The following is a 71601-nucleotide window of genomic DNA, read 5'->3' as shown; positions in this document are numbered from 1 at the left end:
TACTGGCATCGAAATTCTTGATAGGCCCTAGACTAAGAAGGAAACTACCGTTAGAGCACTAACAGCCACACCAGAATTCAAGCACTTGTTATACCATTAGAATAGTAAAATATGTCAAACGCGGGGAATGGAAGTCGCACTCACTAGACTGTGTTGTTGAATTTCACAGCCAATATATATTTACACAGAGCTGGTCTAGCAGCCTCCCTTCATTGTCCTATTTGTGAATTAAATGAGTCAACTGAACGTTACCTCATGTATTGTAATAGATTCTCTGCCTTACGTAAAAACACTCTAGCTGCTGTTTGCCACTTTCTCGGAATGGATTTAAATGCTCAAAATGTGCTTTTTTTCGGGGCTTTGTCTCTCGGCCACAACGACGGGAAGATCATTGACGCATTGCAGCAGTTCGACAAAAGTTCAAAGAGGTATAAGTGTAGAAATCATTCTTCGGTAGATTTTGAAATTTCCAAATTTATATTAAATCAAATACGACGCTTTATTGCATTACACTACAGATTATTTATAATTCAACAATCAAATTCGTCTTGTTGCATCTTTCTTTTATTCCTCGTAAATAGATTAATTTTAACCTGTTATTAAGAAAGAAATTTATGAAAATTATTCGGTTCTTGGCCAATCCCGAAACATGCATCCAGAACACAACGTCGGAAGAAGAGTAGCGAGGGCCAGGACTATACTTCGTCAAGTTTCAAACGAGGAACGAGGGGTCGTATTTGTTGACGTGGCTTCCTACGCCAATGGGAAAGCGTTTGTGGCAGTGGTAGTCGATGTGGCTGGCCATGTCGTCAACTCAGCGACGGTCAGGACGAAAGACCCAATCATTGCGGAACAAGTGGCCATTGCCTTAGCACTCAAGATGGATAACATTGAAGTCGTCTACAGTGATTCCATGGCAGCACTACGGGCGTTCGCCAAGGGGACGGTCTGTGAACAAACGCTGAAAATACTGCAAGGCAAGAACATAACACATCATCTTCTGAGTTGGTTCCCAGCTCACTTTAGACAAATCAACGATTCCCCTCACAATCTCAACAAAGCAGCACACGAGGCGGCGCGAGAACTCTCCAACCGCGACTCCCCGGGGATTCGTTCTACGGGTGAAGGGGATAACCGGGAAATTCTTACAACATATAACGAGCTCACTAAACGTTTCTAGCTGTCTAGAAGGATTTTCCCTCCACCTCACAAAAATCTAACCCGGCCCCAAGCACTTACATTAAGGCTTTTGCAAACGCGTATGTACCCCACTTTGAAAATGTTACACATCATGTACCCCGACCTACACCCAAGAAATCTTTGTCCACATTGTGGGGAAATAGCTTCATTAGAACACATGCTCTGGCAGTGCACCAAATTCGCTCATTTACCGCACATCACCTCTGCCAGATGGGAGGCGGCAATCCGCAGCTCGTCCTTGGCAGATGAGCTCTGGGCTGTCCACCAAGCCCGCGAGGCGGCTGAGGGGCTTGGCATCTCAGTCCCCACGTGGGAGCTGCCCGCAACACAGTGATCTGTGTTTTGGAGGACCAAATAAAAGTTTATCCAATACAATCCAATCCAATAGCCAATCCCCCAGCGTGGGTATGCGTCACATCAAGGATCTTGACTTGAAGAAAGAAACGTTGATAAAGAAAGTAGGTGAACGTCCGTAAACGAGATAAAACGGTGAGTAACCGGATGTGCGCTGAACAGCGGTGTTGTAGGCGAAAATGATGAACAGTAGAAGTTTATCCCAGTTTCTGTAATCCGGTTGAATGTACACGGCGATCATGTCAGTAAGGGTTCGATGAAATCTCTCGGTCAGACCGTTTGTTTCATCAAGGTAGCAGAGACACGTCTTCCATTTCAGACCACGGAGGATGGTGTCGATCATGCGTTCAAACGTCGCGGACGCATGGCAGAGCCCGAAAGTCATCACGTTAAATTTGTATAGGTCATCGGGGATTGCAAATGGCGTTTTTCTTTGTCATCGTCGTGTATGGTATATCACCAATATCCCGAACCAAAATCAAAGCTTCAAAAGTATTCGGCGCCTTGCAGTGAGTCAAGGGCGTCGTCGATGCGTCGCATGGGGTGTACGTCCTTGCGTGTGATCTTGTTAAGTGCCCGGTAATCGACGCAAAAGCGCACGGAGCCATCTTTTTTTTTTCATACCAAAACAACAGGGGATGACCCAGGGCTAGCTACAGACGAATTATTTATCGTTAGAGCATGTCAGCGACGTTCTACTCGATGAGTTTTCGCTCAGCGAGATGATAATGATGATGAAAATCATTTATTATAAGAGAGAGTGGTACGGGGCCAAAGCATGACCCCGCTACATGGTCGGCGTCCTTAGTCCGGGACACCACATGACGAGGCCCCTATTCGCTCCCGTCTCACCAGAGCCCGTTGAGACTCTAGTGATGAGCAGTTGAGGAGGGCAGTCTCCCATGCCTCTCGGGAAGGGGTAGAAGAAGGGGGTAGGTGGGGATTTTTCGGACATGCCCACACCGTGTGGAAGATATCACATGTCTCGCCACAGTGTGGGCACCGCCCATCTGTGTTCGCATCGAAATGTTTTAGGATTGCAGGACAGAGTAGAGTACCTGTCTTCAGGCGCCTTAGAGTTCGCTCTTACACCTTACTCAGCCCCTTTGCAGGAGCCGGGTAAAGGTGGTGAGTGTGACGATAATAGGTCAGAATTTCTTCGAACCGCAGCAGTGGTGTATTGGCCTCCGAGCCATGAGAGCCAAGGTGAGGAGCCCGGTGGGTAAGCGCTCGGGCGGCCGCGTCAGCGGCCTCGTTACCTCGTAAGCCCTGATGGCCACGAGCCCATATGATGCGTTTCGGGGCTGGATCAGCAAGAGCCCGTTTTAGAATTTGGCTGGCTAGGGGGGATATCTCTCCTACAGAGTAATGAGCATATGCTTTCAGGGAGTCCGTGATGATAACTTTCGAGTTGGGGTCCGCAGCAGCAAGCGCTATCGCGACTTTCTCAGCATGCTCTGGATTTTGTTCTCGGAACGAGAGCTCATTGACATGCTTTTCCCGGTGAACTACACAGGCCGTGTAAAATCCCGGGGGCGAAGGCCCCGCTATATCTACGTAGAATACACCAGGTCGGGAGCCGTGTTTTCTCTCAGGCGTCCGAGCCCGCGCCTGTCTTCTGCTTTCGTGCGTGTGCTTATCCATGTTACTGGGGAGTGGAGAGACCGAGAGCATATGCCGCCACAGTTCCGGAATACGCTCCGCCTCCTCTGCAGTGCAAATGTGCTGTATATGTAAGCGGTTCAGCAGGCGGCGCCCCGGAGCCGTCTGCACGAGCCGCGTATATTGATTCATAAGGTGGGCCTCCCGCAACTCCTGGTAGGAGTTGAGCACCAAATGAATGTTTCCTCGGTCTGAATGCGATGCGCTGCAGTGGAAATGAGATAACGTTTAGTTGTCTCATTTACTTCACAAAAAGAATGGCAGCATATTCACGGAGTGAATGATGGCGAGTGGGGCGAAGCATTCGTCCGTCCATGCGTCTGTTTGTGCGCCCGTCCCTGCGTTCTTTCATGCATCCGCCCCTGCGTCCGTTCATGCGTCCATCCATGCATCTTTTTGTGTGTCTGTTCGTTCATATATTCAACAATCCAAGTCCCACCATCTCGCATCTTTTTATCATATATTCCCCATATAGAAGCACCGCCATCCAGCGGACATTCCAAGGACTAAACGAGAGGTGGCACACGCACACTTTCTTACGGCCTGCGCTTTGGGTCCACTTCCCACCTTTAACCACCTCGAGTTCATGGTATATTCTAGTTCACTGTATTCATGGCACTGCGACCAAACGCTCGCTAAACCTTTCGAAAACCAAGGAGGTTACGCTCAGCGAGTATAAGGTAGCAACCTTTCCCTGTCAGATAGGGCTCAATTTACATGCCAATGGCTGCTAATGAGAAATGAGAGACAGGAGAATTCGGCTTTTACTTTCTTACAGCTTGCGCTTCGTATCTACTTCTCATTTTCAACCACCTTGAGTTCATTAATAGTATGTACAAGTTCATTGTATTCATGGCACTGCGGCTCAACGCTCGCTAAACCTTTCTAAAGCTAAGGAGGTTACACCCAGCGAGTATAATGTAGCATCCCTTTCTTGTCCGATAGTGCTCAATGTACATGCCAATGGCTGCTAATGGGGATCGCAGCGTGCGCGTTGACTAAAAGCCGAATGCTCATGTCTCTCATTCCCCATTAGCAGCCATTGGCATGAACATTGAGCACTATTTTTATTGTTAAACAACGCACAGAAGAAATCTCTCACTGGCACCACCTTGGAGGTCAAGTGTTATACCTATTTCGGGTATGTGCCACTGGTGGTTACATACGAGGGACGCCCAAGCCATGCCATAAGGAGCTTCGCCCCTAAAAGAACAGTTAGGAGAACCAGCCAGATAAGCTCTCTTTGGTGTGCTTTGCTATCCTAGATACATGGCACGCAGGCACTTTCAGGGATTGGTCAAGAATGCAACGTAGAGACTGTTAAAAGGTATTTCTGGTAAGCTCTGAAATTTAAAACCAAAAATGAAGAAATGAAATGGCAATTATACGTAAAATAATTAATTTAACTACAAGTATTATGCTTCTGAGTCTGTATTCCAGACTGCCGTAATAACCTGAAGAGAATAATTTTGAAAACTTAACTTTTAACATGTCGAAAAGACGAAGAATTTTAAATACCAGAATAAAATCGTAATCGTTGAGTATTTTTAATGAAATGACACACGGCATCAAAGGCATCTTTGTGGCAATATTCCAAGCCTGAGGCATCGAAGCTTAAAATATTTTTCTTCGACAAGGTCAGGCCTATTTTTGTAAAAGGAGTAATTAGAAATCGAGTTCTGATACGAGATTATCTTGAACATGACAAAGAGTAATGTGTGATATTTTTAAGTTATCCACCGAATTGGCCGAGGGCAGACCAGCTCTGTGTAAATAAAAAAAGAAAAAAAAGAGGATAGGAAACCGCGTGCATTTGTCCGGTGCTCTCGTGGGGAAGAAGATGAAGACATCTGTCGTGCATGACGCGCGTGACAACGCGCTAGACTGTTCCTCGCGAGAGAACGACCTGCGGGCCTGGATCATCCGCTCTGACCTCGACGTGCCCTCCTCACCTGGACCCTGACTCAAGGAAAAGCGGCAAGCCGTGCACGATGTGAGTAGCGGACAACGAACTGTTATGGTGCCCTCGACACCTTGTTACAAGCGCCGGTTGTAAATACCATCTTTTGGGGGCAAATCATTGAGACGTTGGATGACACGTAGTCCAAACTGCTCCCTTGCACATCTTGGCAACATGCACCCGAACACCATGTTCAGTCGAAAGAGGGTGCCGTGGCCGTGTTTGCCAATAGAGTGAGCTGCTATAGACGCACCATCGCAGCCAGGTTCAGCCAGGTGCCAGGTGCAGGTACCAGGTGCCAGGTGCAGCCAGGTGCAGACGCAGCCAGGTGCAGGTTTCAGAAGGAATGTCTGAACAGGTCATCATCGCCGGTGACTCAAATTTAGTCCGATGCGCAGCGGCAATCAAAGAAAGGGTGAAAGGCGACAAGAGAGTTGCGATAGGGACGTTCCCAGGACAAACGCTGGGGACAGTAATGAGTCAAGCGGGTGAACAACTCGCAGCTAAAGCTAACAATCGTAACCTCGTTGTAATTGCGGGAGGGTTAAATGACGTCCTGAAAAAAGAATCATCAGGACTAGCGACGACCTTGGCGAAAGGGGTGGATGACATGCGCACCATGTCCCCCCAGGTGCAAATTGTAGTATGCACAGTACCGGAAGTACCAGTACGCAACGTCAACCTGCAAAGAGCGGTAGTCGACGCAAACAAAGAGATATGGCGAATTAGTCGAGAGAAGGGTTTCGAGGTAGTGGATTTAAACAGGGAAGTGCACAGGTGGGGTGGATTCCAAAGAGACAAGATTCATTTCGATAAGAGGCTTGGACATGAGGTGGGCTGGCGACTGGCAGGACGCGCAGTAGCTTTTTTGGGGGGCTCACGGGCCCTTCGGAGTCCGGGGTAGCTCGTAACAGGGAAAACAACCAGGAGGACGCTTTGACAGGTATAATTGCGAAAAACCAGAAAAAAGGTAAAAGAAAAAGGAAAAAGGCGCGTGTTGCAATTAGTTACATAAACATGCAGGGTGGCAGAAAGAAGGCAAAATGGTTAGAGATTGAGGAGCAGTTAAACAAAGAACAGATAGGCGTGTATGCGGTTACAGAAACACACCTTAGAGACTTGGAGGAGCCACCACATATTAAAAATTATGTTTGGGAAGGGTGTAACAGGACCATATCGGAAAGGAAAGGTGGGGGTGTAGGAACGCTAATTCACCGCGGAGCCAAATGGGTTAGAGTGAAACAGACGTGTTCAGAGCACCTCTGGGTTCTGGGCACAGTAGGTGGAAAGGAAACGTGGCTAGGGGTAGCCTACTTGTGGACGGGGAATAACTGCAGAGAAAAGAATCAGGAGATAGTGGATTGCATGAGTGCGGATATTAAGGAATTTGGTAATGGGGCCGAAATCATCCTTCTAGGGGACATGAATGCCCACATACATGACCTTGACGGATATTCAGACACCAATGGGAAGTTATTACTAGATCTTTGCGAGCAACATAGTCTGGAGATAGTTAACACGGGGCCTAAATGTGACGGCCAGATCACATGGGAAGTCGGAAACAAGCAATCAAGTATTGATTATTGCCTCATGACTGAAGGAATTTACCACAAACTGACAGAAATGAGCATAGACGAGGAAGGCATTAACAGCTTGGGTAGTGATCATAAACGAATAACATTACAAATGGGATACGAAACTAAAAATATGAGCATGGAATCAAAGTCTGGCAGCTCGTATTTAAATGACAAACAAATAATAAATATAGCCGCAAGGGTCGAGGAAGAAGTAGGCGAAATACCAGGCAAGGACTGGGAGTATAGGGAGCTGTTACATCTAATGACGAAGGAGATAGGGAAAGAGAAGAAAACCGTTTGCTGGAAAGGAAAAAGGAAGCCAAAAAGTTGGTGGAACAAGGAAATCCGGGAGGCGATCGAGAAGCGACGCGAAGCATCACGGGAGCATAGAAAGGCAAAAAAGGAGAAGCGGCCGCAGGACGAAGTCAAAAAAATATGGGAAATATATTTGGAGAAAAAATCCCTTGTACAGAAATTGGTAGAGGCAAAAATTAAAGGTGAAAGTGAACGCTGGATGACAGAGATACACGAAAAAAAGGAGGCCGCGCCTAGGATTTTTTGGAGCCACATAAAGGCGCTAGGTAGGAAGTCTGTCACAACGCAACAGCATATTCTAGATGAAGGAGGAAATCAATTGGAAGGGTACGAAGTGCTAGGTTACATCCAAAAGGTAACAGCCGATTCGTTTCAAAAGAGCGTCCAGGGGATCTCCCCGGTGAGTAAAAGTGTGGCGGAGAAAGCAACAGAGGAAGAGCTAGTACTAGATAATTTCAACTGGAAAAAGGCCGAAGGAAAAATTCCAAAGCGCACTGCCGCGGGTTTAGATGGGATTCCCGTTAGCCTCATTAACGAACTAGGACATAACACTAAAGAAGCATTGTTAAAAGCAGTAGAAAAAAGCTTAAAAGACGGACAAATACCGGACAGTTGGCGACAAAGTAGAATGAACTTAATCTATAAAGGCAAGGGAGAAAAGGACAAGATTCGCTCGTATAGACCACTAACCATTACATCGGTACTATACAGGTTGGCGATGCAAGCAGTAAAAATGAAAATAGAAACATGGGCCGAACATAACGATATTTTGGGAGAACTTCAGAACGGATTTCGAGTCGACAGGCGGTTAGACGATAACCTGTTTGTTCTCACTCAGTGTATAGAAATATCTAAAATAGAGAACAGGCCCTTGTACGTGGCTTTTCTAGACATCACTGGGGCATACGACAACGTTAATCAGGAAATTTTGTGGGATATATGGAAAGGAATGGGCATGGGCGACGACTGTATACAGCTTTTGAGGGAGATATACCGAGAAAATACAGTTTGCATAGAGTGGGAAGGAATGCGTAGCAAAGAGAACGTTGAGGTGAGCAGGGGTCTGAGACAGGGATGTCCTTTGTCCCCACTGTTATTCATGCTGTACATGGTGAGTATGGAAAAAGCGCTAGAAGGTAGCAACATTGGTTTTGATCTGTCACACAAACAGGGCGGCATGATGATTGAGCAGAAGCTTCCAGGTTTATTTTATGCGGACGATATCGTCTTATTTGCGGACAGTCGAGATGATATACAGCAGCTGGCGAATATATGCGGAAGGGAAGGTGAAGCTCTTGGACTAGGATTCAGTGTAACGAAGTGTGGTTTGATGGTATTCAATGATCCCTGTGATCAGACGGTGTCCATACAAGGCCAAGAAATACCGAGGGTAAGTGAATACAAGTACCTTGGAGTATGGGTAAATGAGAGTGATAGATACATGGAGGTACAGGAAAAAGCCTCGGCAGCAAAAGGAAAGAGGAATGCGGCAATAATGAAGCACAGAGCGTTGTGGGGATACAATAGGTATGAGGTGCTTCGAGGTCTGTGGAAGGGTGTAATGGTTCCAGGGCTTACTTTTGGGAACTCAGTGGTGTGCATGAGGGCAGAGGTGCAATCGGGAATGGATGTAAATCAAAGGACTGTGGGACGCCTCGCGTTGGGTGCTCACGGGAAGACGACAAACGAGGCTGTAAAGGGCGATATGGGGTGGGCAGGTTTTGAGGCGAGGGAAGCGCAGAGCAAAATAAGGTTCGAAGAAAGGCTAAGAAATATGAAGGAGAGTAGATGGGCAGAGAAGGTGTTCCGTTATTTGTATAGGAAGAGCGTGGACACACAGTGGAGAAAAAGAACGAGAAGACTCACTAGTAAATATACGGCTGGTATTGTGAGCCATATGTCAACAAAGAGCGTTAAGGGAAAAGTCAGGGAGGCGGAGAGGATTTACTGGATGGCAGCTATGGAGAAAAAACCGGCTTTGAGTAACTACCGAAAGGGCAAAAATGAAATAAGGAGGGAGGCATTTTACGATAATTCAAGGGGAAGCGCTTTACTGTTTGAAGCGAGATCGGGTTGCCTTAGAACGCGTAGTTATAAAGCAAGATTCAGTAAAGAAGAAGAACAATGCACATGCTGCGGGAAAGATAAGGAAACGGCGGAGCATGTTCTGATTGAATGTGGAGCTATCCACCCAGGTGTACGTTTGGGCACGAGCCTACAGGAAGCCTTGGGTTTTAGGGACAACAATGGAAAGCTGAACACACCCGCGATTGAAATAAGTAAGAGACGGTTAGAGTATTGGTGGCAGAAAATTAGAGAGAAAGGACAAAAATAAATATTGGAAAAATAAAATATGGACAGTGTGCCGTAAATGGCAGAGAACTTAAGCTGAAAATTTACCTTTTCTCCATTAAGATAGAATTTATCGAAGTAGAGGCATTAGGCCAACATAAAAAAAAGGAAAAAAAGGTTTTTTTTTGTCGAGCTTGGTGGCATACTTGTCACCACCCCGTTATAAAGGGGACGCTCATAGCATCCATCCATCCATCCATCGATACCACACAGATAAAGAGCAGCTGACTCGATCACGCTGTCTGGGCTTATTGTTGCTATAATCGCAAAGCAAATATTCTTTTAGGACTGATTGATTGATATGTGGGGTTTAACGTCCCAAAACCACCATATCATTATGAGAAACGCCGCAGTGGAAGCTCCGGAAATTTTGACCACCTGGGGTTCTTTAACGTGTGCCTAAATCTGAGCAAATGGGCGTACAATGTTTCCGCCTCCATCGGAAACGCAGCCGCCGCAGCTGGGATTTGACCCCGCGACCTGCGCGTCAGCTGCCGAGTACCTTAGCCACTAGACAACCGTGGCAGGGCGAGGTTTCCACCTCAACAGCAGCAATGTTGCCAGCCAAACTTGGCATAAATTAACGTCTTGCAGGTGTTCGTTAGTATGGGTTTTTTTTTAGTCGTACGCGTCGTTATATTAAGTCGAAGCTCTGGATATAGTGGCGCATGCGGCTATGATGCTCCTAGGCGTGGTCACTTTTCTTCAACGTTGGTAACGAGGGTTTTGTATAGAGTTATCGCCTTTCAGCTGTTCTTTTCGAGTCCTTATGTGATAGATACGGTGTAATTTGGCTCATCTTCTCGAGGTAAGCCATCAACTTCATCAACTTCAAACGCCTGGTCTTCCAGAGGTACTACTGGTCACCTTCTCATCAAAGTTGTAGAAGTTGTTTATGGTGCAGTCACACACACTAATTGTCACTGTACAACAGCGTGTAAAAATTAGTGAAATCAAATAAGCATTCGTTTATAAGGCATATTGTAGTTTCTTTTTCACCATGTGAAAAAATGGCTTGATTGCCACTGTTATGGTGTTAATTAGGAGCAGCCAGGTGTCCAACTTTGACAGACTACTCCAGTCTGCAATATCAATTCTATAAGACGTACAGCAAGATAAAACCTAAATTTGACCTATAAAAATCGTAATTGACAGGCTTTTTATTGTAACGCTTTTCTTTTTGCCTAAATTAAACTTCAAGATTCAAATTTTGTTATTTATTCTGAACAGTTTAAATGACTGCATGATCCAAGCAACAGGACAGGCTGATCAGCTTCACACAAGTAATTTGCTAGGACTGACCTTGAAGGGAGTTGCTAATTTCAAATTCTGTGGTCACTAAATCGAAAAAAATAGCATATATATCTATGGAGTGGCATATTGCACTTTGTATCCCTAAATATTTACCAGAGAAAATTCTGGCGCCATTGCTATGGGAGCTGCAAAGCATTGCGCTTCAGCCGGCATGAAATTATTGCTACTACACGGATTTGTCTATAAGCTTCGTTCTTTCTGAACCATTTGGCTACACGTCACCCGCAGCCTCTTTCTTGTGAGACAAAGTTCAGCAAACGTCTAGCAGTTCCGCTTCCCGCTTTGACCTCTCAGGCTCCCCATTTCAAGTTGCCTCATGAAGTTCGTTATGACCTTTTTATAAACCGAAACAAACGCCGAAACACAACAGTAAAAAAGTGCGTTGAAACCCTTGAGCACACAATAGGCAAATCCGTGCTCTACACTCGATTTCCATGGTGGCTGTACAATAGCAGCACCAGAGTTTTCGGTAGTAAATATTTGGGAATTTTATATTACATTAGGATGTAAACTTGGTGATCGGGGCTCTCTTCCTTGCAGCATGCGCGAGTGTGAGGCCCTGTGTTCGCGTGTGGGCATTCTTTCCGACGGCCGATTCGCCTACCTCGGCTCCACGCAGCAACTCAAGGAGAGCATCGGACACAGAGCCACCATGCTGGCACGCAGCGCATCGCCAGACCCTCGTGCGTGGTATCAGTGTTTCGCTTTGCGAGTGATTCTGGAGAAATTACTCTGCCTAAAAAACTCGCTCCTGATACCTTTATAATCACACTTGAGTCAACCTTAAGGGGCATTGTCCTTTGTGGTTCATATTCGACACGTTGAACATACGCGTTCAGACGTAAAACAGCGTTATGAATCGGTAATAATGAGACAAGTATTGTGCGATACGATCATTCTGAGTTCTTGCATAAACACGTATGGTATTATATCTGGTGTAGTGATAATGTCCACACTTCTTACAAAACACGATACGTTTCTGATATGGGGGCAACGCATACGATAACAAGTGGCGATCCTATATAACGACGTCTAGTGCTCGCAACTACGTGAAAAAGTTTTGTTCATTACAACGTATCGGCAACAATTGCCGTGGACCGAAAGGTCAAGGGTTAAACTCCCGAAGATGGAAATTTTTCCTTCAGATCGCACGTATTTTTTCGTCACTTCCTTGACAGAAGTCCGTCATAGAAGCAGTGGTAAACTCTGGGATAAAACACGTGCTAAAAAACAGACTTCGCGTCATCAGTCGAATGGCCTCAGATTTTCGCCGAACACTATTTGGAATTTATAGCGTCCTTTTGGACAAAGCAGTCCTTCTATAAGTTGCGCCAGTATTGCCGATAAGCTATAGGTTTTGAGGCGTACGTGTAGGGATGCTACGCGTCAAGGCAATTTTCCAATTAAAATCCGGTGTGCCGATATTGCGGAGAAGCTAGCTATGAAGCAGCTTGTGTAGTCGGTGCTATGGAGACTTGAACATGTGACTTGATGTAACCGAAAGTAGTGCATTTGTTTTCCTTTTCCTATTTGTCCATCGTCGCAATGTTGCAACAGCTTGCAGTTTGACCAATCAATTCCAACTCTGCAGATCTCAATGGCATCGCACATCAGCCGTATTTTTCATTGATTACAGTCAGGGATGCCTTTACTCCGTCGTTACATCGCGTCCTGCGCCGCACTTCTCTGAGTACTATGCTTACTGGCAAATCCAGACAATGTGTACCGAAAGATACCTCTGAAAACGGCCAGTAGAGGTTTCTGATTTCATTCGACGTCATCTGCAGCGTAGACAATCGTGCAACTTGAGACGCAAATAAACGGCGCAGGTCCCCTGCTCGAGGCCATGGAGTCTCGCTTCCCAGGCTGTCACCTGCGGCGGAGGCAAGTCGGAGCGCTGCTCCGCTTCCACGTTCTGGCGCGGTCGTGGCACGAGCTTTTCATCGGCATGGAAAAGCTGCTTGCCGAGGAGCTCATCCACGAGTACCTGGTCAGCGGCGTGAGCCTCACTGAGGTCTTCCGGCACTTCACGAAGCACAAGCGGACGCCCGCACCCACGCCCGCATCTACGCCCGTGATTTCGCCCGCGTTCACACCCGCACACGCGCCCACGTCGTCGCAGTCTCCCAGTCTGGCCCAAGGTCTAGGGTGGCGCCTCGCCGACGATGCATGCCACGTGTTTGCCTCTTAGTAGAGGCAGAGGCCGTGTGGCGAGGCTCGCGCTTCAACGGGCGCATTATTATCGAACGATTTATTGTTAATTTCTAAGCCATTTTGATTCGAGCGATATAAGAGTAAATGGTTTGCGTAAAAGTACGTGTTCTTTCCTCTGCAAGTGTCAAGCGAGATGCGGCGAGAAACAGCGGCCTGCACGCGTCAGTGAAATAATTGTTCTGCTCATTTTGTTTATTCGTACGTAGCTACTTAGTCATGTGTCACGTACACTGCCGCACATACTCTCCTTTAGAGGCTACTAGACGATGTTTATCGTTGCTGCTTTTGCTATGTTCCCACCGTACAATTGTTTACCTTCGCTTCTAACGTGGTAATGTGAATGTATTATGACGACTCGGTTGTAACGAGGTTTATTAGCCCTGAGCTCGGGAACGAACCAGCACAACGAACCCGAAGATGAAGCGCACGTTCAAAGACGATGATGACTGCTAGCCAGAATAGGTGATGATGATTGACTGTTGTCCAGATGAGGATGAAGTGCCTAATAGATCCCTACACTAATTCCCCCCACTTGGAAGCCGCTAGCCTGGCCGCTGCGGGCGGGTAGTCAAGATGACGAAGAACGTCGGCGAAAAGCTTCATGCGGGAACCGTGTGCAATTTCGGTGCGGTGGTAATGGTGGTCAGTTGGCACGACAAGAGTCGTCACACGATAGTTGACAGGTGAAGTCTGCTCTAAAACTACATATGGACCGATTAATAGAGGCTGCAAGTTGTCGCACAGAAAAGGTGTGTGAATTGGTCTCAATATCAGCACCTCGTCACCCGGTCGGAATGATACAGCACGATGAGAGCTGTCGTAGATGGCCTTCTTTGCTTGTTGCGTAGCTTCCGTGTTCATAAGAGCGCGCTGGCGGCACTGGGCAAGGCGAGAAATATATTATTCGCAAGAAAACGGTGATCTAGGGCCATTGCTGAAGAAGATCAACCTCTAATTCGCGCTCTTGCTTGCTTGTGGACGTGGCACTGGTCTGCAAGTGGCGTTCGATCTGGTTAGGCGGTTCTCGGTACTGGTTAAGTGGCTAAGTACTGGGTAGTTTTTATTTTTCGCATGGTATTTGGTGTTTTTTTATTATTTCTTGCAGGATCATTTTTGTTTTCTTGATCTAGTCTTGAGGCTGTTCGGATGTCGATGAATTCTTTAGGTCAGAATCGTTCCCTGTGGACGGCCTCACTACACAATGATGACTTACCTCTTGACTTGTTTCCCGCTCATTGCGGCGTGATGGGAAACGAAGAGGCAGACGCTCAAGCTAAAAATGCCTTAAGCAGTGCCCCTGAAGTACGCATTGCGTTTTCACGAGCTGACACGAACGCCCTGCTTCGCTGCGTGATGCGCAGCTACACACTTCAGCACTGGACCAAACCGGAACGGCGACACCAGCGACTTTACAAATGGAACCCGGAAATGAGGTTCCGCATGCCTCCTAAATTGAAACGGCAACTCACAAGTATGATCCACCGCATTCGTCTTGGTGTAGCGTACACTAGACGTTACGCACATATCATTGGTCGCAGTGACACCGGTCCTAATTGTGAACACTGTGATGTGCCAGAAACACTTGAGCACATATTTTGTGTTTGCCCAGCATACGCACGTGAACGACAAACACTGATTTCTTCTACTGAACAATATCGAAGTAGGTCATTAACTGATGAGACCATGTTGGGCCCTTGGCCAGACACCAACAGTGCAACTGCGGTCATAAGAGCAGTTATTACCTTTTTAGAAACAACTTGATTATGTGCGCGGCAATAAAATGTGTCTCAGCGCGGCTCTAAAATGTCTCTCAGCTAGAAAGAACACTACATACTCACCTCTCTATCTCACCATCGTCATCCATTATTCTTTCTTTTCCCCTTTCCCTTCCCCCAGTGTAGAGTAGCAGGCTAGAGCAAACTATCGCTCAGGCCGACCTCTCTGCCTTTCTGTAAATAAACATACTTCCTTCCTTCTTGACTTGTTTCACCGCAGTGGCGTGAGCAATACTCCCGTCGCTCTGGTACTTTTGGGGTGAACTTTCATTAAGCTAAACAACCCTAAGGCTACACAAAAACATGTCCATGCCGGGACTCCGAACTACCAGAGCATAACCGACTTGCAACAGTTTGGTCGCGGTGGCATTGTGGCATTGCTGGTCTGGTCAAACACCAGATCAGCAATGTGTAAAGGATCTTCTCAAGTGTTCTTCTTTTGCTTTGGTGCCGGTAAGTGCGTATATACCACAACATCTCGCATGCACTAAAGGCATTGTGCGTGGGGCTGACGCACAACTAAGCGCTGCGGAGACACTCAAAAAGCAGTCGGTGGCAGGTGTGGTTGCAGTTTACCGGTGCAATCGACTGGTTGACAACAAACGACATCTCACATAGTCATTGATTGCGACTTTTGCAGGTACGTCATGCCCTTCAGAAATTAAAGCATGGCCACTAGTATTTAGAGTACATCAGTCAGCTTCCCGCCCATTGCAATGTCAGAACTGCTGGAGGTTTGGACGTGGCTGCAAATCGGATGCTCAATGTCGTAAATCTGGTTAACGCCACTCAGATCAAGATTGTAAGGCCCAAGATCACTTGTGTTGTTTAATTTGTTTAGTTGGCATCATGCAGCTCATTTCACAGAGTGTCCAACACGCCATGAAGAAGTACAAATTCTAGAAATCTTAGACCAAAAGTGAGGCTCTAGAAAGGAAGCCATTGCAGCTGTTAAGGAGAGAGCCCATGGCTATGCTGGCGTTAGAGCACGTCCTTCATGTCGGGATACTAATATCGCGCAGGCAGTTGAGGTTGCGGTAGGAAGAGCTATGGCTACAGTTATGGACCAATTGGTAGCTAGCATATCCGAATGCATAGCCAAAGTTTTCACTAATCAAATTACTAAGCTGTTGATTCCAACTGCTTTAGGTAATCTTGAGTCCAATAAAATACCGACTTCCAGTTATGCTACTGCATTATGTAATGAGGAGGTGAATCATGCGGATAACGTCCAGGGCTCCTAAGAGTGCATGACAAACACTGAACAAGAACAAGTGTTAGACCTAAATGTGTCTACTGATGTCGAGCTTAATGCTCGGGCATAGAAACGCAGCCGGTCCCCACTGAAACATGACGGTTCAAGTTGCCTTCCGTCAAATCCCAAAAATACTCCGTCAAGTAAAATACTTAAACTATTTTGTGAAAGTTATCTCCGCAACAATTTTTACACCAAAATAGCGTCCCTGAGAGTTCTGAAGTGGAATTGTCGTTCTCTATTTGCTGCTCTTATTGATTTATATTTCCTGTGTGATAAACTAAATCGTCATTTAATCTTACTTTAAGAATCTTAGATTGCTCCTGATACTAATATTCATTTTAAGAATTGCCGTTTGTTCAGAATCGACCGCCCTACGAGAGGCGGCAGAATAGTGACAACGATTTCGAACAAACTTTGCCACAAAGCCAAACTGATGTCAAAAATTCTCCCCGGCATATGAAATATTAGCTGTAGGCTTAACTCTCCAGACCGGGCAGGTTTTGTCAGTAGTAAATGCTTACTTTCCTTCAGGCGTACATGACACTCGGCATTCGATACTTAATAACCACGTGTGGAGGAAATATTTTACTAGCAGGTGACTTAAACTCCCACAATGTTACATGGGGAGTAAAAACTGATACGTGTGGCAGCCTGTTGTGGCATTGGCTCAATATAATAATTTTTCATGTCAGAATTCGGGAAGCCCAACGTACGTATCCAGTCATACTTCTTCAGCGCTAGATTTAAATTTTACGAGCTAAAATTACGAGAAATAAATCACAACGAATTATTTCTTGTTAGAAAATGTCAGCGAAGTTCTCATCGATGATTTTTCGCTCAGCGAGAAAGACGCGGTACGGGCAGCGAAGCACAATAAAAGTTCCCTCCGTCTGAATGCGATGCGCTGCAGTGGAAATGAGATAACGTTTAGTTCTCTCATTTACTTCACTGTCTGCTTTGTCAGATAGAAGCACGATGCAAAAGGCTCGGAGCTCATATTCTTTATGAAAGAATTCCCGTGAGAAGTTCGAATTTATGGTGTCGTCAGATAATCATAACTCGAATTCTCCTTGGTGGAATGACGATTGCTCGAGGGACTATAGACGCAGGAAGGCAGCATAGAAAAGGCTTTTGTACATTCAGTGCCCTCGAAATTGGAAAGACTACCAGTTCGTTGAAAATTCTCTTAAACGTACAGTTCCCAAGTCAAAAGAAAAAGGCGGAAGTTCAATTTTTTTTTGTAAACTCAAGAATAAAGTGTTATTTAGATTCCTCGTAAAAATAAAATGATTCCGCAATCAATAAATGCAGACTCTGCATTTTGACGGCCGAAGAAATAAAAGCTTCATTAGAAGTGATTGGTAGGGGATTGGGGCAACGTTTTTCCAGCCAGCTATCACCACCTCCTTCACATGCGCTAAAAGACGAGCACATCACAGAAGTTTCCAGGTATGAATTGTGGCAGGTCTTTGCTAACTTGCCACAAGCGGCTCCGGGCCCTGACAGAGTTACCTCGTTCATGTTGAAAATGATGCATAAAGAGTGCCAAAAATACCTATTGCATATAATTAACTATTCGATAAGTACGTCATGGCTCCCATTGGAGTGGAAAATAGTAAAGGTAATACCAAAACTGAAAGTTCCGGGTGAAGGATACGTTTTGGATAACATTAAGCCCATTGCGTTAACCTCAAACTTCGTAAAAGTAATTGAGAGAATCCTAAACGTTCGAATAACAAATTTCATCAATGAGAGAGAAATTCTGAATCCATCCCAAATCGGCTTCAGATCCGGATGCTGCATATGGCAGGCCCATATAGACCTTGAAAGTCGCAGGAAACTAGCTAAGCGTGAAGAAAACAATCCTGCGCTCGTCACTCTCGATATAGCAAAAACGTACGACAGCGTTGAGCATATAGTGTTACTAAACCAGCTGCACAACCTTAACTTCCCAAACTATATACAGTCATGGATAAAAAATTTTCGCGCAATAGAACGTTTTATTGTTACAAAAACGGCATCTCGTCTTCTAAATATGTGCAAACAAGAGGTGTCCCACAAGGGGCCGTCCTTTCCCCAGTATTGTTCAATATATTGATGAGCTCTGTACCACAGCACCAGGACGTCCACACTTATGCGGATGACATCGCATTTTTTTCAGCAGCAGAGGATTCATAAGCTATTTCAAATATTACAGACATACCTATCTGCCTTAAAAAATGTGGCTTGATAGATTGCATCTTTATTTAAATGTCAAGAAATGTTCTGTTTTAACATTTTCACTCAAAGACCCGTTTCACAATTCGCTCTCCTATCATCTGGATCCTATCCCTCGAATAGTGAATGTGAAATATCTAGGGGTGATCTATTACCAATCAATGTCTTGGAAGACACGCAAAGATTACATTGCAGCAAAGGGAGGTCGTGCGGTGGGTATATTAAGCAAAATCACTAATAGTTGGTTAGGCATGCGGAGAAATTTTCTTATATCACTGTATTGTATGTATATTCGCTCGTTTCTTGAGCTTGGGTGCGTGTGATACGCGGGGGCACCTGCCTACAAGATACATCCTCTGGTAGTCATAGAGAGACAAGCCTTGAGACTATGCTTAGGTCTCCCCATCTTTGTGTCAATCAAGATCTTGTATCGTCAAGCTAGGCTTCTCTGACTTGTGAGCCGTTTTAAAATGATAGCTACACGGGCATTTCTTAGGCCCTATGAATCGCCGGTAAGGCGCTTACAAACAGTTTTTATTGACCGTCCTGACTTGTTTTTTTGGACAATATTGGTCGATATTTCGTATACCCCAAATTCTGGTTATACAGCGCTTTCTAGATGATTTAGACTTTAAAATAATGCTGTTCTTTTAATCAGCACCAATAACAATGCTATTAAATTACAGTTTGATGGTATATTTCCGAAAAATTCAAAATTGATGCCGCTCAGTTTTTTAGAAGCTATATTAAGAGATAACCTGGCACATACGCCGATACAAGCAGTCATAGCAACAGTTCATCACAAAGAGAAGAAAAGTGTGGAATTGGTATTTTTTTCTCCTGTCCTAGACTGGACCTTTTCGCTTCACATTCCAGATTTTGTGCCCATATTTGGAACTGCACTTTTTGCCATAATTCTAGCTCTCCGTAAAATAACTGCTTCAGTAAGGTCCACGATAATTTTAACGGATTCACTATCATTATGTGCCTCCCTTGCTGCAGACGAGAACTCGCATGCTCAAAGTGCTTTCAAAGCATTAGTTCTCTTGTATCTTAATCTGATCAAAACGATCTGGGTTCCAGGACATAAGGGCATTTCCATGAATGAAATGGCAGGTGTGCTGGCCAAGTCATCTTTAAATGGGCCTGCTGTTGAGCGATTACTTGCATCGCAATTCTGGATAGGCGCTAGACTAAGAAGGAAACTACCGTTAGAGCAATTTTCTACACCTTCACTAACAGCCACACTAGAATTAAAGCACTTGTTATGCCATTAAATAGTAAAATATGTCAAACGCGGGCAACGGAAGTCGCACACACTAGACTGTGTTGTCAAATTCCACACCTAAATTTATATTTACACAGAGCTGGTCTGGCAGCCTCCCTCATTGTCCTGTTTGTGAAGTAGATGAGTCAACTGAACGTTACCTCATTTATTCTAATAGATTCTCTGCCTTAATTAAAAACACTCTAGGTGCTGTTTGCCACCTTCTCGGAATAGATTTAAATGCTAAAATGGTGCTTTTTTTCGGGGCGTTGTCTCTCGGCCACAGCGACGGGAAGATCATTGACGCATTGCAGGAGTTCGACAAAAGTTCAAAGAGGTTTAAATGTTGAAATCATTCTTCGGTGAATTTTGAAATTTCCAAACTTATATTAAATCAAATACGACGCTTTATTGCATTACACTACAGAATATTTACAATTCAACAATGAAATTCGTCTTGTTGCAACTTTCTTTTATTTCTCGTAAATAGATTAATTTTAACCTGTTATAAGAAAGAAATTTATGAAAACTTTTCGGTTCTTGGCCAATAATACCCCAGCGTGGGCATGCGCCACATCGTCAAGGATCTTGACTTGAAGAAAGGAAGGTCGATAAAGAAAGTAGGTGAACGTCCGTAAACGAGATAAAACGGTGAGTAGCCGGCTGTGCGCTGAACAGCGGTGTTGTAGGCGAAAGTGACGAACGGTAGAAGTTTATCCTAGTTTCTGTGATCCGGTTGAATGTACACGGCGATCATGTCAGTAAGGGTTCGATGAAATCTCTCGACCAGACCGTTTGTTTCATCAAGGTAGCAGAGTCACGTCTTTCATTTCAGACCACGCAGGACGGTGTCGATCATGCGTTCAAACGTCGCGGGCGCATGGCAGAGCCCGAAAGGCATCACGTTGAACTTGTATACGCCATCGGGAGTTGCAAATGCCGTTTTTTCTTTGTCATCGTCGTGTATGAGAATTCGCATATATCCCGAACGCAAATCAAGGCTTGAAAAGTATTCGGCGCCTTGCAGTGAATCAAGGGCGTCGTCGATGCGTGGCATGGGGTATGCGTCCTTGCGTGTGATCTTGTTAAGTGTCCGGTAATCGACGCAAAAGCGCACAGAGCCACATTTTTTTATATATATACCAAAACAACAGGGGATGACCAAGGGTAGCTGACAGACGAATTATTTCTCGTTACAGCATGTCAGCGACGTTCTCCTCGATGATTTTTCGCTCAGCGAGAGAGACGCGGTACGGGCAGCGATGCACAATGAATGTTCCCTCGGTCTGAATGCGATGCGCTGCAGTGGAAATGAGATAACGTTTAGTTGTCTCATTTACTTCACAAAAAGAACAGTTAGGAGAACCAGCCAGACAAGCTCTCTTTGCTGTGCTTTGCTACCCTAGATACATGGCACGTATGCACTTTGAGAGATTGGTAAAGAATGCAATGTAGAGACTGTTAAATGTTAGTTCAGGTAAGCTATGAAATTTCAAACCAAAAATGAAGAAAATACATGGCAAATATACGTAAAATACTCAGTTTAACTACAAGTAATATGCTTTTGAGACTGTATTTCAGACTGCCGTAATAACTTGAGGAGAATAATTTTGAAAACTTTATCATTAACTTATCAACAGACGAAGACTTTTTAATACCAGATTAAAATTGTACTCGTTGAGTATTTTTATTGAAATGACACACGGCACAAAGGCATTTTTTTGCAGTATTCCAAGCCTGAGACACCGAAGCTTAAAATATTTTTTCCGATAAGGTCAAGCCTATTTTTGTAAAAGGAGTAATTAGAAATCGAGTTCTGATACGAGATTATCTTGCACATGACAAAAAGTAATGTGCGATATTTTTCAGTTCTCCGCAGAATTGGCAGAGGCAGACCAGCTCTGTGTAAATACAAAAAAAGACAGAAGATAGGAAACCGCGTGCATCTGTTCGGTGCTCTCGTAGGGAAGAAGAGGAAGATATCTGTCGTGCATGACGCACGTGACAACGCGCTAGACTGTGCCTCGTGAGAGAACGACCTGCCGGCCTGGATCATCCGCTCTGTCCTCGACGTGCCCTCCTCGCCTGGACCCTCACTCAAGGAAAAGCGGCAAGCCGTCCACGATGTGAGTAGCTGACAACGATCTGTTATGGTGGCCTCGACACCTTGTTAAAAGCGCCGGTTGCAAATACAGTCTGTGGGGGCGAATCATTGAGATGTCGGATGACACGTAGTCCAAGCTGCTTCCTTGCACTTCTTGGCGACATGCACCCGAACACCCTGTTCAGTCGAAAGAGGGTGCCATGGCCGTGTTTGCCAATGGAGTGAGCTGCTATAGACGCTCCATCGATACCACACTGATCTAACTCGATCACGCTGTCTGGGCTTATTGTTGCTATACTTGCAAAGCAAATATCCTTTTAGGACTAATTGGTTGATATTTGGGGTTTGGCGTCCCTAAACCACCATATGATTATGAGAGACGCCATAGTGGAGCGCTCCAAAAATTTCGACCACCTGGGGTTCTTTAACGTGCACCCATTCTGAGCACACGGTTCTACAGCATTTTAGTCTTCATCGGAAATGCAGCCGCCACAGCCGGGATTCGATCCAGCGACCTGCGGGTCAGCGGCCGAGTACCTTAGCCACTAGACCACAAGGGCGGGGCACTTTTAAGGCTGCATTGAAGGCTGTAAACGAATGCAAGAAATTGCTGCTCTTGCACACTGACTTAAAGAACTCTTCCATTTATGAACCACCACAAATTTTCAACGTGCGCGACAACCACTTCCCGCAGCAACCACCGTTAACTCCCCCCAATGCTGCTTGTTCAGGTTTCACTAACATAAGGGGTAGAATGAAAATTTTTGGCTTAGGATATAGATAAAAAGTGGTGATAACTGTTCAGGAGACTGATGTTATAATACAATCCCGCCACGCCATTGAGGGCAGATTAGTCATTCTTTGGCGGACTGCATACTTGCGAAGCCACAGCTCCACAATCGTTACACTGATGATCACTGGAGTAGCAAGCCTTACGTGGAAACTCACCTGGTATTACCTGAGAGCTGTGATATATCCCCTTTAGACGCGACTGATCATCCACTGTCTGCAAGTGGGTCAAATTCTCATGGCATGATTCCAAGGTACTCAATACTATATTCGAAGAAAGAAAATGTAGGAATGTGTTGTCTTGCGTGAGTTTAAGTATTTATAGATATTTAGCATGTAATTAAGCATATAGTTATTATTTCATTAGCCATCATCAAGTTTTGCATCAAAAGAAAATTTTAGGTTCAAGTGCAAGCACAGTTTGTTCTTTGATTGCATTCAATTCAAGCGAAGCAAAATACTGATGATATGGGTTCTGGGACATCAACTAGTCGTCAAACAAGCTGGTATCACCTGCAAAGTGATCACCTGCAGCATTGCGCAGCACAACAAAGGTATATAACCGGTATTTGTCTATTCGGGAAGCCTGCACGAGTGTGCACACCGCGTTTCAAGCCATTTCAATAAACACACGGTGCGAGACGTGCCTCTAAATTTGATTTGTACGATTTTGTGCGTGTGTGTAGAAAAAGTTGTTAACGATGTAGTGTACGATGTACCCTCTATGGGCGAGCAGAACACCGTCCTGCGGGCCCTACAAGGTACTACGTTCTTATACACGCTGTCAATGAAGAAGATATAGACCTTTCGACCAGATACCAGTCGTTCAAAAAGCACTTTGGCTTTCTTCATGACTGTTTGTTGTGTCTTGGTAAATTATCTTTTTTCTGGTTTTATTTCCTTCAGTAAAACACTGCCTGTCGCGCAAGGCTGTGCAGGAGTGAAAGGACAGCGAAATATTGACCTTTAATTGATTGTAGTTACCATAATGAGCTGATATTACTGAAGCGCATTATACAGCAAGTCATTCTTGCTACAAAAAACCCTGATAGAAACCATTGTATTAGTCGTGGTCGCAAGTAACAACAAAGATACTTGCCAACTACGTCGTATCGGCTTTTCCATGCAGGGTTATGCGCTGGCGCCAGCTACGCCTGCTGCTCTGGAAGAGCGTCTACCTGTACAGACTTCGACGCAACTGGGCCATCACGGCACTGGAGAGGCTGACGCCACTGCTGCTGACGGTGGTGCAGAACTATCTGCACTGCAACGGCTACAGCGTAGGCGACACGCCACTGCCCATACCCACCATTGGCACCACTTTCGCTGGCAGTGACAATGACGCGCCCAGCGTGATCAGGCCTTCGATCAACTTCCCTTCTCCTCTTGGCTTCGCTCCGGCGCCAGGCACGTGTGCAACTTAACTGCTAACTGTTTATGCGGAGTTTTAGCTCTGTATGTTGTTTATTCTGCCCTGAATTCTGACACATATATGCTCAAACAGAAACGCTTATGCAACAACGGTCGTTACGCTTATTTCAGAACTTTTAATACTACTACGACAAGCAGCATTCTCACGTGATGCTTTTTACTAACACTGCAAACATACGTGCCGATTTGGTGTGGAGAGGCTGCAAACTAGTGTTGGTATTTTGCCCGGAAACATGAGGCATGCCATAGAGGAGGTCTCTGGACTGACATTGACTGCCTGGAGTAAAGCTTTTGTTTTAGGCAAGTTGGTGCCATCTTGAACACATCCTTAGGTTGCGCAAAAAAACAGACGAAGGAAGCAGAACAGGACGGGCGCACGTCGTGTTCACTTTCGCGCAACCCAAATTGGTGTTCAAGGCTGCCTGGAGTCCTTGCAAGAGCACTTAAAGCTGTGAACATACGTGCCTTCTTGCATTTCGCCTGCATCAAAATGCTACCGCGAGTGAACCCACGATTGTAGCTTTATGTCATAGCAATTTCGCTACGTCGTGAGGTAAGGAGTCATACTTAGTGGCGTAAAGATGCCTGACTTGCCCTGGGTAGCAATTGTGGGGTGCGCGGGGTAAGGGCGTAAGAGTTCGTGAAGCCTATATTTCTAATTGCGTTCGATCATTGGGTACAGTTCACAAGAAGGCGATGGCGAATGGTGTGCTAGTTGGCTGTTTTCGAGCTTTCTCTAATGTCGCGACACCACCCGAACAAAGTACTTGGGGAATGGAATGTGCGACTTCATCGACGTCACCAACAGGCAACGTTACCAGTGAGGAAGTGCTGCGCCAGGCCTTCCCCTCCGTCAGGCTTGAGTCATTCCCTAGCGAGGCTGAGATGGTGGCCAAGCTGTCCGTACGCAAGAACGCGGTGGGCCTCGCCAACAACTACGGCGTCGTGTTCGAACGGGTCGAGCAAGGCGAGCTCAGTTACACGCTGCGATTCCCATCGTGGCAGGAATTCTACACCAGGCAGACATTCGTGGGCAACGCCCAGAAACAGCCACCCTTTTGGATGAACGGCAAGTTCTGTTCTCTAGTTGAGGGCACACACACCCGTGTTGTGCTTTTGCATACTATGCGTACCTCGTTACGACACCTCGTATGCCATCGATAAGCAGATAAAACGGCTTAGAATTTGTCAATAAAGACGGTCTTTACAATATATAATAGGAGTAAATGGAAAATATCTCATTGATAATAACTCAGGGGGCGAATTGCAGCTTGTGGTTAGAGAAGTGCACACGAAAAGCAAAAAAGTAGGTCTGAAAATAATATGCACAAAACTGAAATAATGTGCCACAGTCTTGGCAAAAAACAGCGCTTTGCGATGAGTGCCGAGACGCTGGAAGTTGAAAAAGAAAAATTCGGCAGATTCGACGTACCTGGGAATTGATGTTGTGCGAAGCGTGCGGAGGGAAGGTAACCCTGTTGCAATTTTTTATTAAGCAATACGTCATGAAATGACGCTAAATAAATGTATAAATGTTGCACGTACATGTTTATATAACCGGTTGTTTACACTTGCACAACGATGTCAACGGCGACATGCGTATTAGCAACACCACAAGCTAGTATGAACCGCTGATGCTCGCGAATGTGCTGGCCCTGGACACTGCTACGTAAATCAACTTCAGCGAATGACACTTAACCACATTGGACGTTAACCCGACGTGACAGCTACATCAAATGAGTACATATGCAATGTTTATAAAATCGGAGAGGCAGCACTGCAACCACCATTGACGTTCCACGACGATTGTGACATTATTCATGTCTTGACCAGAGCGTCATATTCACCAGACCATCTTAGCCTTCCATGCTACTTTGGTTCACGCCAAGTTAAGGTGGTGACAACGAGAGCACGCAAACGTAAGCGGCTAAATATATAGATAGATAGATACGCTCAAAGTCGCCGAATTTCGCTAAGAAATGATTGGCACTTAGTATGTCTACTTAGAACATGTAGTAACCGCGAAGCCAGACCACGAAAGTCAAATACCTGGAATAATAAGGACGGGGTCGATCACATTCAACGACTGTTGACATGTTTGCTAAGCTTTGCAAGCGTAGTACGATAGTGCCACAAATAAGCGATTGTTTTTATTTCCATCGTCCTACGTCGCTGGACCCCGCAGGTATCCTGCTGCCCATGGTGTCCGGACTGAACCCGGCCGTCGCGCGCGCCGAGGCCATGCGCCTGAACAACCCCCTGCCGCCAGTGTACTGCCAGACGCATCGCTTTCCGACACCCAAGGCAAAGGGCTGGGGTGGTGGTGCGCGTCGCATCGCCGACCTCTGCGTCGTGTACGGCTTCATCGTGATCGCGCCCGTCGCCGTCAAGCGCATCGCCGATGAAAAGTCCGTCGGCATGAAGGTAGAGACACGGTGGCTGCGGCTGTTTTGCAACATTGTGGGCGCAATCAGTTTCGGCGCGGCAGACTATCCAGCTCCGCAGCAATAGGTTTCGGCGATGAGTCGTGGTCGTTGCGAAGCAGACGACAAAGTCGGAACTGGGCAGCAATACGTTTGTTCATTGTGTAGACTACTACCAGAAAATGAAGAAGTTTTACATAGTTCGGTGAAATAAACGTCTTTCACGTTGTTGCATGACGGTATGTCGTATCGAGTGGCTGTGGAAGGCAGTACAAGGTTGGGCGGACGCGCTACTGTATAGGTCCTCAACTCGGTTAACTTAAAATTGCTTGAATTATTCTCGCACAAGCTAGTTGAATCTATGTGCTGTTGGGCGAGTTAGTAATCTATAATAACTGCGCGAATAAACGTAAAGGGTCATTTTGTTTCTTTGTAAGTGCTTGCACTATTATTTTGTCCCCTTTTCTTCGTTTCTTTTTTGCGCAGTATCTCTGCTAATAGTTCAATTTAAATAAGCTGTGATCACGAGAGGACATGAGCGTAAGTGCGCTGTGGAAGTGCACGTGGCAGTGCACGCTTGATCTGGTGTCACCGGTTACAAGGCCGATAGGCAGACCTATTGAGAAACTGGAAAAGCTTGTAATCAAACTCTTAACGTAGAGTACAATTATTTAAAGATGAACGTATTACAAAAATTCTAAACAGATCAATTTAAAAACCTTTCTCACTTAGGCGTACATAGCAAAACGTCCCCAAGCGTACCTAAATCAACGTTCGCACGGACATCCAACGCGAAATTTTGTGGTTTTTCTCGTTCCGCTCACCTGCCTTTTCCCTTACTGCGCCCGTTTCCACACGCTACCCTTCATGTCGCGTCTAATACTGCCACGCTTCTAAGTCGATACATTTGCACACAACTACGTGTGAAATGAGAAATTCACTCTGTGAATCCTGCGAGACACTTTGGTGAAAGGAACTTTGTTTCTCTTCCGAATAACTTTCTGCCCTAGTTGAGTCTCGTGCCATAAATGAAGCTGGTTGCTGATCGAAGCATGCCAACGCGTGTGTGTTATTTCAGACCCACATGCAAGATAACTTTCAGTTTGTGCCGGCAGTGCAGTTAGCGCGAACCTCACGATTGCATCGTGGTGGTGTTTGTGCTCGAGTTACAACCGACATGCCACGGAGCTGGCCCTCCAATTTTCCGCCTGTACGTGACCCGTATAACAAAGAGCGATTCAGTCCATATATAAGCGTGGAAGTTTCGTGCATCACAAATTTTCTGGAAGGAGTTTAGAAAATGGGTGTACGAAAAAGGATGACTGCATGTCGATTCTAACAACGCTAATCTAAACAACAAGGTCGTTGTGTTTCAGACGTTGCTTTTCTTAAAACTTATCGCCGGTACAGCACATTCGTGCTACTGTCATGAGTACTACAACTTAATCACCACGTAAAACAAATTACCCGACTTGCCAGTGCTAAGCTAGTTATATATCTTGACAATAGCAAGGGCATACACAGTGATGGGAGGGGGGAGCTGACAGGTGCCCTATAGGATGCATGTCCACGTAATGAATAATGAGACTTGTGCGACAAGTTTTCATGAAATTTATGTTTGCTTAATCGGCAGATTCTCAACACTGGTGGTGTTCGCGCACAGGTCGAGATACTGAGATACTACACAATATTTGTAAGTTTTCGCAGTCCTAATTTCGACAGGAGGGGGGGGGGGGGTTCCGTCCTACTGTTTTTGAAAAAAGATCTGAACCCGTCTCTTAGCGTTCATTCAACCTGGAAGCAAGGCCATAAATGATTATCTTTTTTTATATAGTTCTAAGAGTGGTAGTATGGAGATCGACATAGTTCTGTATTCGATGCATGATGTGATATGAGAGGTACTTGCTCTTACTTAGTACGTGCGGTTTTGCTAGTTGGTGCACATTTAGTGTCAATAGACAAAGTTCGCCGGAAAACACATTCGCACGAGAACGAATACAAAGAATGGGTGCTCGTCTCGAGTACGTGTTCTCGTGTGCTCGCGTTTTTGGAGCCCAAGTGTACAATCGATACAAAGGATGACATGATGTGTGCAAGGACAGGTGTAACGTCGGTTGAAATATGTTGCATGTGGAAGCGAACTATGCATGTTCACATCAGAGGTGACGGAACTGTGCTCACTTCTTCGCACACAGGAGCTGCTGCACATCGCGGGCGTGTCGGACGCTGTGTACTGGCTCTCGGCGTACCTGAGCGGCCTGCTGGTGATGGCGGTGGTGGCGGTGCTCATGACGACGCTCATGAAGCTGCCGCTTTTCTGCGCTCCAGCGCTGCTACCACAAAGTGACTTCACGCTGGTGCTGGCCATGATCATGCTTTATGCCGTCTACTGCGACCTCTTCTGCCTACTCATCAGCTGCGTCGTCAAAACACGTGAGCAACTCGCATCTGTAGCATAAGTAGGACTACAGGACCCCTTCAAGAAATTGGTTGATGTGTGCGTTTAACGTCCCGAAACCGCCATATGATTATGAGAGACGCCGTAGTGGAGGGCTCCGGAAATTTCGACCACCTGGGTTTCTTTAACACGCACCCAAATCTTAGCACCCGGGCCTAGATCATCTTTGCCTCCATCGGTAATGCAACCGCCGCAGCCGGAATTCGATCCCATGAAGTTTGGGTCAGCAGCCGAGAGCCTTCGGCACAATACCACCGTGGCGGAGCCCATTCAAGAAATAGAAAAATCATAATTTTTATAAGCCAACGTCAGAGTAAAACGCATGTTAAATGAAGGTAAAGAACACCGAACTATAAGTTCATCTAATGCGCCAGATGTGGCTCATTCCTCCTGGACAATGAAGGCAGTAATGTTTATTTTTATGTTACTCGAAGCGGTGTGTTTTATATTTGTGTGGATGACATGAGATATAGTGAAATGTGCAATCCTGCGGGCAACCACATCTGTTCGCTACACTTTTTCATTTGTGTTATCAGAAAAACGGTGTTATAGTAAAAAGAGCCCTGAAGGTGCAATGTCGAACATTAAATTTGGAATACATGCGTGAAAACTTGTAGTGTGTGGGCCGGAAGTAATCCGAAGCATTTAATACTGGCATGGCTGAATTGTACTCTATGCAATCATAAACCTACATGTGCTAATCGATAACAGGTAATGCAAGTTTTTGTATCTGGTAAACAAGAAATGCCGGCATTGTGTTGCTAGTATTAAATCGCCATTTAGTCGGTATATGTACTTTACAAATGCGATGCACTACTACGTGAATTCGACGCACCTGCTGTCCTATAGTGCACTTGCAGCCATCAAGTCACAGTTTGCACCAATGCCCCATTCTGAAGCAGATAATACGCGTCCACAAATCTGTCGCGCGAAGCCACAAGATAATTCATAGATATTCATCATGAGGAAAAATATGTAGTTGAGGAAAACGTCTTTCTTGTCTGGAGATCAAATCCGGGACCTGCGACTATACATGAGGTCACTCCACCAATCGAGCTAACCAATGGTAGGAATTGGAAGCGCGAGTGTCCATTGGCGATCAACTCTTAGCACGCCGGCACTGAACATTGCGAAGCAATTCAGGACTCATCCACAACGTATTGAAGAAAAGCGACTTCGCGTTCATTCCTTTTTCTCGGTCGTAGCGGTGTACGCAGTGTTCGCCATCGTGTGCCTGTGGACGCTTACGTACGAGGTGCCTGTGTTCTTCATGGACGTGCCGGGGTCGGTCGAATACGTGGATCTCTCGCTAATGCAGAAGATTCAAAGCTCGATCTTCCCGAACATGGCGGCGCACTGGATATTCCGCATCATCTCCCTGCACGAAGAGAACAGTTGAGTGTCGCTGCTATGTGATGCCTAGTTTGTAGCGCCACATCTTCTTTAGATGGAGCGATATTGTTAGGCATTCACAACAACCAAGAACGCACCCTCTGGCATTACTCAATAAAATTGAAACACCTCATTCTCGCAATCATTCAGAACTTCGCATAACCAAGCTGAACGTGAAGGGTACATTAAAACCCCTGTTGGCGTATTTGTACGCGGTTTTAGATTATCACAAGCAAGTTAACCTGCGGTTGTGGCAGTTATTATCTGTCGTATCTATCTGTTACGTCGATTACTTCATTTACCACAGCGAGTTGCTGATAGTCGTCAGCGTTTGTTGAAGGGATGGGAAAGATGTGGCGTTATACGTCATCGTGGATGACGGCCGTGTCAATAGCGGTATGCTGCGTTCAAATTTCTCATCGTGTAATTTTTTACGTCCTACAGAGCTGACGAAATTTTATTTATGTTTATAAGAATATTCTCCCTTTCCCGTAACGAGCGATTACTGTGGAAGATGTATCCCTAATTATTTTTCTACGTTCTCCCTCGTCAAATGTGGTGTAACGCCAGGCTGCCTGGCCGCCACAACCAGGCCGAGTAGGGCCGATTTTTTTTTCGTGCAGCTGTTTACAGCTGAAGTGAAAATCAAAAATCGTGTAATATTTATTACTGAGGCATGCGGAGAGTTGTGAGACTGCAGGGACACCAAGTGGGTGTGCCCGCGCATGCACTTAATGATCTTGGGCAACGCTAAGTCGCGTGTATTAACAACAACAAAGAAATCTCATAACAAGCCACGGCCACGCAGACGACGGGGCCCACTGGAGCAACTTCCGCGTTCCCGGCTCGCCCTACGATAATGTGACACTGTTTGGCATGACACTGGTTGTGTGCTGCTATTGCGTCACCTACGGCATGTTTGTCTCGTACCTGGACAACGTCTGGCCCTGGCAGTACGGCATCCCCAAGGAACCTCTGTTCTTCACGAAGGCAAGCTATATGTCGCTTTGTTTAGCGCCACACGTTATCCTTTAGTCATCCTTTTCTGAGCTCCGTATCGGCGCATACCGCAGATTGAAGCCTCGCATTTTTGGACCTTATACGTCACCCATAATCCGGGAACATTGCATTGAGTATACAATGACTTTCCTAAGCACTTCGCCGATTTTAATCCCGTGACAGTGGATAAAACGTTTCGACAGCCGAGCGAGTTCGCGATTTCGAGTGCTGCATCCACGGGACGATTACAATACAAAAAGATCGAGTAAAAAGAGAGTCCTTTTGTCTCACAACAAAAATAACCTACATTGCGTTCCTTTTCTTGTATAATCGGTACACGCCCGGCTCTTCAGTCAAGGAAAGGCATGCGTGACTTGAAATTCTATTAGTGTGGCATACCATCTAGCTTGCTTTAAAACTCGGTGCTGGCCCTCTTTCCTATCAAGCAAGCCAGATAATGAGTATCATTGTGGGAGCAGAAGACACACTCTTTTTACTTGATCTTTTTTTAGATTGTATTGATACTTCGCTTCTTTGATACCACGTGATATAGAGTTCGCGATGCAAGCAACACTTTCTCTTCGCCCAATCTTTATTCGCCGGCACCCCTGTCAGCATCTTGAATTATGATGTCCCTGTGACTTAACTTACGGGCTTCGATTTGTCAACAGCAATCGCTGCGTAACGACGCGCGCACAACCTGACCTTGCGTTTGGTTCACACACCAGAGTTGTTTTCGGCTTCGCGCACAGGAGTTACTGGTTCTACAGTCGCCGCAAACAAGTGACCATCAGCGAGTCGACGACGGACTCTGCGGAGCCCGATGCGCCCATAGAGGGCGTCGGAGACCGTACGAATCCAGGCATTGTGCTCAAGGACGTCACCAAGGTGAGTAGACCACGCAGTTGAAACAAGACAAACTTGTCGGGGGTTTCGTACACTGAGAGAAGAGTACGAAACTGCATTTTTACAGCGTGTAGCGCTGAAGCCTAGCCACTGCTTTTTACGCTTACTGGGAGCCCGAGAACCGGTAGATGTTTAAAGCAGATGTTACCGCGTGTATTTAGGCAACTTAAATGTTATTGCAACTTTGCATGAACCGTTTTTTTTTTCTCGTGATAACGCTTTTTTTCGAAAATCTCATTCGTACGTCCTGCGGAATCCTTTATTTAAAAAGATTAAGTTAAGAAATTAATTTAAAAGAAATTAACACCTAGTTATTGGAGACGGGCGGTCGAAATGAATGTGGAATCGGAGCTACTACTAGGAGGAGCCTGTTTCCACTTTAGATTTTGAAAAATGCGATCGCTGGTAACTTTACCAAGATGACGAACCCCAAGCCATTTCTCCGGTGAAAGCGAAAAGCAGAAGAGCACAACTACCTTACTCTCTTCGTTGACATCCGGAATGAGGGAGCTTCTATTATATCAACCGTCGATGTACTTCGTTTCGCAGGTTTGCGTGCGGCGCTTGCGATTATGGCGCGCACATCGCTTGCTGATCAACGAATCCAATTAAACTAACAAACACCACTGCGATCGTTCTCGTGAATGGTGACGTCATTCCGGTTGTAGAAGCAATATATTTCTATTTAGTTGATGCAGTAACATTTCCACTTGAAACGAATTAATATAACTGTGGAACTGGGCATTGATAGGTAGTTCTGGAACATTCCAAGTTCGTTGGGAATGCTCTGTGGAGCAGAGAACGGCAGTTTTCCCATCTCAGTGCGCATTCACAATGCCTTTAGCGTCATAAAAAATAATTATGGTCATTGAAAACGGGAAAGTCGAGCGCGAAATCATATAGGTGATTTTCAAGCTACAGTGTAAGTTTGTTGGCTGCGCAATGTTTGTAACCGAACGATGCTGATCCGCATAACGTATTATGCAGAGCAGAGTAGCTATAGACGCGACACGCAGCTTTATTTTCGTGCTTTGTCACCGAACATGGCTACTTTTACGCTTTGTGGAATGTGTATTCGAATAGACGATTTCTTTTTTTTAGGGGAGGGAGATAATGCTTTCCGTAAAGATTGTACAACTAGATTTCGTTGACACATTCAGCGAGACTTCAGAGGACGCGGGTGGCATCTTTTTAGATCCTCTCTGAATGCCACCCTCATAGGGGAGGGAAACGTCTGCGTAGTTTTTGTTTCATTTTGTTGTGTTAACTCGAAGTATATTTTTATCGTAAAAAATAAGGACCCGTTTGCTTTCCTTGGCATAAGTGCGTGTTTATTATTAGTTGTGCATGTTCAGATGCATTGTTATGCAAATTACGATGAATTTCCTGTTGTAGCGCATTCAAGGCGCCTCATGTGTCTCGTGTTCCCAGTTATGTAGTCACTCGTGTGCCCATTACGCCTGAAACAGCTCATCCGAATTCCTAAAAAGGAATTCTGATGTACTTGTAACTTGCACTTGTAACCTAACGCGACCTAACCTAACGTATGCACTTGTAACCTAACGCGAGACATCCCGCACCGCTCTCTGTCGGCACCTCGGACGCTCAGGTGTACCACAACCAGACGGTTGCCGTGCGGCATGTGAGCCTGAAGGCGTACCCGGGCGACGTGACCGTTCTGCTGGGCCGCAACGGGGCGGGCAAGACTACGCTGCTGCGCCTCATCACGGGCCTCGAGCAGGCAACCGAGGGCTGCGTCTACGTGGCCGGCTTCGACGTCGCACTCGAGACGGACTCCGCGCGACGGTCCATGGGATTCTGCCCGCAAGAGAACGTGCTCTTCCTCGGCCTCACTGTTCTCGAGCACCTGCAGTTCTTCGCCAGGGTGCGCGCTCCTTGTGGCTCCCTGTATCGGACACTGGTGTATTATCTGCACCAATGCGAAGCACCGGTAGAGACTTAATTGCTAAAGCATAAATTCGAATAACTTCAGAGTAGGACGTGATCTGTGGGGAACAACACTGCTAAGTTCTGCTTTTTTAGCTTCGTGCCCTAGTGGTAACACCCTTGTCACTGTGCTGTCCAGAGTTTAATGGCTTAATGTCATTCCTCCTTACTGCAAGCAAAAGCCTGCTGTACTTACGGATTGTTTATTGCAAAAGCAAACGTAGCTTAATTTTTTTAAATAACCACAATGGAGATGTTGGCGAGTTTCATATGACTCAGTGTTCCAGCGTCCACTCGGGTGCTACCAATGTGCGTTCGTTTTGACATTATTTTCACTGCTTGTTAACCTGTTAGCTGCTGTACATGTCTAATTTAGCGCTTCAGGGTTAATTGGCCTATTTGATAAGCGTCGCTTTAACAGGAGGGACGCTGTACAGTAAGCCTACACAAGTCATTGCGTCATTAAGTGGCGCCCAGGTTTGTACGATGCGCAGGTGAAAACATGAGTTGTGTTTTGCGCAGATTCGCAGCGATAGCTGGGCTACGGGTGATGAAGCGATTGAGGAGATACTGGAAGCATTCAAGCTGGCCGAGAAGCGCGACGCCTTGGCCAGCTCCCTGTCCTGGGGCACCATGCGAAAGCTGCAGCTCGGTGTCGCCATCGTCGGAAGTCCTCTGGTCAGTGGCTCGTCATTGTCACTGCGAGGATGCCGCCCTGAACCTTTCAATTGTAATCATCATTTACGAGAAAGAAACGTATTTGACGTTGCAGAGTGAGACAGGTTAGTTCCTGTTGGTTCATCGCTGATTCGTGTTGGTTCAATTGTAATCATCAATTAGGAGAAAGAAATGTATTTGAGGTTGTAGAGTGAGGCAGGCTAGTTCCTGTTGGTTTATCACCGGTTCGTGTGGGTTAAATTGTTATCATCAATTACAAGAAAGAAATGTATTTGAGGCAGGCTTGTTCGTGTCGTTCAATATTCAACTGCCGGTTTCGATAAAGACAACGAACACAAAGTTGTCAATTTTCGTTTCATCTACGTCTACTAAATCATTATGGACCAGAACTCCGACAGCCGTCTTCTGGCAACTTTCGGCGTGTTATCACATTTTTAATTGAATCAATCGGAGTTGCACGAAAAACTATAATGCTGACGTGCGAGTATATGCGGCTTATGCTAATTTGAATATATTCTAGTTTCATATTATTCTGAGTTTCATGTCACTATAAACTTACGTTAGGTGCGCGTGTAAAGTCACGCTGTAAGAACGCGACGTGCAAGCGAATGTGTTCGTACCGCAGATCGTGGTTCTGGACGAGCCCACAGCGGGTGCGGACCCCGAGTGCAAGGGCGCACTGTGGGAATGCGTTCTGCGCTTCCACGAGGACAAGACGATGCTGCTGACTACGCACAGCATGGAGGAAGCCGACACCCTGGACGACCGCATCGCCGTCCTCGCCTCTGGCAGGCTGCGCTGCTGCGGCTCGCCGCTCTTCCTGCGCACAACCTACGGTACGCGTTGACTGTGTCGCCTGCAGTAGTACATGCTCATCCCTATAATAGTGAACTTCGAACGAAATGGTTCCGGTCTCTAGGCTGTTTGAAGGCCACGGACGGGATTGGAATAGAGTACATAATCTGAATAGCTTTTGGCATGACTGTCAGTCTCGCTGCTTATGAACTTTCCTTGCCATACCAGAAGTAAGGGTTGCTTAATTCCTCTCTATTCAGGCACGGGCTACTGGATCCGAGCCGGCATGAAGAACTTTAGCCCAGCGCGCGCTCTTGCTGACCTGGTGCGGCGTTACGTTCCCCGGGCTCACATCAAGGCCGACGATCACCAGACGCTCAACGCGAACGTGGGAGATCCTGGCGTCAACACCCTCATTCAGGTGAGGGCGCGGGGAAACGCCGCTTGAAAGAGTACGAAGCTCAGTCATCTTGGCAGACAGCTCCTTTGTACAGATATTAAAAGTATTTGAGGGTCATCCAAAAGCAGATCTGCCAATGACGGTGTATGCAGAACTCGTTTGACCGAAAGTATACACATCAATTTATAAGCCTTACAAAAACTAACATACGAGTAAAAATAAATTGGCTGTACTTATGAAGATGCCCAAATGATGCTTACGTCAATGGGAAATTTAGTGTACACGAGCCCAATGCGACAAGTCAACAATGCATCTCTGGAACTTTCTGAGGTACCTATGCGTCACATGTTTTTATTGTATCAAAAATGCGAGTGTGCATATCAACTATTAGGGCTATCTATGCTGAACGGATCGAAAAAAGCACTGAGAAGTGTGCTCACGAAATACGACACATTTTTAGTACTGTTATGGTCTAATTGTATTTCATTAAAGCTTAGTCATCAGTGCCACGAGAAAAATAACAGCAATAAATAGCGCGAAAAATGAGACGAGGCCCGGGGAAAGAAAGGATCAGTAGGTGAGACATGTGAACAATTTGCCCAGCTTACAGTGTGCGCGTGAAAAAAAATGCGGTTCTTGCTCACTTCTATTTCAACAAGCAACCATTGCACATTTTATCCCATGGAATTACATTTCATTACTACGCAGGGTCTCGCTGACGACTGACTCACCTATGCATGCAACCATTTGAATATGTGGGTTCCAGCTAGTTGCTGGTTGCTACGTGATAACTTACTTTTTGTGCAAACATTTCTGGCCAACAAACGAAACCCACACGGTCATGAACATTCAAGTGAATTTACTATCGATACGAGGCATGTATATATGCAAGTATGTCAAATTAAACACAACTAGTGCACCGTACGATAGCGCACACCAGCTACTCCCTGCCCCAGATATAGCGCTCTTTCCGAATGCTCTTTCTGTGCTCCTCGTAATGTCTTTCTTGTGCTATGTATTGCGATGAATTCATACAGACTCGCCCAGACAAACATCACTATCGCAAAAAAAATGGCAGCATATCCACGGAGTGAATGATAGAGAGTTGGGCGAAGCATTCTTCCGTCCATCCCTTCTTGCTTCCGTGCGTCCGTCTGTGTGACCATCCATGCGTCCATCCGCCCATCCGTGCGTGCGTCTGCTCGTGCGTTCACCTTGAGTTCCTGGTACCACCTCGAGTTCATGGTATATACTAGTTCATTGTATTCATGGCACTGCGGCTCAACGCTCGCTAAACCTTTCTAAAACTAAGGAGGTTACACGCAGCGAGTATAACGTAGCAACCCTTTCTTGTCAGATAGTGCTCAATGTACATGCCAATGACTGCTAATGCGGATCACAGCGTGTGTGTTAGCTAAAAGCCGAATGCTCCTGTCTCTCTTTCCCCATTAGCAGCCATTTTCACGTACATTTAGCGCTATTTTTATTGTCCAACAACGCACAGAAGAAATCTCTCACTGGCGCCACCTTGGAGGTCAAAATGTTATACTTGTTACACACTACAACGGCTACGAGAGACGAACAGGTGTTTCTATAAGGAGGTTTGCCTCTAAAAAAAAAGGAAGTTTGTTACCATGACGTTTAGCGCCACTGTGGTGAAAAAAGAAAACGCCAGGCGTGCACGGAACATGCAGCACAAGCGCACGAAAACTGAAGGAGTGGCCTTTCTAGCGCCCGTCGTAAACACTCTTGGGGCGACTAGTTTAAGTACCATTGCAAGGTACTCACTACGCCATATATAAATCGTAATTTCGTCAATGAATGAAGTACCCACCTATAACGGTGAAGAAACGAGGTCCCTGCTTCGTATCTGTATTGCCCTTTGTGCACTTTGTTGATGCCGAGGCTGATGACAATGAAGTGAGCTCCGTTTCTCGTCACGCAGTTTCCACTGTTTGATGTACTTGTACCACGCTGGTTGAACGACGTGACACCTCCATAGCATCCTCTTTCAGAAGTTTCGAGCACCGACGTGGCTCTGCTAGGCACGATGTTTGGGTTCAAATTTGCTTAAACTCCGTTTCTTTCCTTCTCATTGTGGCCATGGCTGTTAAGACACCGGCAGCAGCAGACAGCTACGCCGACAGACTTGGCTGCCAATCTTGCAACGTCTTTCGCTTTAAAACGCACTCGCAGCTGCTCCGCGAACTAGAGGAGAACCGTCACACGTACCTGCTCGACTCGGTGTAGGTTTTCGTGGCGGCGCTCGAGGACGTGCTTCGCTGCGTGGACCGCGACCCTGACGGGAGCGAGGAGGAAGGCATACCCGAGCTGCCCGACTGCCCCTGCGCCCTGGTCGACGCCAACAAGGTGGCCGCCGGAGGCATCAACCCTTTCTAATATAAGGCGCTCCCAACCCACAATTCATGCGTGTGTAAGTGCGCACAATTATTGCTGCTGGTTCGTATACACGTGCGCGAAGCAACTAGCCCAGAAATTCAGACTGTTGATATCCTATCATTCGAGTATTCAATTCACTTTAGACGTTTGGTGAAAACATGTACTCACTTACATCGAAAATATCATAAACCTGTTTGTCTTTAGCGCACGACCAAACGGTGCAGCCTCACCTTTCAGGAGGCATAATGCTCGAATATCAAATGCCCGCTTAAGTTAGTCCCCTTGGGGAAGGCGGGAGAGGGATATGACAGCTAGCTTTGCAATGTGGAAAGAGGAATTCTCACACAAAACCCTAAGCACAACTCCTAAACGGCCGTGTGCCATAGTAGATAAATGTGCTCGCATCTCGTTGCAGGTAATCTTCCTCTTCGTGTTCATGAACCAAAAGCACATCTCGAGGAAGCTCATATACTTCGGAGCCGTTGAGTATTCCCTGCGGAAAATATTTAGCCGTACGGTTGCCTTCTACACGGCTGACGAGAGTACGAACAATTTGGGCGCCGGAAGATATGCAAGGTACGAAGAGATGTTGACGTCGGTGCCCTTGCAGAACGATCTCATAAGGAAACAAAAAAAGGCATGTGGGAATTGAGGCTAGCCCGCTGCCTTTGCGCGGGCTTTGCCGCCTTTTCTGCCGTTCTCATATCCCGACATGTCTGCCCTCCTTTGCTGTCAGCCGCGCTGGGAAGGGCAGAGTGACGTTTAACACCCTCACCCGGTAGCGGATGTTGGCTGTGGCGCCGCGCGTGGAGCCTCCCGAGAGGTTTTAGCGCGCTGCGTCAGGGGCAGGCAGTACTCTCCGGGACAGCAAACGGTGAGCCACGCAATCATTTCCGTCCGTCGACTCCCGTCGCACGGGGGCTCGTCGGACTTCGCTGACGGCGCCTCGCGCCCGAGGCGAATGCTCACCTTTTGTTGCCCCACTGCGTACTCACGGCCGAAGGGCGGTACGGTGTCCTAGTGCGTGGCCTCGCTACGCCGACCCGTCTCCCTTCGAAGCCAACGCGAGCGCCTTTGCCCTCGCTCGAGCAACCGGGCCTTTGTTCCGGTGTCTCCGTGGATCACCTTTACCGCGGAGACGTGCTCGTGACACCCTGTGTAGTACTTTGTGCCCGTGGCGTGGATAAGCCTACTTGCTTTCCCGCCGCGCCTTTTTGCAACGGGCTGTACTGCGTTTGGTGTTGCCACAATAAAGTGTTGTGACTTGAGCAGTATCGTGTTTCCCGCCACGGCGACGGTTAAAACGTGCCCTGCGGCTCGCTAAGACCGGACCCACGCTGGTGGCCGTACTCCTTCGGGATACGTGTACCCCACAGGCATAATCATTCACTGAACGTAAATAAGCATTCCATTGGCACCACCGTTCGCAATGGCTGTGTGGTGTTGGTGTAGTGGTAAAGCCGTTCATATACGCTGATATTCTAATGGGGATATGGCTGCGCCATACGGAATGGGCGAGTACCTTTCCTAGATGCGCCTGATTTTCTCATTGTTCAGGTGGAGCCATCAGAACTAACTTATTTCTCCCACTCAAAAAGAGTGCGCAATCAGAATGGAGAACAACAGAAAAGATAACGTTTGAATAAGGCAGGCGCTAATATAAATGCTACATATATTTTATTCACAATCGTGTGAAGCTCTCGCTAAAGGAAAACACTGGGAAAATAAACGATGTTCTCAAAACTTGATTACACTACAAACAAAGCAACAAGCTAGGATAAAAATGCTCGCAGATGTTGGGAGCCGAACACTGCCCTACCCTGTGCACTGCATCTAGGATGTGCTCTACCAAAATAGTAGTAGCTGATCCGTATAGTAGTATGTATAGGAAGCCCTTCCATCAACTGAAAAGTGTGACGATATAAACGCCAAGGTACCTGAGTGACGACGAAGGCGCCGAGGTGCGGCGGTTGAAGTATGGCGAGCCCTGGGAGTGGCTGAAAGACCAGGCGCTGGAGAACTACCAGCGCTACCGTCGGAGCTTCGTGGTGGGCGCCGGCTACCGGCTTACCACCAACTGGTCCACCGTTCCCGCACAGGCCATTGTGAGGGTGCCCTCGGCAAGCTTGAGAGAGAAGCAGCCAGTCATCGAGGTTTGTGGACGAGGCCTAAACTCCGGAGTTAAGAATAATTGATGGGGTTTAACGTCCCCAAAGCCACAATATGATGAGAGCTGCTGTAAGTCTGTCTCGGTGAAAAAGTGGCTATGATGCTCGGCTGATGACCCAAATGTTGCGGGTTCGATCCCGGCCGTGGTCGTTCCACTTCAATGGGGGCGAAATGGTCACGTTAATGAGCACCGTATGGTCAGAATGGCCGAAGCCCTCTACGACGGCGTCTCATATTCATATAGTAGATTTGGGACGTAAAACCCCTTTTTTATCATGCTGTAATGGAGGTATCCGGAAATTTCGACCGCCTGTGGCTTTTAACGTGTATCTAAACATAAGTACGCGTGTTCTGAGCAGTTTCGCCTTCACTGTTAATGCGGCCACCGCCGGGATTCGATCCTGCGACCTGTGGGTTAGCAGTCAAGCCCGATAACCACTAGACCACAGTGGAGGGTTAAATTGCACAGTTGTGATGACACCTGAACGTGAACGGTAATTTCTGATCGACTTAACTGTTAGCAGTTTCTTCTGGTGAGTTATCTTGTTTCGTGCTACCGCGTTGACTAGCAACAACTGTCGATATATGACATGACCATTTAGGATTCAGTATGGTGAGTAGGGTTGGCCGTACCGTCTTATTTGGCGCTTTATTCAATGGTTTAGTGTAGCAAAGTTTCGCTTGACGAATTACGCGGCTTAGGGGCGAAGATCCTTACGCTGCGACTCATTCCCTCCTCCGTCCTGCGTTGTAGTAGCCATCCCTTACTTTTCAAATGTTCACTAGATGATGCTGCGCTATTGCAGTACACGGCGGGATGTGCTCACAAGATGGTGCAGAGGCGCGCCATGCGTCTAGTTGTTTGGTAAGGGTTCGATATGTTGGCGGACAGACGGATGGACGGACGGACTGTTGAGTGTATGGGAATCAGCAGAGTTCTCTATGAACGGGAGCGAAGGTTCATCGCAGCACCCCCCATCTTACTCCTAAGTCAATGTATGGGGCAGATTTCATGTACCTCCCTCCCCCCTCTGATCTCCTCATCTGTGTGGTTGCGTGCTGAAGACGAACATATGTCGGAGGAATCAACAACTAAGGTTAATCACGCCCATGTAAACGTGTTTCTTTTATTTGGGCTTGTTTTACGATGAAAATTCACTTGTTTGCTTGGTGGCCTCTGGTAACACTCGTTTGTACGCAGCTAGAAAATGAAAGCCTGATTTCGACAAGAAGCCAGTGCTTACCGGAAACAAAATTCTAACTGCTGTATTTGCCGGTAGCAGTTTATTAGCTCTTTAAGTGGTCGACTAGATCCCGTACTTCATCACAATGTACGATCCCTTGACGATTTAAGCACTTGTAATTGCTTTTTGCATGACTTCTATTAATCTCTTTTTAGGGGTGACTGCTGTTAATCTTTTTTTAGGGGTGAAGCTCCTTATGGCATGGGTCTGTCGCTTCTCCGTATGTATGTATGTATGTATGTATGTATGTATGTATGTATGTATGTATGTATGTATGTATGTATGTATGTATGTATGTATGTATGTATGTATGTATGTATGTATGTATGTATGTATGTAGCCACCGTGGGCACATACCCGCTCTAGAACGGGTATGTGCCACAGGGATTACGATATGGGAGATGGCGGTACTTACATGATGGACTTACTTCACAAGATGGACGCACGAATAGACACACGGATGGACGGAGAGACATACTAGCAGACGGACGGACGGATTGATGGATGGACAAGCGGACGTACAGACGGGTGGACGCACGAACGAGCCGACGGATGGATGCATGGATTGACGCACGGATGGTCGCACGGACGAATGGAAGAAAGAACGAACGGACGGACGGAAGCACGGAGGGGCTGACGGACGCTTCGCCCCACTCATCATCATTCACTCCGTGGATATGCTGTGATTTTTTTTGCTCAATCCTGTGCTACTATTCTATTGAACATTTTCTTTCTTCCTGTTTTTTGCGATTGTATAGTGCGCTGCGAGTTCAAGTTTGAACTCATTTGTCACAAAACGAGCGCTCAAAAAGGGCGCGCCGCCAAATTCTCGAGACGAATCGCCGGAGTGACGCCGCGAGGTTGACGATAAAAAAAAGACAAACATCCAAGGCTCCTCGGGCGCACGCTTCTCCCCTCGGAAGCGTGACTTCGCCGACGAACCTCCTCACCCCACATCGGCGGCCGAGCAAGCACTCGAAATTTCTAGATGGAAAGGGGCGTGTTATGCCGGGTTCAGTGATCCGTCGCGGACGGCCCTCGTACAGTCTCGCGCTTTCCCCCAGCCTTCGCAGCGCATCGCGCCGACAAAATGATGAGAACTTTCTGGAATCTCGCGCGGAGGGTATTTAATCGAGCAGCCGAGATGAGAGATCAGGAGAAGACGGAAGTTAGCGCCAGAGCGCGTAGGGATTCCACCGGGTAGTCGGCGAAGGTTTTGTCCGTAGAGACAAAGCAGGAGAAGACGATGATTTCCACCTGAGGGGTGACGACTCGAGCTACAGGCAAGAGTGTGTGTTTACCGCTATCGAGCGAAGACGCGTGGCAACAGCTGCATGTGTGAAGCCGACGTGTTTCCGGCGAAGAAGTTTGAAGCTTGGAGAGTGGCCGATTGAAGACGCGAGGTTTCCTGGAAGAGAAACTTCAGGGGCAGCGGAACGAACACAACGCTGGACTTTGAGTGAGTGATTCTCGCAAGATTATCATCCCGGCTTTTGTTCCAAGAACTTTGGACTGAATAGGTTTTCTATCTCTTTAGTCTTTAAGTGTCTTGGTTGTTCAATGCATGCGACTGCATTGTAGTGCGTATTGTTATCTGTGTCCGTTGTTTTGAGTGTGGCTGATTGTACTGTGTAGTACGTTGTTTGATTGGTGACATATTGTACTCAGATATTGTGGAGTGAGCATACTTGTGTATTGTTTTTTGATCTGCCATTATTGAGAATATAATTTTGTTTGTTTATCAACTCTCGGCTCTGACTTGTTCTTTAGGCCACAGCCGGCGTCCGCTGGCGCGCCAAAAAGGACCACTTCCAAATTGTCCACGCTTTCGTGGTGCGGTTCGGGGGACCGATACTTCGGCCCTTGGAATTAGCCCGGTGATCGCCTCCCTAATTAACAAGACCTGTGACATCATTTAACCACAATTTTTGCATTGTTTACAATGTGCAGAGAAAATAAAAACTGTGGTGTGGAATTGGGGAAAAAAAGCTGCGAATCAGGCGCAGCTCACATAAACATGATACAAAACGCATAAATATTCAAATTGGCTCGGTAATAAAGACTGCGATGCACATAACAGGTTGAAATAAATGAAACAAAGAGGCACATGACAGTAATAACGAATGCGACAGTTTAACCACAACATTTCAAAGACACTCTACCAAATTATTCAATGAATGTTAGGTCGTTACAATAGTGACAGTCTGCCCAGCTTTTTGTCCGAATCCTAACACGTGGAGAAAGCACTGCATTGTATCAATCAATCAGTCAGTCAATGTTTATTTTAGACCGCATTTCTAAAATACCCAAAATTGGGGAGACGGCAAGAAATGCTGCAGTACCTACCACTGCACTAAGCACCATTCACCCTGTGACAGCAATAACAGGGTGATAAAGCGAACTACATGAATACAAAATAGATAGATAAATAAAGAAGTAAATAAATAACAAGACCACGTAAATATAGCGAGCATTATTACAAGCCAAAGGCAAGAGAAATGACATACCTATATACACAAACAGAAAAAGAAAGATACTTTACATGCACATGAACAGAATAAATCATAGAGCAGTATAACGTCGTCTTCGTATATATAACAACGCATTCGCTACAGGTGACCGCATGGCACAGCGCGTACTCTCCCCACTCGGCCGTGGTGTCGCTGACGGCAGCCACGCAGGCTTTTCTGCCGGGCTGGAAGGTGCGCGTCGCCAACCACCCGCTGCCGAAGGAGCACCCGATTCCCGAGCCGGACCCCATGATTGTGTTGGCCATGCGCATCATGTGCGGCGTCTTCATTCCGGTCGGGCTCGCCTTTCTCGCCGCTACCTACGTCCTCTTTCCCATACAGGTGTGTGTGCAAAGCATGTTGCTCTTTCGGGGCGAAGTCCCTATGCCGTGGGTCGTGCGTCCGTGATGTATGTAGTAGCCGTCGTAGTAGAAGCAGGAAGCCACTTCCACGATCCACGACCGCACTAGAGGAGCGGCACGCGCGCACCGTTTTCAACTGAGGAGGAAGCCCGCGCACGTTAATCATAATTAAAAAGATAGTAAATTCTGGCGAAATAACTTACAGAGACGAGTATTGGTGACTTAATCTCCAATAAAATTTGCCTTGAATATGATGCTTACTAAATAAACTAATACCTGAAGGACGCACTTTGAGCACTATCTGAGAAGAAAGGGTTGCTACGTTATACTCGCTGGGTGCAACCTCCTTGGTTTTAGAAAGGTTTAGCGAGCGTTGGGCCGCAGTGCCATGAATGCATTGATCTGGTATATACCATGAACTTGAGGCGGTGAAAGGTTGGAAGTAGGTACGAAGCGCAGGCTTCGCGCGAGTGCCACCTCTCGTTTAGTCGTTGGAATATCCGCTCGGTGGTGGTACTTCTATACGCTGAATATATGATGAAAAGATGCGAGATGGTGGTGCTTGGAGTGTTCACTAGATGGACAGACGAGTGGACGGACGGACGGAACGACAGATGCACGGACGGGCGCACGAACGGACGGTCGTATGAACGGACGCACGGATAGACGGAAGCAAGAACGAACGGACCGACTGACGCTTCGCCCCACTCATTATCATGCACTCCGTGGATATGCTGCGATTTGTTTTTTCTGTCGGAGCATATAAAACATGCAGAAACCCCTTCTCTATCGGGAAAATGGAGCAAGCAAATCTTGAAGTGTAGCACCTTTTCCTTCTTTCTTTTTTCCTTTCTATTTCGTACGCCTCAGTGGATCAGTGGCTAGGATGCTCCGCTGCTGACCTGATGGTCGCGGATTCGATCCGGCCGCGGTGGTTTCATTTCGATGTAGGCGACATGGTGGAGGCCCGTGTACTGTGGGATGTTAGTCGAAATTTCCATGGCCCTCCACTGCGGCGTCCCTCGAAATCGTACGGTGGTTTTGAGACACACCACTCCTTTTTTTTTTGAGGGGCTAAGCTCCTTAGAGCGACACCCGTTCGTCCCTCGTCGTAGTACGTAACATGTCTTACGCTTTGACCTGCAAGGTGGTGCTGGTGGGAGATTTCTCCTGTGCGTTGTTGAACGATTAAAAAATTCGCAGCGTGCGCGTTAACTAAAAGCCGAATCCTCCTGTCTCTCGTTCCCCATTAGCAGCCATTGGCAAGTATATTGAGCACTATCTGAGAAGAAAGGGTTGCTACGTTATACTCACTGGGCGTAACCTCCTTGGTTTTAGAAAGGTTTAGCGAGCGTTGAGGCACAGTGCCATGAATACAGTGAACTATTTATACCATGAACTCGAGGTGGTTAAAGGTGGCAAGTAGACACGAAGCGCAAGCCGCAAGAAAGTGTGCGTGTGCCACCTCTTGTTTAGTCGTTGGAATGTCTGCTGGATGGCAGTGCTTCTATATGGGGAATATATGATGAAAAGTGGCGAGATGGTGGTACTTGGAGTGTTGACTAGAAGGGCGAATGGACACACAGACGGATGCATGGACGGACGCACGGATGACTGCACGGACGGATGGATGCATGGACAGACACAGGGGCGGATGCAGGGACGAACACAGGGACGGACGCACGGCAGCATGGACGGGCGGATGGGTGCATGGATAATCAATTAGATGGACGCATGGATGGACGCACGGAAGCAAGAACGAATGGACGGACGGATGCTTTGCCCCACTCTCCATCATTCACCCCGTGGATATGCTGCCATGTTTTTTTTGCTTTCTCAATACGTAATGTTTACTTTTCTTACCTTTACTCACGTGCTTAGTGGCGCAACATTTTTATTTCACCACGCGAGGAGAGTTCGTGCGTTCATATGTAGACAAGAATGGAATATGGCAATGTGAATTAAGTGACTTCGATCAAAGATATGACTGCAATATTAAAAATGGCTGATTGCTGAAAACTCGCAATGGAAAGAGCGAGAAATATTGGAACACGGCGCCTACAATCAGGAATGTGACCAGCGAACATTTGAGGGCAGCTTCTTTTCACAATGCTTACGTCATGTTGCTGCCATCGTCCTTAAAGCTGTTGGCGAATATCTTGTGGATGGGGAAGCAGTCTGACTTTTAGCGGGAAGTCTCAGTGCTCTCCCATAGTTGAGTTCTAAGTACTCTAAATCGTTAAACATATTTGTAAACACAGTTCCAAATAGTTTTTCGAAGAACATACCATCGTATAGGATGGCCCCCGGGACCGCTTCATGCTCTCTCATAGTAGACTACCTATAGTACTCTGATCGTTAACCACTTTTTCTAAACACATGTCCTCTTCTGCAAGGCTACCTATATTTCACACTCATCAAGTGTGAGGTCCACGGGATGGCTCTACTCTCCCACAGTGCAGTACCTAGTACGTTTTCAGTGATTAGACCGTCTTACTTCTTTGTGTTTTGTTTTGTTCTTTCGTGTGCTAAACAAGGATATAGCGATCGTTGCGGGCCGATGACAAAGGTCACAAACGAATGAAAACTTTGGCTACTTAAGTCACCGAGGTTGAATTTATAGGAAGCTAACGGGTTCGGTCGGGCTCGTCGCGCGCCCCCACAGGAGCGAGTCCAGAACGTGAATCTGTGTCAGCTTCTGGCCGGCGCGGGCGCACTTCCCTTCTGGGTATCGTCCTTCATCGTGGACCTGGCGCTGCACGCGGTCTGCTCCCTGGTGCTGCTCCTGCCTCTAGCACTGCTCGACTGGCGCCGACTGTACTCGGACACCTACACGCTCGGTGCGTATGCACGTGTTGCATCCGTGCGCATGTACTGTTCGGGTTCGTACTCCACAAATCGAGCGGCCAATAACCAGGGCAAAGCCTAGTTCTATACTGTTCTAATAATGTTGCGCGTACGACACAAGTGGTCGATATTATTTCCATGATAACCAATCGTAGTCGTCACAATTGTTAATTGTGTTGTCAGTGTTACTCGCCTCTACATACGAGTGGTACCTATCTTTCTGAGCATGAATTGGCCCAATAAAGAATTTCTATAAGTCGAACTGCCCTCTTCTTCACCGTCACAACTACGTGAAAACACACTAGCTTGCGTGTAGCCCTGAATGTTATATTTTTATTTACCGCTTCCCTGGCTTAGCTTCTAGGAGCATTGCTAAAAACGAGGGCGCGTGTGCGAATCCAGTTCACGCTGATTGTATTTAAGTAGCTGCAAAATAGACGATCTCCCGTGAGCACAAACTTACGGACTCGTAAAAAAACATAGCTGTTCTAAATTAAGCAGGAGGGCCCCACCATGACGATGGTTGGTTGGTAACAACTTTATTGGAAGTCCGGCAGAGCTTTAGCCGACCGGGCCTTGGGTCTCCCGTGTGAGGACGTCCAGACCTTGCCTGACCGCCGCATCGCGGGCCTGCTGGACAGCCCAGAGTTAATCACAGAGGCTGTGCCTGCACAGGGCAGCGGCCAACCGCGGCGGAAGGGTTTCGGATTCAGCACTTTGCGGATTTCTGGCCCAGTCCTAGAGCATGTGATTTAATGTGGCAACCTCAATATGGCTTATCTTGCATATAGTCGTCGGATATATATTGGGGTATAGCCTCTTAAACAAACAGCGATGAGTTGGGATACGTGTGCGTCTGCAGCTGTCGTAGGGCCGCTGCCTGCATCCTGTTCAGCTTCTCGCTGGGTGGAGGAAAGGTTCAGCGGGCCAGGTAGGAAGCCTTGGTAATTTCGTTATAGGTCGTCAAATGGTCTTTGGTGTTTCCCCATAGAGGACAGTCGTCGGCACAGTTCGCGAACCACAACGTGCCTTCACAATTTTTTTTTTATTTTCAAACGTAAAGCACCTAGATTCAAGTGATTGTGTGATTAAGCAAGCGCCCCATTTTCACTCTGCTGGTTTCCTCTTCACAACTGGTCCACGTGAGGTTGGCGAATTTACTCTTCAGTCGACTGACACACTCATAGAGAGCAGTGATCTTGAGTCTGACTCAGTCCGGTTCAATAAAATTTTCGTGATTGTGAGTTCAAGTCTGAGTGAGTCCAGTTGAATAAAATTTTCGCAATTCTAAGTGAGTCAAGCTAAGGAAATTTCGGGTAGTCTGAGTAGTCTGAATGTGAGTGAGTCGACAGCGCAATATATATTGTGTGACTTCGTCTGAGTAAGTTCCACTTTTTTTTGTGTGTGTGATTTGTGCGTGACGCCAAGTCACGAGAAGCTGTCCTGTACCTCGAGGCGCATCGCGTTCCACGAAGTCATCGACTCTTGCCTTAAGTATTCACAAGAGCGCACCCTTAAAAGCGTTGACATGGCTCGGAAGTGCACCGGCTCCTACAGATTGCTGAAAAGGTTTGACCTTGTTCAAAAAACTTATGTTTTGTAAGAGCTCTTTGCAGTTAACGCACCATTTTTTCTACGTCACAACAGCTTTAGTTGAATAACTTAAGGACCTTTCATGCTGAATGCTGGACATAGGAGTAGGTATTTTGGCTAATCATTTGTTATACCTCTTCGGGTTTTATGTGTCCAAATCACGATACGATTATCAGGAATGCGTGCTCGCTTGCTTTGGAGTAATTTCGGCCACTTGGGGTTCTTAAACGTGCACCTAACTGTAGGTCCACTGGTGTGCTTTGCGTTTTGCCCCATCGAAATGCAGCCAACATGGCTGGGAATCGAACCCCCGCCCTTGATCTCAACAGCGCGACACCTTACGTGTTAAGCTACCGCCGTCGGCGACTACTTTTTTGTTACGACTATCGCTATAGAGAGGAGTCATTTCCAAGTTCTTTGTTCGATATTTGTATGAATGTAAGTCTTTCATGCAGTACAAAAATATTGTCATCAATATATCTTTGTTTATAACTTTGACAGCAGTTCACGGTTACTTTTTATTTCTCCTGTTTTCAGCTTCCGTCTATACAATAATGCTGAGCTACGGGTGGGCCTCGATACCGGTCGCCTACGTCGCATCGCTGGTCTGCGACCAGCCGTCAACAGGATATGTGGCCGTTGCCAGCGTCAGCATCGTAGCCGGTACGAGACATTATTGTACCCACCTTATGTAACGTGACGCCCATAGGCGGTTTGATGTCACGTATTATACTTCAGAGGTAGGACTCAACTGTGGTCGATAAATGCTGCATAGCGTTTACTAGGCTGTTGGAACAATTTTTCACGAGTATGCATAATCTAAGATGGCTTGCAGGCCATCCAATATCCAAGCGAATTCGGACGGTATGGCTGAATGACGTTAAACATTCAGGATTTAATTTGAAAACAACCGTGAACGAGATAATATGCGCCATGCGCAAGAGAAGCACTGAGACCTTTGAGTGCGCAATGTTAGCTTTATAGACAATAATGATAGTGTAAGAATTCACAACAGCAGTATTCCCTGTAGACTCGCCGAGAGCGCAGGTTCGCTGGCTTTCATCTTTACTGTAGTGCAAAGGTTCTGATTTTTGTGTATGTGTGTGTGTGTGTGCGTTGGAGTTGAACAATTAAGAGAAAAGGCAGAAAAATAGTTCTTCATTTGGTATCAGAATAATGTATGGTCAATACACATAATGTATGAGTAATACATTGAGCGCGTCATTGACTTATGCGTGCAGGCATCGTCCTGAATACGATTATGTCCCTGCTCTACTTGCTGCCCCAGCTGACGGGACATTGGGAGAATATCACCCAAGAGACGCCGTACCTGGACGGCGCCTTGTGGATATTCAGGACTATTCCCAGCTTCGCCCTTACTTGGGGCATCTCCAACTGTCTCCAGGTGCACTCGCAGTATAGAGGTGCGTAATTCACCTGTTAACAAGCAAAGTGTGGTTACAGGCTAGTTATTCAATACAAATGGGACTTCAGGGCATGTGAATACAGCAGGCACATTTCGGGTTTTCGTTAGTTTTGTATTATGCCTTCACATGCGTTGCAGTCATATTTGTAATTATAACAGGCACTTGAATAAATTATCTATTATTTTCGGAACCGAAGAACTGCCGCGTAAATCACACCTGACGATGTTAACAGCCCACATAGGCCTGCGCTGGCTGCGCGAGGCTAAACTCCAGTTTTATGGCCCTCTGGTGGGGTGGCTCAGTAGTTGCGGTGCTCCAGAGGCCTGTTCCAGAGGCCTGTGTCCTGCGTAATGTCGGTGTACCTAAAAGAGCCCTAAGTGTTGGTAATATTTCGGCGCCTTCGGCTACGTATAGGGCGCTTCTCATAATCATGTCGTGGTTTTGGTACGTTGAAAAAAAACATGAATTTAAAGATGGACGCTAAGCAAATTTTCTGGCGTAAACACGCGCGTTTGGACACTCTCCTTTCAGTCAGCTTTTGCACGATAGCTCTAGGCGTTTCGCTCTGGAAGCTCTCTTGGTCTACGTCGCTGTTAATTTGTGTAAAAATCGGCATGGTTTAGATGTCTTTGTTTCCAAACACGTGCTACACATGGATGTGTCATCCTTTATCTGCGCTTCTGTGTCACGCGTTGTAGCAATAAGGAGCTCTACCAGCTTACAGCGATTGGACTGGCTTCCCTTGCGTAGTATCTTAGGTCCCTCAATTATTTCCCCTCTGAAGTACAGACAAACATTGAAGTGCCACCGACGAATCTCATTGGCTAATGGTCGTTTTCAGCAGCCATGCTCTTCTTAACGCTTTTCTAGCACCTATAGTCAAACGCATCCCCGGCTCACTAAAACAGCGGGGGACTTACAGGAGCAGAAAGGCACGACGGGTTACCATATTGTCCGTTGAAAGGTGATCGGCTAATGTACTTAGACGTACTTGGCATTGTGAATTTTCGAGAAATAATTATTTTTGAGAATTATTTTTTGAGAATTTAGAGAAATAATTTTTGAAAAATATTTTATGCCAATAACTTTTTACGATTCTGAGCCATTACCAGCTTATACTGTGCTAAATTAACTGTAGAATGCAAGCAATTATCTAGAAAGTACATTAGGACATTTCAAGAAACAAGAAACATTGTAGTGAGACAATTCTTAGAATTCTCCGCCCAACCTAATTGCTTTGGGTTCATAATAATTATACTGGTGATATCAAGTTTTCAGGGAACTACTTGCACCCTTCACATGTTAGGAAATAGGGGGCCGTAACTTTATTCTTATCGGACTATCAGAAGCACCAAAAACCTGATGTTCACACACAAGAAGTTGTCCGAAAATGAATCTCGAGAAAAACGCATTTAAAAGGTATGAGTGAAAGCTCATCTATGCGGAAGAGATATGTTTCTTTTTTATGATAATGTTTTCCATCAAAAGCTAAAGATTGGTGGTTATATTGAGAATGTGGGTTTGCTGAGTTCCTTATGTGAAATGCAATGGCAAGCAGCCAGATGACAACTTCCAGGGAACTCTAGACAATTATCTTATTATATATTAGTAGCCACCTTGAGCTCTTTAGAGGCGATTAAGACTACTTCAAGTTTAGTTACAATCTTCAGTTTTTTGTCGTGAAAGTAGAAGAACTAAACTTGCGAAAGCAAATAATAACGAAAAATATGTCATTCTGGAGTAAAAAAGTGTGTTTTTCAACTCGCATTTCCCCCTAAGTTATCTTGCTGGTAGACAATCGTATAAGGAAGATTTCTTACGTTATTTCGCAGATTGCACAGGAGAGGGTGATGTGCCGCTACATGTCCACGTTCGACCGGCTGGTATTTTGTCAGAACTTTGGGCTTGAATCAATACCGAACCACCTTAATCGCTTCATCGAATGTTGCCCTGGTATGTTCCCTTAATTTATTTTTGTAGAAAAGTTACAGATGTCATTCTTTACTGCTTTAATTGCTCGATTTCGCGCTGAGCAAAAAAAAAAATCCTTATAAACTGGGATAAACTGGAGGCTAATGATCATTCTTTTTAAAAACTACTATTACCATATTACACAAGTTTTGTGCCTTAAAGCATGCACAGTGTACTGTGGCGAGGTAATCTAGTGCACTGTCACGAGACATAGCACGTAATGATAAGTTATACATTCACGCACACAGTGTCTCTTCTTTAAATGCGAAGACCGCGACGTTTAGTAACTATTGGAAAGTTTTAACAGCTATTTCTAATATCGATGTGGTGATCAATTTTTTCGCCCGCTTTGTGGACACCTACTTGAGACCGTAAGGGGCGTTGAATGCATTCCTAAATTAGACATCCGCACACGCACCACTTTAGTTGTTCCTGTTCCACTGCGAACATCGACAACTATTAATTTTAATAACGTGTCTTCAGAACTTGCTGACATTGTAGGTACATGCGTTTCGATTAATGCGGCCATTTGTGGGCTCCTGACGCTACTGAGGACCGTCTGCCCGAGTCACCGATTGACAGCAAAGAGATGCTTCAGTCTGTAATATTTGCAGCGATATTCTTTTTTTTTGTCATCGGGCAACCAGCTAGGGTGTGCTGAATGGGGGCGTTTTTAGCGCTCTGTGGCAGCTGCGAGGTGCTTAATGGCTGACGCACGTTGGCGCAGAGAAATGTCGCGAATGCGCCCTGGCCAAGGGTTGCCTGACGTGGGAGAAGATGAGCGGCGGCCGAGAAGTGCTGCTCATGCTGCTCGTGGGCATCGCGCTGCTCGCCTTCGTCACGGCGCTCGACTCCGGCCTGGGATACGTGGCTCGCACCCGGCGTCGGTCGCGCGTGGTGCCCCCTGCCGAGCACCTCGGCGTCATCGAGGAACGGACGCGCGTGTGCAAGCTCATTGCCGATGGCCGCGTCGAGCAGGCAAGTGCGCCAGCGAAATCTCGTGATAGGTGTATACATTAAAACTACTCCTGGGCGAAAGGAATACAGGCAAGTTTTATTGTATGTGTAACTTGCACATGAACAAAAACTCTACGGTAGAGCCATTATCTGTCTTGGTTATGTGTTTAGGAGAACTGTTCGACGATTGAGAGTGGGACGTACTCTACTGTAACAGGAAAACAATAAGCTGTCCCAGTTTCTATGAATTGGGACAAGAATCCACCAGGCAGTATGTAGTTGTTTAGAAAAAGTGGTTGCGATGATGTTTCTTCGAACAGAGGAGTCGTTACGAGGTCGCGACGGAAAATGGGCGAACAGCAAGTCTGGCAAAGGCGGCACAGGTTCTCGCGCAATCAGAGCACGGGCTTTTTGTTGTCTTCCGAAGGCGCATACGCGTTGGTGCGTATGCTCCACTACAATACCCCCGGGGTGAAGGGTAGGCATCCTGGCGACTCAGGGAGTAGGCACAATGAGGGGGTCGTAGTAGGGCTTGAGACGGTCGACGTGTACGGTCTCACGTCCTCGGCGGCGCAAATCTGGTGATTGTATTAATGGCTCGATGATGTAATTCACCGGGCAGGTCGCGTCAATGACACGGTAGGGACCATGGTACCGGGCCAGAAGTTTAGAAGACAGGCCAGGAACGTGCGGGGGCACCCAAAGCCACACAAGGGAGCCAGCACGAAATGTAGGAGCTATGCGGTGAGCGTCGTCGTGTCGAGTCTTTTGTAGACCTTGAGCCTCACTTGTCAGAGACCGAGCCAACTGACGGCAGTCTTCAGCGTATCTGGCGACTTCCGAAAGCGGGGAGCACTCAGATGCATCAGGGCGGTACGGTAGTATAGTGTCGAGTTGGTGGGAAGGTTCGCGGCCGTACAATAGAAAGAACGGGGAAAAACCGGTAGTCGCTTGCGTCGCGGTGTTATAAGTGAAGGTAACAAAGGGCAATATAGCGTCCCAGTTAGTGTGGTCGGATGAGGTGTACATCCTCAGCATGTCGCCAAGTGTGCGATTGAACCGCTCAGTAAGACCATTTGTCTGTGGATGGTATGCGGTAGATTTCCGGTGGATAACGTTGCATTCAGCGAGGATAGCTTGGATGACCTCCGACAGGAACACTCGACCCCTATCACTGAGTAATTCCCGCGGAGCACCTTGGCGTAGAATGAAGCTTCGGAGAATGAAGAGTGCAACTTCGTGGGCGGTCGCTGCCGGTAAAGCTGCAGTCTCAGCGTAGCGTGTCAGATGATCGACTCCAACAATAATCCACCGGTTTCCAGAGCTACTATACGGTAGGGGGCCATAGAGGTCTATACCCACGCGGTCGAATGGGCGAGCCGGGCACGGGAGCGGCTGTAACATGCCAGTAAGGTGCCGCGGAGGTGTCTTGTTCTGTTGGCAAGTGGTGCAAGATTGAACGTGTTTCTGTACAAAGCGATACATTCCTCGCCAATAATAGCGTTGGCGCAGCCTTTCGTAGGTTTTCAGGACACCTGCGTGAGCACTTTGGGGATCTGCATGGACATTCATGCAGATGTCAGAGCGCATATGAGTTGGGACAGCAAGGAGCCACTTCTGACCACCAGACATGTAGTTGCGGCGGTACAGAATGTTGTCTCGTAAGGAAAAGTGGGCTGCTTGCCGGCGTAGCGCTCTCGTGGAAGGGACAGCAGACGGATCGGTAAGGTAGTCGACTAACAAGGCAAGGTATGGGTCTTTACGCTGCTCCGAAAGCATGTCAGTCGTGTCGAGTGGTGACAAGGTGGTAAAAGGGGGAGACAGAGAAGCCACATCTGGTGTTAATGGCGATCGCGAAAGTGCATCGGCATCCGCATGCTTGCGACCGGAACGATATACGACACGGATGTCGTATTCTTGCAATCGAAGTGCCCAACGCCCCAGGCGTCCGGACGGGTCTTTCAAGGTGGACAGCCAACATAGAGCGTGGTGGTCTGTGACCACGTCGAAAGGACGGCCGTAAAGGTACGGGCGAAACTTCGTCAACGCCCAGATTATGGCCAAACACTCCTTCTCTGTCACGGAGTAATTCAATTCAGCCTTCTTGAGAGCGCGACTTGCATAGGCGACTACGTATTCAGCTTGGGTGCCTTTCCGTTGTGCCAAAACTGCACCAAGACCGATGCCACTTGCATCGGTGTGAATTTCTGTGGCCGCAGCAGGGTCGAAGTGACGAAGAATAGGTGGTGAGGTCAGCAGGCGGCGCAGCTGGCAAAATGCGTCGTCACATGCAGGTGACCATGCAGATATGCCTTTGCTGTTGGAAAGCAGACTCGTGAAAGGTGCGATGATGGACGCGAAGTTGCGCACGAAGCGACGAAAGTAGGAGCAGAGACCGACGAAACTTCTTAGGGCTTTCAGTGATGTGGCCAACGGAAAGTCAGCGACAGCTCGAAGCTTATCGGGATCCGGAAGAACACTGTCTCTGGTGATGACATGTCCCAAGATGGTTAGTTTTTGTGCTGCGAAGTGGCACTTCTTGGAGTTAAGTTGTAGGCCTGCAGAAGTTAGACACGTCAGAATCTCGTGGAGGCGAGCAAGATGTGTCGGGAAATCGGATGAAAAGACTACGATGTCGTCCAGGTAACATAAGCAGGTTTTCCACTTGTGGGCACGCAAGATGGTGTCTATCATGCGCTCAAATGTGGCAGGCGCGTTGCAGAGCCCAAATGGCATGACTTTGAACTCATAGAGGCCATCTGGCGTTACAAAGGCTGTTTTAGGGCGATCACATTCAGCCATTGGCACCTGCCAATACCCACAATGCAGATCCAAAGATGTAAAGTACTCGGCGCCTTGTAAACAGTCAAGAGCATCGTCTATTCGTGGTAGCGGGTAGACATCTTTTTTCGTAATATTGTTTAAGCGGCGATAGTCCACGCAAAATCGTACGGTGCCATCTTTTTTCTTGACCAGAACCACAGGTGATGACCAAGCGCTTTGAGAAGGCTGTATGACTCCACGTTTAAGCATGTCATCTACTTGCTCCGTAATGACGCGGCGCTCTTCGGCGGAAACGCGGTAAGGACGCTGTCGCAGAGGCGAATGTGAGCCGGTGTCAATAGTATGAGTGATAGCCTTGGTGCGGCCCAAAGCAGGTTCTTGAAAGTCGAAAGAAGAACGAAACTTGTTAAGGAGAGCAACAAGTTGGCGGCGATGCGAGAGGGGAAGGTCTGCGTCAATAGCATTGTCGAAGGCTGACAAACTTGATGGCTCAGACGCATGAGTGATTGCAGCAATGTGACATGGCGTTTCGTCGGGAAGAATAATATCATCGATATGGTCGACAGGTTGCACATATCCTAACGTTTCACCACGAAGTAAGCCAATGGGGTAGTTGCAGTGGTTGGTGACCAGCATTACGGTTAAACCAGACGCAATTGTAAGAACAGCAAATGGGAGAACGATGCCCTTGCGTTCAGTAAAAACCGCAGATGGCGTAAACACCACCGTGCCGTCAGGTTGCGCCACACATGAAAGGCTAATAGGGACCGAAGCTTCAGGAGGCAAGGTGATATCGTCATCAGCGATGAGTTTGCAGAGCAGAGGAGAGCGGTCGGGTGGTGGAAATTCACATGTTGGCACAAGGGACACTTCGGCACGGGAACAATCGATGATAGCTTCATGACGTGATAAGAAATCCCAACCCAGGATAAGGTCATGAGAGCAAGATGGTAGAACAAAAAACTGTACGACGTACAAAACGTCTCGGATGACGACGCGTGCCGTACACACAGCCGAGGGATGAATGCGTTGCGCACTAGCCGTGGACAGCACCAAGCCACTGAGAGATGTGGTCACTTTCTTCAGTTTCCTACAAAATTTTGCGTTCATCACAGAAACGGCGGCCCCGGTATCAATTAACGCTAATGTGGCGACTCCCTCAACATCGACATCAACAACATTCTGCGGCGAAAATGGAGGCCTTGGGAATTGCGCACAAGGTGCAGTTCTTGCCTCCGGAACTGCACTGATTAGTTTTCCTCCTCAGTAGGTGGTCGACGACACATAGGCGATGGCGATCGGCAACGAGGTGATGGGAAACGAGCAGTCGATGGGTGGCGATCCGAGTCGGAGTGCCTCTGTTCATGTGCAGACGTGGTGGTCTGCTGCGGTGCGTAGGTAGGAGCTCCGAAGTATGCGTGTGCAGGTGTGAGACGGCGGCGGCAGAAGCGTGCAATGTGGCCAGCGATGCCACACGCGAAGCAGATGGGACGATTGTCTCTGGTGCGCCACTCATTAGCTGGACGGAAAAAGCGACGTGGGGGCCTGTAAGCTGGAGGCGAGGCTGGAGGAGGTGGAGCCGATAAGGCGACTGGATGCAGTGGGGGCCGCGCGACCACAGCTGCGTAACTGAGAGGTGAAGGCGGCGCAGTTGGTGCGTAGCCAGCAGTTGAGAGATCAGATGGCACCGAAGTGCATGGGTAAGAGGCCGGAACTGTAGGGAGGGCATTGCAAATTTCAGTGCGTATGGCCTGCTGCATATTCGAAGGTAGGCTTGTCGTGGGCGCGTCGCTATGCGGCAGCAGTGAGAGCTGTCGGGCGACTTCCTCCCTGATGAAGTCTTTAATCTGGTTCGACAGAGTTCCTTGGTGAACGTTGCCATTTGCGAGTGCGACGGCCGAGATCGAATCTGGTGATGGGACACTCTGTCGGGCGATGGAACGCTGACGACGCAATTCATCGAAGCTCTGGCACAGGCTTACGAGTACTGCCACCGTGGTAGGGCTTTTCGCCAGCAACATCTGGAATACGCCATCCTCGATGCCTTTGAGAATATGCCGAATTTTCTCTTCTTCAGGCATGGATGAGTTAACACGCCTGCAGAGGTCGAGCACATCCTCAATATAACTAGTAAAGGTCTCGCCAGGTTGCTGGGCTCGGTGGCGCAGACGCTGGTCAGCGCGGAGCTTGCGGACCTCTGGTCGGCCGAACGCTTCGGTCACGAGGGTCTTAAAGGTGGACCAGCTGGCGATGGCGGTTTCGCGGTTGGTGAACCATAGCTTGGCGATGTCAGCCAAGTAAAAGATAACATAGGCAAGCTTAGAGTCGTTGTCCCATTTGTTGCTGGCACTCACGCGTTCGTACAAGGAGAGCCAGTCTTCGACGTCTTGCTCACCACTGCCGCTGAAGATTGGTGGGTCCCGCTGACGGGTAGCACCGGGGCAGGTTGACGGGGCAGCCGATGGTGCTGGCTGTGCTGGGATGGGCTGGTTGGCGACTGCGTCAGTCATGTTGTACGGTGGTCTTTCGGCCAACTTGCGAGAGCGGAGCTCCAGGTCTGCTTAGGGATCTCAGCAGCCTCCACCAAATGCGATGATGTTTCTTCGAACAGAGGAGTCGTTACGAGGTCGCGACGGAAAATGGGCGAACAGCAAGTCTGGCAAAGGCGGCACAGGTTCTCGCGCAATCAGAGCACGGGCTTTTTGTTGTCTTCCGAAGGCGCATACGCGTTGGTGCGTATGCTCCACTACATGGTTAACGATTTGGAGTATTAGGTACTCTACTATGAGAGAGCATAAAGCAGTCCCGTGGGCTTCACACTTGAAGAGGCTTACTTCACAAAAATTACGGCGTTCCCGAGTTCCCGATGTCGTTACAACAAAAGCATTGCAAAGGGAGAAAATTGAGCAAATGGTGTTTTAAAAATGTTAAACTATTTCGAGTAATTTGTACTCAACTATGAGAGAGCAGTTAGTCGTTCCTATACAAAACCGAGTTTACACGTCTTTGACCATAGCCTGATTTCAAAACGTATTTAACAATTTAGAGCACTTCGTACTCTACTATGAGAGAGCACTAAGCCGTCTCTAGACAGGAAAATTCCTGGTCAACCTACAGGACCGCAAAAGCGATCATAAAACTTTTGCCAACTGTACACTCAGTTTAACCAATTTTAAGCTAGGTTCTCATCCTAGCTTGTATATGTATTCTATCTGTCTCTTCTACCGATGGTAGGCGAATTCTTCGTTTGTTTAACTGCTTTGATTGCTAGAACAGACTGACTTTACAAGAGTGAGTCTTTAGTACATTAGCAACTAAGCAAACTTCGTGCACAATTTTGGTATAAATTACGAGATTTCCGAAACTTACGACAAATAAATGCACAGTGCCTCACGGAATAGATTACCATGGAGTTTCGAGTAACACTCTTTCATTCCGCTTTTTTCTCCTGATACCCGCCACACTGGTCATGGTGCTCACCCGCAGGTCGCGGCATCGAATCCAGGCTACGGTGGTTGCATTTTCGATGGAGGCGAAAATGCTTGAGGCGCGTGTACTTTTGCTTAGATTCTCGTTAAAGAAATTGCTGGAGCCATTCACTACGGCGTCTCATAATCATATGGTCGTTCTGAGACGTTAAACCTCAATAATATTTATTCTTTTTTCGCTGGTGGTGCTTTCTCTTCAAAATGCAACCAATTGTGTACATTCAAAATTGTGTATCTGTGTAGTCCTGATTCTTACATGTACTCGAAGTGCAGCCAAGCGTTGTGGGTGGCAGAGAAGGTGAAGCGAGAGAGAATGTGTTGGGAGCGGGTGGAGTGGTTGCTGTGGGTGAAGGAGAGAGACGCCAACTCACAGCGGCGACTTGACTACTTGGCACCGCTCTAACACCTTCGGCGCGACGCGAGCATGCGCAGTGGGCTTATATGGAGTGACAGCGTTACACAGGCTAGTCAAAGAGCTGCTTCGCATCTAAAAACGGACCTTGGCAGGCCACGCTATCAGAAATACTGACGACGTACGGTCCGTTAAAACACCGGAACGAATAAGGTGAGGGGAAGTGAGGCTGCAGCAGATGATTACTAGTGCAGTATATTGAAACGGATTGCCTTCTCTGCTTATGCTACGGTGCAGGCAGCGCTCCTGGTAAGCAACCTGAGCAAGAGCTACGGCACCATGAAGGCGGTGCACGGCCTGTCGTTCGCTCTCCGAAGGCACGAGTGCTTCGGCTTACTGGGCATGAACGGCGCGGGAAAGACCACTACGTTTCGCATGCTCACTGGCGATCTGACGCCCACCGCTGGAAACGCGTTCATCGGTGACGCCGACCTGGTGACCAAGAGAAACAAGGCAAGCTGCTTGACGCTTGTTGTGCGACCTAGCCAACCACGTTGCGGCTCCTGTCGGTAGTTATTTGTGAAATTTCAGCGCGCAAAAAATACAGGGGCACAGTAAAAGGAACAAAAGGCTTTCTCACTTCACTTCTTTGTATTTTGTGCACATTGACTGCTACCAGCTCACCCAATTTTCGCACTTCTACTACAATCCTGTTTACTGCTTGATCTGCTATTTCGGAGATGTTTCTATTCTCGGCTATCCTTCTGCCTTTCGAGCCTTTTCTAAGCTCGGTGTTTCTTTCTTAATGACCTCTACAGCGCGTAACATAACTTCGCATGCGTGAAATGTTTTCCTATATATTCTTGAAAGTGGCTGCTAAGGTTATTCTGCAGTCAGCAGCAGCAAAGTGGTACATTGCAAAAGGGCTTTATGGCGACGAGCAAGCAAAAGCAATGCCTATGTAATCTTACTGTCTAACGTTTGCACTGCTTCATCAAATGTGATACATTAGGATATCTAGGCCTGTCTTGTAGCTTCAAAACATGTCGCCCTTCCTCCTGCAATGCTCGTGGGGATTACTAAATTTATGCAGGGGGTGCTTGAAATGGGTGGAGCTTCCCTTCCTGAAGTCAGTGTGTTTGTCTAGTAATTATGCCGCACCCACAACGCCGAATCCCAGAGCCCCTTCTTTCATTCATTTCCGCAGTACCAGGCACGCATTGGCTACTGCCCGCAGGCGGACGTGGCCCTTGATCTGCTGACAGGCCGCGAGATGCTGGCGCTATTTGCCAGGCTACGCGGAATTCGCGAGCAGAGCGTGCCGGACGTCATTCACCAGACGCTGGAGTTCGTCGACATGGCCGAGTTCGCGGACTTCACCATCGGCACGTACAGGTGCGACGCGCGCGCGTGTATACTCGGGTGGCTCGCCTGGTTTGAATGCTCTGCGCGCAGCATTTAACTTCATAGGGGCATACCCTAAGATCTGCAGACTACGATTCTCGTGTATCGAGGTCGATGCTCCATAATAAAAAGTTAGCATTGAGAGGAGCTGACTCTGAGAGCTGTATTAAGCTGTGAGAACGTTACAATGCGCTTTCTGGTATTATCTTCGAGCTGAAGTACCGTGAAAGATTTATACTGAATTCTCATACTCTGCTGCCATGGTTCATATATACTGTCTAAGTGGCATAGTGCTTCTGCGCTCTGTCTAGGACTTAAGAAAGTAGCAGGTTGGTATTTTTGTTCTTTCAACGAGAGCAATAGTTGTTATTTAGAAGACAAGTAAAGATCCTGGTACACTGAAACACAGACTTTCAAAAAACGCATGAAACATTTGCCCTAGTTTATTATGTGGGCGTAGAAAATACGTGACGCGAAGAAGGAGGCGACCACTGTAGTGCGACGCACACGCGCCCCGGAGTCGAGGATTCCTCTTGCGAGACGACTACAGAGATGTGGAGCCGGAAATGAACATCCATGATGCAGCTAGGGAAGTGTCGGTGAGGAGCCAGCGTTCTCACGAGAAAGCTGTATAGGATGATTTCCTGCGTTGTTTCTTTCTATAAAAGCGCTTCTGTTGGTTGGCGGGAGCACGAGGTTTTATTCGGAAGGTCATCGTGCGTTTCTTCTACAGCGTTCGGCGATTAAAACGCCATACTCGGGGCGCAGTGCTGCTGGTGGTGAGGGCGAAGCCGTTTGCGACTCATGATGACTGTATCCAGTAGAAATTCGTTCCGTCTGTGGTCCTCAGTAACACCGGCCGAGCGTTTCGACCTTCCCTAGCACATGTATACCAGCTCCAGCCGCTTCACGCAGCGTGGAACGTGTTTTTCGGGTCTTGTCAAGGAGCACTCCACCGTCGCCCTCAAGAGCCACAGACTGAACGGCCTCAGAGGATGTAACAATGCGTCACTAACGCTCACACTCCAACCGCCAGCGGCCATTCGCTCTCACGAGTTTCAATCACCGACAAGTGTACAGGATTGCGCGAACACGCTTGATACTTACGACGGACGCTCATTGGGGTCTGGCGCGTGCATGCAGTGGCGGAACTCGGCGTAAGCTCTCGCTAGCCGTCGCATTTGTGGGCAACCCGAACGTGGTGCTGCTCGACGAGCCGACGGCTGCCGTGGACCCTCCGGCGAGAAGGCGCATCTGGCGCATACTGATCGCCGCCCAACAGCACCTCGAGCTCGCTATCCTCCTGTCATCACAGTGGTATGGAGTCGCATTAGGATCTCGCGTATTGAGGCTGTGTTATATATAATTCAAAACATTGCTGACTTTACGAGAGGCAATTGAGGCTTATGTGACTAGACTCCTCAAAACCTGCAGTGAGCAGGAAAGTGTATGAGGCTTTTGTATAGATTTATCGCCTTTCTGCTGTTCTTTTCGAGTCTTTGTGTTATAGATACGGTTTAATTTGGCTCGTCTTTTTTAGGTAAGCCATCTGCCTGGTCTTGTAGAGGTACTACTGGTCACCTTTTTATCAAAGTTGTAGAGGAAGTTTATGGTGCAGTAACACACTAAGAATCACTGTACAGCAGCGTGTGAAAATTAGTGAAATCTGATAAGCCTTCGTTTAAAAGGCACAATGTAGTTTCTTTTTGCACCATGTTAATAAAATGGATTGATTGCCACTGTTATGGTGTTTCTTAAAAACAGCCAGGTGTCATACTTTGACTCCTCGAGTCCGCAATATGCGATTCTCTAAGATGTACAGCAAGGGAAAACCTAAATTTGACCTATAAAAATCGCAGTTGACAGGCTTTTTATTGTACCACTTCTCCTATTGCCTAAATTAAACTTCAAGCTTCAAACTTCATTTTTTATTCTGAACAGTTTAAATGACTGGATGATCCAAGCTACAGGTCAAGATGATCAGCTTCACACAAGTAGTTTGCTAGGACAGACCTTCAAGGTAGTTGCTAATTTCAAATGTTGTGGTCACTCTATCGAAAAAAAATTTGCATGGAGTGGCATATTGCACATTGTATCCTTCAATATTTACCAGAAAAAATTCTGGCGCCATTGCCTATGGGAGCTGCAAAGCATTGCGCCTCAGCCGGAATGAAATCAAAGCTAGTGCACGGATTTGTCTAAAAGCTTTGTTCTTTCTGGTCCGTTTCGCTACACGTCACCTGCAGCCTCTTTGTCGCGAGACGAAGTTCAGCAAACGTTCAGCAGTTCCGCTTCCCCGCTTTGACCTCTCAGGCTCCCCATTTCAGGTTGCTTCATAAAGTTCGTTATGACCTTTTTATAATCCGAAACAAACGCCAAAACAAAACAGTAAACAAGCGCGTTCAAAGCCGTGAGCACAAACAGTAGGCAAATCTGTGCTCTACACATGATTTCCATTGTGGCTGAACGATAGCAGCACCAGAGTTTCCGGTAGCAAATATTTGGGAATTTTATATTAAATTAGCATGTAAACTTGGTGATCGGGACTCGCTTCCTTGCAGCATGCGCGAGTACGAGGCCCTGTGTTCGCGCGTGGGCATTCTGTCCGACGGCCGATTCGCCTGCCTTGGCTCCACGCAGCAACTCAAGGAGAGCATCGGACACAGAGCCACCGTGCTGGCACGCAGCGCATCGCCAGACCCTCGTGCGTGGTATCAGTGTTTCGCTTTGCGAGTGATTCTGAAGAAATTGCTCTGCGTAAAAATACTCGCTCCTAATATCTTTATAATCGCGCTTGAGTCAACCTTAAGGGGCATTGTCCTCCACGGTTCATATTCGACACATTGAACATACGCGTTCGTATGTAAAACAGCGTTATAAATCGGTAATAATGAGACAAGTGTGCTGGGATACACTCATTCCGAGTTCTTGCATAAACAAGTGTGTTAATATATCTGGTGTATTGAGAATGTCCACACTTCTTACAAAACGCGATATGTTTCTGATATGGGGGCAACTCATACGATAACAAGTGGCGATCCTATATAACGCCGTCTAGTGCTCGCAACTGCGTAAAAATGTTTTGTTTATTACATGGTCTCGGCAACAATCGCCGTGGACTGAAAGGTCAATGGTTAAACTCCCGAAGATGGAACTTCTTTCTTCTGATCGCGCATATTTTTTCGTCACTTCCGTGACAGAAATTCGTCGTTGAAGCATCGGTGGACCCTAGGATATAACACGTGCTAAAAAAAGACTTCACGTGGTCCGTCGAATTGCCTCAGATTTTTGCCGAACACAATTTTGAATTTACAGCATCCTTTTGGCCAAAGCAGCCTTTCTACAAGGTGCGCCAGGATTGCCGATAAGCTAGGTTTTTAGGCGTACGTGTAGGGAGGCTACTCGTCAAGGCACACTTCCTATTATAACCGGCGTGCCGATACTGCGGAGAAGCTAGCTATCAAGGAGTTTGTATAGTCGGTGCTATGGAGACTTGAACATGTGACTTGATGTAACCGAAAGTAGTGCATTAGTTTTGCTTTCCTTATTTGACAGTCGTCACAATGTTGCAATAGCTTGCAGATTGACCAATCAATTCCAACTCTGCAGATCTCAATGGCATCGCACATCAGCCGTATTCTTCATTGATTATAGTCAGGGATGCTTTTACTCCGTCGTTACATCGCGACCTGCGCCGCACTTCTCTGAGTATTATGCTCACTGGCAAATCCAGACAATGTGTACCGAAAGATGATACCTCTGAAAACTGCCGGTAGAGGACAGTGTTTATCATTTATTCAACGTCATCTGCAGCGTAGACAATCGTGCAACTTGAGACGCGAATAAACGGCACAGGTCCCCTGCTCGAGGCCATGGAGTCCCGCTTCCCAGGCTGTCACCTGCGGCGGAGGCAAGCCGCAGCGCTGCTCCGCTTCCACGTTCCGGCGCGGCCGTGGCACGACCTTTTCATCGGCATGAAAGAGCTGCGTGCCGAGGAGCTCATCCACGAGTACCTGGTCAGTGGCGTGAGCCTCACCGAGGTCTTCAGGCACTTCACGAAGCACAAGCAGACGCCTGCACCCACTCCCGCATCTACGCCCGCGATTTCGCCCGCGTTAGCACCCGCACACACGCCACCGTCGTCGAAGTGTCCCAGTCCGGCCAAGGTCTAGGGTGGCGCCTCGCCGACGATGCATGCCACATGTTTGCCTCGCAGTAGAGGCAGAGGCCGTGTGGCGAGGCTCGCGCTTCATCGGGCGCATCATTGTCGAACGATTTATTGTTAATTTCAAAGCCGTTTTGATTCGAGAGATAAAAAAGTAAATGATTTGCGTAAAACTACGTGTTCTGTCCTCTGCAAGTGTCCAGCGAGATGCGGCGAGAAACAGCGGTCTGCACGCGTCAGTGAATTATTTGTTCTGCTCATTTTGTTTATTCGTACGTAGCTACTTTGTCATGTTTCACGTACACTGCGACACATACGCTCCTTTATAGGCTACTAGACGATGTTAATCGTTGCTTCTTTTGCTATGTTCCCAGCGTACAATTGTTTACCTTCGCTTCTAACGTGGTAATGTGAATGTATTATGAAGACTCGGTTGTAACGAGGTTTATTGGCCCTGAACTCGGGAACGAACCAGCGCAACGGACCCGAAGATGAAGCGCACGTTCAAAGACGATGATGACTGTCAGCCAGAACAGGTGATGATGATTGACTGTTGTCCAGATGAAGATGACGCGCATAATGGATGCCTACACTAATTCCTTCACGTGGAAGCGGCCAGCCTGGCCGCTGAGGGTGGGTAGTCAAGATGACGAGGAACGTCGTGCGAAAATCTTCATGCGGGAAACGTGTGCAATTTCGGTGCTGCGGTAACGGTGGTCACTTGGCACTAAAAGAGTCGTCACACGATAGTCGACAGGTGAATTCTGCTCTAAAACTACATATGGATCGATAATAGAGGCTGCAACTTGTCGCACAGACCAGGTGTGTGAATTGGTGTCAATATCAGCACCTCGTCACCCGGTCGGAATGATACCACACGATGAGAGGTCTCGTAGACGGCCTTCCTTGCTTGTTGCGTAGCTTCCGTGTTCATATGAGCGCGCTGATGGCACTGGGCCAAGCAAGAAATATATTTTTCACAAGAAGACGGTGATTGAAGGCCATTGCTGGTGAAGATCAACCTCTTCGCGCTCTTGCTTGCTTGTGGACATGGCTCTTGTCTGCAAGTGGCGTTCGATCTGGTTAGGTGGTTCTCGGTGCTGGTTGAGGGGCTAAGTACCGGGTAGTTTTTTGCCTAGTATTTGGAGTCTTTTTCATTATTTCATGCAGGATTATTTTTGTTTTCTTGATCCAGTCTTGAGGCTGTACGGATGTCGATGAATTCTCCGGGTCAGGATCGTTCCCTGTGGAAGGCCTCACTACATAATGATGACTTACCTCTTGACTTGTTTCTCCACAGTGGCGTGAGCAATATTCCCGTCGCTCTGGTACTTTTGGGTGGAAATTTCATTAAGCTGAACAACCCTAAGGCGACACAAGAACATCTCCACGCCGTGACCCCAAACTACCAGAGCATAACCGACGTACGGCAGTTTGGTAGCGGTGGCATTGTGGCATTGCTGATCTGGTCGAATACCAGATCAGCAATGTGTGAAGGATCTTCTTAAGTGTTCTTCCTTTCCTTCGATCCCGGTAAGTGCGTATATACCGCAACATCCCGCATGTACTAAATGCATTGTGCGTGGGGTTGACGCACACCAAACCCCTGCAGAGACGCTCAAGAAGCTGTCGGTGGCACGTGTGGTTGCAGTTTACCGGTGCAATCGACTGGTAGACAACAAACGACATGTCACAGAGTCGGTGATTGCGACTTTTGCAGGTACTTCGTGCCCTTCAGAAATTAAAGCATGGCCATTAGTATTTAGGGTATATCAGTCAGCTTGCCGCCCATTGCAATTTCACAAATGCTGCAGGTTTGGACATAGCTCTCGTGGCTGCCAATCAAATGGTCAATGTCGTAGATGTGGTGAACGCCACTCATATCAAGATTGTAAGACCCAAGATCACTTGTATTGTTTAATTTGTGTAGTGGACATCATGCAGCTGATTTCGCAGAGTGTCCAATGCGCCATGAAGAAGTACAAATTCTAGAAATCCTAGACAAAAGGAGATGCTCTAGAAAGGAAGCCATCAGAGCTGTTAAAGAGCCCATGGCTATGCTGGCGTTACAGCACGTCATTCATGTCAGGATACTAATATCGCGCAGGCAGCTCAAATTGCGGTAGGAAGAGCTATGGCTACTGTTATGGACTAATTGGTAGCTAGGTAGGTAGGTAATCAGCTTTATTGATTCACGAAGGAATCATTTGAGGGGGTGTGTGGTTGGGGAAGTGGAATCAGGATGACGACGAGCCCTCGGGCCGCTCTAGGTGGCCGGACACTACTGTGCTTCGGTGACCCTTCTGGCCCAGCTCACTGTCCGGAGCTGTAAACCCGGTTGCGAGCTGCGCAGAGCAGCCTCCCATCGCTCCTGGTGTTCTGACCCTTGCCACAGAGGCTTGGGTTTGTTTGGACAATTCAGTATATGTGCTGGAAGTCGGCTCTGGTGCTAGTACATAAGTTGCAATGAGGCGAGGTTTCGCCATGTGTAAAACGGGAGAGAAGAAAAGGAGTCGTTACTGTGGCCGTTTGAAGTCTGCGCCACAAAGCTTGATCACTTCTGGAGAGAGATTTATGTGGCGGGGGATACGTTAGGCGGGAATTTCGGTAAAATAGTGTGATGTCGTGATAGCTGAGGAGTCGATCCCTAGTACTTCGAAGCGAAGGCAGGTCACTGTGAGCCCGGTTGGCGAGTGCTCGGGCTTGGGTGTGAGCAGCCGTGTTGCCTGGGTGTCCACAGTGCGCAGGGACCCAGAAGAGGGTGATGAGGCGATCAGGCGGAAGAGATGATTCAAGAATTTTAGCAGCCGGAGAATGAATTCGGAAAGTGGCGAAATTACGAATTGCAGTTTTTGAATCAGAAAAAATATACTCAGCGGAGGAGTGAACAATGGCTAAAGCAATTGCCGCCTCCTCTGCTTCGAGGGATTCTGTCGAATTTGGAAGGGACGCACTAGCGACCAGTTTTTGAAATCCATCTACGACGGCTACCGCGAAAGCTCGATGATCTACATATTCGGCCGCGTCTACATAGACTGCGGGAGAATTAGGAGGGAAGCGCTTCTGAAGGGACTTGGCTCGAGCTTCCCGTCGCGCCCGATTATGTTCTGGGTGAGCATTTTCGGGGAGTGGCGGGATTAATAGGTTACTGCTAACAGTGACGGGAACTGCGTGCGTGGCCGTGGTGTGACCAGGAACGTTGATTCCAAGTCGGCGCAAAAGTACCTGTCCTGTTTCTGAGAGTGATAGTCTTTGATATTGGCTGAAAAGATGCGCCTCTACAAGCTCTCCCAGAGTGTTGTGCACCCCAAGTTGAAGTATTTTATCCGTGGCTGTTGATTTAGGGAGATAGAGCGCAGTTTTATAGGCATTACGAATGAGTCTGTTAAGTTGCTCGGTCTCCGTAAGTGAGAGATAGAGGTAGGGGATAGAATAGGTAATTCTGCATCGGCAAAAGGCTTGTATGAGGCGGCGTGTGTCTGCTTCCCTCATGCCGCGATGGCGATTGGATATGCGCTTAATGAGGGAAACTGTATTTTGAACTGAGGTGCGGATTAACTTTATGGTGTCAGCGTTCGAGCCATTGTCGGAAATAATAAGGCCTAAAATATTGATTTTATTGACCCTGCGAATAGGGGTGTCATCAAGCATGACTTGAATGTGACATGTATCTTGCTTTTTAAAGTCAATTACTAGGAGTTCCGATTTAGCCGCCGAGCATGTGAGCCCAAGACTGTTGGCGTGTTTAACAACAATGTCAGCGGCCAACTGAAGCTTCGCTTCGATTTCGCCATGGTTGCCAGTATTGACCCAGATGCTGATGTCATCCGCGTACAAGGAGTGATTGATGGAAGAAAGTTTGGCAAGTTCCCGCGCTAGCGGTATGAGAGTAAAGTTAAAAAGGAACGGGGACAAAACAGATCCCTGGGGCGTTCCCTTGCTACCTAGCATGAAGGGATCGGTTTTGAAAGTGCCCAACTGTAGGCAGACGGACCTATTGCTGAGAAAGGCAGAGACATACCTGTGCGTGCGAGAGCCTACGTTTAGTTCACTAAGAGATTGTAAAATCGAGGAGTGAGAAACATTATCAAAAGCCCTATTCAGGTCCAATTCAAGGATGGCTCTGGTGATGTGTGGAAAAGTAGAATTTAGCACGTCCTCCTTAAGCTGCAGCATGACATCCTGAGCGGAGAGTCCCGCTCGGAAGTCGTACATGGTGGAGGGAAATAGTTTTTCTTGTTCCATGTAGCGATTAAGACGATTGAGAATTACATGCTCCATCAGTTTTCCTGTACATGAAGTAAGAGAGATCGGTCTCAAATTATTAAGGTCTAACGGCTTATTGTGTTTGGGTATGAAAGTCACCTTCGCTGACTTCCATTCCTGGGGCAGCGTGCCCTGCTCCCATTGTTGATTCAAGTAATCGGTAAGAGCTGCCACTGACTTGGAGTCTAAATTTCGGAGTGTTTTGTTAGTAATTCCATCTAGTCCTGGAGCAGATGTGGTGCGAAGTTTGCTTAGGGCAGCCCAAACTTCCGCCTCTGCAATTGGTGCATCCAAGTCTGCATTGGGAGCTCCATTGTAGGAAGGTAACGATTCTCGCCTTGGGCCAGGAAAATACGTAGTTTTAAGAGCAGTTTCAACGTCTTGCCCTTGTTTTTCTACTTCAAACAAGAGTTTCGTAATTCGTTTATTACTTTCACATCGCGAGGAGCATGGATCCAACATATGGCGAAGCAGGGACCAAGAGTTCATACGTAGAGTACCGTCGAGCCGGTTACATATCTGCTTCCATTGCTGCGATGAAAGTTCAGCCGCGTGTTCAGTTACAAGCTGGAGTGTTTGTGACATTTTGCGTTTTAGTTTACGATTATATTTTTGCTTGAGCCATCGTTTCTCCAAGCTCTGATAGGCCTCCCATAGGTGGAGTAGCCTGCTGTCTACTGGATCACGGATATGTGCTACTGGGGCTACTTTTTCGCTAAGAGCTACATCCTGTTTAAGCTGAGACGCCCAGTCTTTGTAGTCTTGAATTTCTTTTTTCGGGTTTTGGTCTCGGATTTTGCGAAATTTATCCCAGTCAACAATATGTTTTAAATGAAACTGTGGACGAAAATTTGCATGGGGCAGTGTAATTGTTAGGATGTAATGATCACTGCCGAGGTTGACCCCACTGTGTGTCCAGTTAGCTTGTCGCACATTTTTAGTGAAAGTAAAGTCAGGGTGGTATCTCTGCTCACACTGTTGCCAATTCGTGTTGGTAGCATGCAGTCAGTGACTAGAGTGCACCTGTTTCGCTGAATGTATTAAAGAAGGCTGGTGCCCTTCCGAGTGTTTCTCCTGTAACTCCAATCTACGTGCGGGGCATTAAAGTCACCCCTTACAACTATGGGAGCAGAGTTTGCTATTTGAAAGGCCCTATCGATTGCTTCAAAAACAGCAGTGAGGCCATCTCTAGGGTGAAAATAAATATTCAAAATAAAATATGTGCCTTGTCCTGTACGACGTGGGAGAAGTTCAAGAAGAAGGCAGTCACTGTAAAGATCGGAACGATCATGCGCTATAAACGAGATATTCCTCTGTAAATATGTGGTAGCCCATGGGGAGCTAGGATGCGAATGTACAGCCGAGGAGTTTCCAAGCTTTTAAAGGCTCCTGTACGGAGATGACATCAGAGGCCCGTGTAGACCGCTGTATATAAAGTGAGAGGTTGTCTCTCTTGCTTCCTAATCCACGGCAATTCCATTGCCATATGCAGAGTGAAGAGGGTGAAGATGAGTCAAGGGTGCAGGAGGGGGTAATGGCTGTGAAGGCGCTGGAGAGGGTTGAGATTGTGGGAGAGATTCGAGCCGAGCAACTAACACGTCTAGAATACTCTCTATCTTATTGAAGCGTTCAGCAATTTGCGTAAAGCCTAAATCAACCTTTTGTTGAGTTCGCGGTGTTCTTTCCGAATTTTTTGACTGGTGCTTTTAAAATTGTCCTCCGATGACTCGGGTTGCTCTGTCCTTTTCTTTTTTGCTGGCTGTGGAGAGGAGACTATAATATCGGTCCCTAATTTTGCTGCCATATCAGGCTCCATGGCAGAGGGGAGGATAGATAGGGGTGGAGAAGACGCGGGTGGGGCAGCTGTAAGTGTAC

The 71601-nt window shown here is 47.2% G+C and overlaps 3 protein-coding genes across 3 annotated transcripts; all 3 read left to right on the top strand.

Moving 5' to 3' along the window:
• The first annotated feature begins 11275 nt into the window (after positions 1 to 11275).
• LOC142793585 (phospholipid-transporting ATPase ABCA3-like) lies at positions 11276 to 12925 on the top strand. The gene is made up of 2 exons (XM_075885791.1): positions 11276 to 11417; positions 12564 to 12925. The coding sequence occupies exons 1-2, from the start codon at positions 11276 to 11278 to the stop codon at positions 12923 to 12925; spliced, it is 504 nt and encodes a 167-aa protein (XP_075741906.1).
• Positions 12926 to 21496: 8571 nt separating this feature from the next.
• On the top strand, positions 21497 to 38187 carry LOC142793569 (phospholipid-transporting ATPase ABCA3-like). Its single transcript, XM_075885789.1, has 13 exons — positions 21497 to 21591; positions 23488 to 23765; positions 24598 to 24858; positions 25975 to 26213; positions 28408 to 28645; positions 29876 to 30064; positions 30871 to 31015; positions 31814 to 31949; positions 33577 to 33852; positions 34437 to 34592; positions 35218 to 35428; positions 35648 to 35808; positions 38038 to 38187. Coding segments are annotated over exons 1-13 (2442 nt in total). The 5' UTR covers positions 21497 to 21589.
• Positions 38188 to 38623: 436 nt separating this feature from the next.
• On the top strand, positions 38624 to 65467 carry LOC142793553 (phospholipid-transporting ATPase ABCA3-like). Its single transcript, XM_075885788.1, has 12 exons — positions 38624 to 38763; positions 40121 to 40340; positions 44216 to 44452; positions 47096 to 47312; positions 49450 to 49575; positions 50154 to 50336; positions 53038 to 53288; positions 60189 to 60404; positions 61099 to 61286; positions 62439 to 62612; positions 63857 to 63999; positions 65151 to 65467. Exons 1-12 carry the CDS (start codon positions 38624 to 38626, stop codon positions 65465 to 65467), a joined length of 2412 nt encoding a protein of 803 aa, XP_075741903.1.
• Positions 65468 to 71601: the final 6134 nt, after the last annotated feature.

Source organism: Rhipicephalus microplus, chromosome 2 (assembly GCF_043290135.1).
Source record: "Rhipicephalus microplus isolate Deutch F79 chromosome 2, USDA_Rmic, whole genome shotgun sequence".
In the NCBI taxonomy this organism is placed as follows: domain Eukaryota; kingdom Metazoa; phylum Arthropoda; class Arachnida; order Ixodida; family Ixodidae; genus Rhipicephalus; species Rhipicephalus microplus.
Note: the sequence above shows the minus strand (reverse complement) of the source record. Positions and strands in the feature narration are given on the sequence as shown.

Excerpts from the sequence above, each read along its gene's own strand:
- LOC142793585 (XM_075885791.1), top strand. The coding sequence starts at position 11,276 with ATGCGCGAGTGTGAGGCCCTGTGTTCGCGTGTGGGCATTCTTTCCGAC. Across the intron at positions 11,418-12,563 it reads CAGCGCATCGCCAGACCCTC|GTCCCCTGCTCGAGGCCATG; the intron begins GTGCGTGGTATC and ends TAAACGGCGCAG.
- LOC142793569 (XM_075885789.1), top strand. Across the intron at positions 34,593-35,217 it reads CCATCGTCGGAAGTCCTCTG|ATCGTGGTTCTGGACGAGCC; the intron begins GTCAGTGGCTCG and ends TTCGTACCGCAG. Across the intron at positions 35,809-38,037 it reads GCGTCAACACCCTCATTCAG|GTTTTCGTGGCGGCGCTCGA; the intron begins GTGAGGGCGCGG and ends GACTCGGTGTAG.
- LOC142793553 (XM_075885788.1), top strand. The coding sequence starts at position 38,624 with ATGAACCAAAAGCACATCTCGAGGAAGCTCATATACTTCGGAGCCGTT. Across the intron at positions 60,405-61,098 it reads TGGTGACCAAGAGAAACAAG|TACCAGGCACGCATTGGCTA; the intron begins GCAAGCTGCTTG and ends TCATTTCCGCAG. Across the intron at positions 62,613-63,856 it reads ATCCTCCTGTCATCACAGTG|CATGCGCGAGTACGAGGCCC; the intron begins GTATGGAGTCGC and ends GCTTCCTTGCAG.